This window comes from Sturnus vulgaris, chromosome 9, assembly GCF_052056855.1.
Source record: "Sturnus vulgaris isolate bStuVul1 chromosome 9, bStuVul1.hap1, whole genome shotgun sequence".
In the NCBI taxonomy this organism is placed as follows: Eukaryota; Metazoa; Chordata; class Aves; order Passeriformes; family Sturnidae; genus Sturnus; species Sturnus vulgaris.
The window spans coordinates 29,939,313-29,991,128 of record NC_142251.1 but is presented as its reverse complement, the minus strand read 5'-3'; the positions used below and the strand labels follow the sequence as shown (position 1 = coordinate 29,991,128).

Below are 51,816 nucleotides of genomic sequence, written 5' to 3'. Positions count from 1 at the left end.
CCTGGGTCACTCTCACCTCTATAGTCAGGTGCCCATCAGTATTAAATTCTATGATGTTACACCAGTGCTGCTTTTGTTCTAATTCCCTGTCTCTGACACGTGTATCAGATGCTTCAGAGGAAAGAGTAAACATACAGTGAGTGAACTTTTAGCCAGGTAAGTAAGTTTTGACTCCTGATGACTTCTGTGTATTTACAGCTTTACAGTTTCTCAATTTCATTCAATAGGATAATGGCTTAATAGTGAAAATGTTTCTGCTAATCTTTTGTTTTCTTTGAAAAGAAGCTGTAAGATGATAACAAGATGTAAGATGAAAAAGAGCAGAATGAATGTGGTATGGACACACCAACACACAGCCAATCTCAAATATACCCCAGACTTTGTGTTAACTCTTGGTTCACATCTTGTCAGAGACATCTGTATATTATTACTTTTAGGAGTTGAAAGTGTTTATGTAATGTCAAACACATAGGGTTCTTGCACACAATTTTGCATTTAATTTCATAGAATCCCAGAATGGTTTGGATTGGATGGTATCTTAGAGGTCATTTCATTCCACCCCTGCCATGGGCAGGGACATCTTCCACCAGCCCAGCTTGCTCCAAGCCCCGTCCAGCCTGGTCTTGGACACTTCCAGGGATCCAGGGGCAGCCACAGCTTCTCTGGGCACCCTGTGCCAGGGCCTCCCCACCCTCACAGGGAAGAATTCCCTCCCAATATCCCATCTAAACCTGCCCCCTTGCCATTTTGAAGCCATTCTCCCTTGTCCTGTCTCTCCACACCTTTGCAGTCTCTCTCCATCTGTCGTATGAGCTCCCTTCAGGTTCTGAAGGACATAGATATATCATGCTTTCTACTCTGGTATCTAATGAATATTTACTAAACAACATCTTGCTAAATCCTGTTGTGCTGCTCTTCTTCCAGTAATTTAACTGGAAATTTATGTCCAAATGAGAGCTGAAAAATTCAGTACCTTGTTGGTTATGAAATTGCAGGGGAAGCTGTTCCTCAGGAATGTGGTGATGCCTTACTGCCCAGTTCAGAATATCAGCAAGCAGTTCATGTGATTGCTCTTCCCTTGGGATTCATCCATCAGTCTGAGTGCCTTCCAGAGAGGGAACTGGTGTCTTGTTCCTGTGCTACAGATAGAGAAACTGAGGCACATCAGAGAAGCAGTCAATGTTGTGTTCAGTGTGCAGGCTGGAGAATGACACCCAGTGCATTTTCCAGTGGGTCACAGACGCATAAAATAACCAAAGAACTTGTCAGAGCACGTCTGCTCTGGTGCTTCTAGCCAAAATCTGTCAGCTACCCTGATTTAAATCACTTTTTGACACTGATGATGTGTGGAGGTAGAGCCCATCAGTGACCTTGCTGTGTGTCTCAGGCAGCCAGCCCAAGAAAAACCCAAGGCAAGGTAAATCACTTAAATCCTGGTAGTGCCAGGGCTGTAGGTGGGTGTCTGTGGACGTGGAACCTCAGGGATTTTGTGTGGCTCTGTGCCAACAGAACCATCTCTTGCACTCAAAGAAGCTTAAAATATCAAAAATAAAAACAAGCCTCTAGACGAAGCTGACTGAGCTGAAGGGTTTCCAGTAGCTCATCATTAATGCTCCCAAGGTTAATGATGCATTTGCATGACTGAGCCCACTGCTCCTGCTCAGTGCCAGTCTCAGAAGAGGCAGCCCTGTGCTCCTCTTGCCATTCGCTCTGCATGGAAGTGGCCAGGGAAAATATGAGTAAAATAGTTTATTCAAATAAAACTGTAAGGAAAGATTATTTATTAGGTCGAAGTTTAAAAGGGAAAGTATGAAAAACTCTCAATTCACCCCCATGTTCTGATCCTTTTCAAGAGTAAAAGGAGGTAACAAATTCTACAAGGCTTGCACGATTATTATTTTCTCTGAGTGCTTTGTGCTGCCATTTGATCCTTGAAGTGCTGCTTTTTCCACACTGAATATAAATGAGCAAATATGGGGGGTCCCTCCTGCCATGCATGTAGCAAGAACTTCCAGAAGAGGCTTTTGGGATGCATCAGACTGGTTCACCTTGAGCTCATCCAGTCCTTTAGTTAAGCAAGAGTTCTCTAATATATTGCTCTGCCTGTCACTTCTAGTCAGATAATGACACTGAATGCTCTGATAATATCAACCCAGCGTTTGTTCTTTCAGTGTCAAGGATATGCAATGAAAACATAATAGGCAGTAAGATTAAAGTAAAAATATGCTGCTGGCAAGGAAATAACAAATTGGATTAAGTCAATGCTGTTTTGAATGTTGGTAACTAGATGAATTCTAATTTCTCATGGTTCTTTAAAAGAGTAATTTAGGCACACAACACTCCATATTTTAAGGTTATGTTACTGTTTTAAATCTACTTCCTAATTCACTTTAGTATTTCAAAAATATATTAGTCCCACATTGTGAAACTTGAAGCTGCTCTTTATGCATATCCTGGAACACAAGAAATGTAAAAGAAACATAGAAAATAAGAGAATTTTGTCACATGAGAAAATGTGTATAATCTGGCTGTAAATAAAAGATAGGTTTCCATCAAGGAGGGCAAGTTTCTGTTACAGCTCCTCAAAGGAACAGTGGGGAGCAAACCCATAAATGTGGGGGTTTTAGTGGGGCTTAATCAGGTCCTGAAAGAAATGCCACTATCAGTTAGGTGTCTGCAGTGCCACGAGGCACAGCTTGGCAATGTGAGAAGTCTTGTCTGGGCTGTGGTCTCGTCTGAACAGTCTCAGACTGTTCAATATTGAAGCAAAACCCATCTTCTAAAGATTCTTTTTAAAATCATGTGTTAGTACAAAAAGCTGAGTCCAGTTGTACTGCAGGGCCAAAATGGTGCAATTCTGAAACCTGCCACTTAATGAGAGCCCAGAGTTTCCTTTGGCTACACCTTCCATCAAAATTTGAGTTTGCAAGATGAGAATTCACGTTATGATATCTGAACATCAAAGAATCTGAGGTTTCAAATACTTCTGAGTTGTTTGTCCTAATTTAAATCATGGGGGTCTCAGCTACTCTGAAAATAAACTTTAACTGATAACTTTCTCCAAAGCTGGACCCTGGTTCCTTTGTTGGTATATAAGATTAATCAAAACAATGGAAAACAGATATTTTGTGCTATTAACTTTGTATAATTGGTTACAAACCACAGAAAAATGCTCTTTTAATTTTCCCTGAAAGATCAGGCTGAGGTTTTGAAGTCATAACACATTTCTTGTGGTAACCCAAATTGAAGCCTTGTGAATCGAGAGCTGTAAGGGTTCCATTAGCACACATGGAAAGTGGGATTGGATCTGTAAAAGTATTGACAGTATGTCCTGTTCCTGTATTATATTTTTAATTAAAAATTAAACCAAGCTTTCAAGTGGTTTACAGTTAGTTGACAGTGCCAACACACTTTAGTTTCCATTAAACTGGAGCTGCCACGCTCTTCATTTTAAATGGAAATAGTATTTTGCTGGTGTGACTAGTGAGCTTTTTTTCCCTTCTGCCACTAAAATATGTTTGTATTAGAGTGATTTTTGACAGGAAATCCCTGTGAATATGTTTGTCCTGGTAATCTGCTGCTGCTTTAGATGAAAATTGCTATACCAGTCAGCTTGTGGGAGGATAAAACTCCTTTATTTCTGTCAACTTAAATCCAGTGTATGCTGCTAGATATTGGAATCAATGTGGTTAGTTTCTGCTTGGAAGCCTGGTTTAAGAAGAGGTGTTTCATCCCAATGCACAAAGGCTGTTTCTCATTTTGTTGTATTTTTTTAAACCAATATCTATCTTTTCTGCTGAAATGTGTCGAATAACAGATGTGCATAAACAAATTTGGGAAATCCTCACTAGCACCTCAGACTTGTGCCTCTCTCTTTCTTTCCCCAGCCCTCAAGGAAATCAGCTGTGCCAGGCTTCCCTCAAGGCTGATTTTGGGGATCCTTCTGGTTGTTGTCTTCCATCCTGCTTCAAAACCTGCCCTTCCATCTGCTCCATAGCAGCTTTTTAGGTAGAACCTGTCCAGGCATCCAGGGAACAGAATAAAGTCCTTTTTTTCTGTTGCCACAAGAATTAGCAGCTTCATCAGCCTGCAGCAGTCCTCAGTAGGACCACTGTTACCTGTGATTTCCAGCATTGTAACAAATGTGACTGATCCTAAATGGGAAAAAAAAAAATCAGGTTTAGCTAATGCAGAGCACTTAGCTGATCTTAGTTAGCACTCTCAGACTCCTGAGAATCTGATACTTGAGTACATAGTGATTTTTTTTCCCTTGATACAGCTTTCATCCAAAAGAGATTGCCAAATGCTTTCTGGATCACACAGAAAAAGAGGAATTGTTTCCGGCACCTACTGGATCAGCCAACAATAAGCAACCCGTTTACTCAGCTCATAAAATACAGAACTTTATTTTCTTACAACAGCATCAAACAAAAAACCCCTATCCAGTTTAACCTGCTGCTTACTAAGTTTACTTCTCTTCTTACAAAAATGGCCAGTGGTTTTTCAGTTATTTCAGTGGGTATGATGTAAGAATTTGTGTTTCTAATGGAAGGTGGTGGTGCCTGTGGTGTGTATTTTGTGTATTTCCACACGGACTGTGTCAGTGGCTTAGGAGGCACCTCACTAACAAAGTATTTGGAGAAGCAGGTTATCTGTGAGAAAACCTTCCCTCACCCTGGAAAGGCTGGAAAGAACAAACTCCAGAAATGTATTTTCATAAAAGCCACTTGGGGTGTGTGTCTAAACTGGTGTAGGATTAAAACTCACACATACTTTTTGTAGAGCTGTGCTTCTGTGACAGATTGCAAAATTACCTCCTTTCTTTTTAATTTGAACCCTAGGAAAAAATAATGCTGTACTTCCAGGCTCTGCCCGTGAGGCACAGCTTCTGTGGGATCTGCTAGCTCCTCTCCAGGGAAGTTTTTCTTTTTGCCTTCTGTTTGAGCACCATTTCTCTCCCACTGGGAGCTCCTGGTGACCGAGCACAGTTTGCCACGTGTGGGGGGCGTAGCTGAGGCGGGGCAATTGCACTGGGTGGGCTGTGATAGTGAAGACCATGAAAGCCCAGGCCAAACACTCTTGTACTCTTGTGTTTTGTTATTTTTTCCTAGCTTTCTTCCTAGCTCTTTTCCATCTTTTTTTTTTTTTTTTGAGAGAGAGGCTGGTTTGATGTTGTAATCATTTCAGATTGACACAATTAAGCAAAATTCCACTTCAGATTGCTGGTGATCCCCCCTCTGTTTTATATTAACACTGAGAATTTGTCTGGTCGAGAGACGGGGTTTTTTTTTTCCCCTCCCCTGCCTGAGATTGTTCATGAAATGTTGAACAGAGTGCTTAATGATTTCCAGGGCTTTCTCTTGACGTTTTAGTTTTGGAGAATGAGCAATGCCTCCACTGGGGACTTCCCTGGCAGATCCATGTCTGAACAGCCAGGGCTGGCTTCCAAGAACATAAAATTCCAGCTGCTTTTCCATCCAAGGCAAGGTTAGTTTAGTATCCCCCTTCCTCCTGTGCCTTTACAGCAGGAGATATTCTAGCCAAGGTATTCGTCATGTTTCTGAGCCTCCCTGCTGCTTGATTTATGCAGAGGGGGCTGGGGAGGGAGATGCAGGAGCTGTGGGGTGAGGATGGAGTCCCTGCAGGTGTGCAGTGAGCCTGGGCTGGGCTGGGCTGGGCTGGGCTGGGCTGGGCTGGGCTGCTCCTTCCCACACAGACACAGAGCTGGGCTTGTGGCCTGGAGCTCAGACACAGACACAGCACTGCCAGCGCCACCCTGCTTGTGGGGGCCGATGGTGTGGAATGCTGCAGGTCCTGCCGGTGGGAGCAGCCTGGAGAGGCTGAGGTGGGGTGGGAGATGCTGAGACAGGCTTGGCTCTCCCATCTGAGGTCACTCTTCTCGTTCATGAGCAGCAGTACAGGGAGATACTGAGTTACAGGATGTAAGGCTTCGAGAAAATTCACATTTTCAGTTCTATAATGGACTGTTTAAGTCTCTCTTGTCATGTGGGAGTTTGAGTCTGTGGCACGTTTGGAATTTCCGCCCATTCTGACCTAACAACTGACAAAGCTGGAATCCAAACTGATCGGTTGCTGTTTACACCTGAGATTTTTTGCTTGCCTGTGTCTCACCTGAGCAGGGTAAGGTGAACCTCGTGTGATTTCTCAGAGTTGGTTTTACATGTGCAGCTGCCTCATACAGGGCACCACCATATTTCTGGAAACCCCAAATGCAGCCAGTGTCCAGCTGGTAAAATTGTCATGGTCCACAGCCTAATCGAGCTGGAAATTTACCCAAGTGGAGGATCAGGTCCAGTGTACACAGCTGGGAACCAAGCTGAGCTCAGTAACTATCTGTGCTCAGTCCTCAGCCCCAGCCAACTGGGCTGCACACAGATATTTCTCCTAGGCAGCAGCACATGGATCAATGTCCTCTTGTTTGCTTGTATCCATGTTGTCCCCTGTTCTCCTTACCCTTCTAACTCAGCACTCCTCACACCAAAAGGAAAAGGCATTGTAGGTGAAAACTGATCCCCTTCTCCTGATGATTCAGAGGAAAACTTTACTGCCTTTACACATTAACTTCTCCAACAGTGATCATCATTTGCTGCAGACCTTTTCACAGAATCCTAGAATGGTTTGTGTTGGAAGGGACCTTAGAGCTCATCTCCTTCCAACCCCTTGCCATGGGCAGAGACACCTTCCACTAGACCAGGTTGCTCCAAGCCCCATCCAATATTTCCAGGGATTGGGCAGCCACAGCTTCTCTGGGCACCCTGTGCCAGGGCTCGCCACCCTCACAGGGAAGAAGAATTTCTTCCCAATATCCCATCTAACCCTGCCCCCTGTCAGTGTGAACCCATTACCCCTTGTCCTGCCACTCCCTGCTCTTGTAAATAGTCCCTCTTTTCCTTGGTTCAGAAAAAAGTATGAATTAAGCTTGATGTGAGCTGGGGAGAGGGCAACAGCAGTAGGTATTTAGGGGTAGTTATTCCTCATTGCTTCATAGGTAGTACATTACAGGCCAGAAAATTTAAAGAAGGTTTTGCTTAGCTCTGTTTTTTCTCTGTGACTTTGTGGTCATACTTTTTCTCCACACTTGTTTACAGATCTGTACTAGGACCCAGGCCACTAAAATGCTTTCATTTTGGTCCTTTTCTGCCCCTATGTATTCAGCTAGTATGGTAAAATGTTTTGTTTTTCTTTTTTTTTTTTTTTCCAGAGTCTATGAGATCATTCAAGTATGGAGACTTGGCAGCTTCTCCATATGTACAAAGACGTCTGTTTGAATGTCTGAGTGTCTTTCTGGCTAAGGATAAATTATTTGGTGTGTTAAATTAGGATTTGTTGCTTTATCTGGCATGAATAAGGTTCGTTTATTATCAGTGTTCCATCATGATTTACACTGGACTGCATCTTTGGGGTTTTGCTTCTTCACATTTTATTACATAAAAACATAGGTATTTCTTTTAAAAAATTTGCTTATAGAAAGGACTGCAGGAGCAAGTTAATGTGGTTTTAAGGCCAAGAAAAGGCATTGCAAGACAGCAGATAAACAGGAGTAAATGTAAAAGTAATGGTGGGATTGGAAAAACAAGGTGGATGTTTGCTCAGGCTTAACTGATCATTTACATAGTGGTCTGTGTAGAATTTAATGGTCACTATAAACAGTGTAATCCATGGAAAAGATGTACAGGCAGTTTTATAAACATGAAGAATTCTTGGTGAGGGTACAATTTACAAAAAGAAGAAAAATGGTTAATACGTTAAAAATCGCGGTTTGTTTCCCAAAATGCCTTGTAACTATAGAGAGGAAAAAAATGTATTTGGTTCTAAAACAATGTGCCTTAGATGGTCCAGCACTTGTGGCTGTTGTCAGCTTAGAAATTGGGTGCATTTTACACACACCAGTGACCCCTTGGCTGGAGGAGCCATTTGCATTGAGCCTCTGCTGCAGCTGTGCTCCCTTGCCAGAGTCAAGTGTGCCACGTGCAATCCTGGTCAGGGTGGCTGCCCTGCCCTGCTGAATTGCTTGAAATGCTGGAGGGTTGGAATAAATGCTTTTTTTGAAAATATATTTAATGAGCATTACAGCTTGATTTACACCATCTGGGTTTAGCTTGAAATAGTGTTACAAAAAGTAAAACATCTGTACATACAAGCTAGAAAAGATTAATAGAGCTTTATTTGCTCCTAAATCCTCCAGTATAGATTAACAGCATAGACCACCTCTGTCTCCCCATTTTTGTTTAAGTTACACAGGCAGCCAGTCCATCTCTACTGATGCTATAGCACATAACTGCCCTGGCCTGGGCCTCTTTATTTTCACACAGGGCAAACAAGTGTCAGTCAATATTCGCTTACATTTCTTAATCTTTTTTCTCCCACAGTGATTGTACACGTGCCAATCACAGTGCAAGTTTGAACTTCTATTTTGGGCAGTATTTCAAAAATGCTAAAAGCAGAAGGATATAGTAAATATATACAGTTTCCAACACTGTTTGGTCTTCGTGTCAGAAGAATCGAGAAACCAAGATATTACTGTTAATCACAAGGTGGGACGTGTCATTAAAGCCCTGTGCTTACCAAAGGAAGATGATCCATGTTCATCCTTTGGCCGTGTTCCAAACCAGAAAATAGGAATGTCAAAATCTGTGCAAAAAAAGCTTTCTGCCTTTACTGGTGACTCATTTAAAAGAACTCAAGATCTCATCTTCTGTTTGCACAACCAGTGTTGTAATAAAGTGCTGGAGTAGCATCCTGGCCTCTGTGTGTGTGTCAGGTACTTGACCTGCTGCCTTTTTTCTTTTCTATTTTTCTTTTTTAGCAGCTGAATTTCTTTAGCCTTTGTGTGGATTAATTTCCAACATGAAATTGAGTAAACGTTGGGGACAGAAAGATGAAAGATAAGCGAGTGGGAGGGGGAAAGAAAAATAGAGCAATAGCCTAGAGGGTTGCCAATAAGAACTAAAGGAGTAACACCAAACAGTTGGCAAAGAAGCCTGTGGCTTCTTTGATAGTCCCTCATCACAAGTAATAAAACACCTTTGGAGTTGTTCTTGACCTACTGGTTGTAAATCCTAGTGTAAAGCTGCCTGTGTTTCCCAGCGTCCTGGGGACCTCACAAAAGTTTCTGCTCTCCCAGAGTCCAGCCTGCCCTGCACATGGAGAAGCAGAAATATCAAGATGGGAAAGGTGGGAGTCACTGAATTTCTGACTCTCTCCTGCAGGTTTTGGTGTTGCAGAGATCTCTCTGAATGTGAAGCCCATATTTTAAAACAAAACACTAGCACATTCAACCTTCCTTACTTTTGCTGCGAATCACTGCAGCTGAGGTATGCATGAAGCTGGTACTGTCATATCATTTTTAATGTGTTTTAAAATGTGCCTAGAGGCTTGGGGAATTTCTCATTTCTTTTATTTGTATTTTTTTAATTCCGGCTGAAATGCTCTGCTGTTTATGTTTAAGCAAAACCTCCAGCAGGAATGAATAAAATCAAAGAGCATCATAACGTTGAAAGGCAGGTCAGAGGCTGGCAGATAGGTCTGGCTGAAGGGGCCTTTTCACAAGGGATGGGGCAGGCAGTGGTTTGGGAACAGAGCAGCCCCTTTCCCCTCCTATCTCTCTCCGTGCTCTTTTTCCCTGTCATTTCTCCTGCCCCACATCTATCTCCTCGGCCTGAAGCTCCTGTCAAAGTCAGGGTTTCACCAACAGTGGCAAGTTTCCAGAAAAGTGAGCCTTGCTCAGCCGGGCAGGCCTGCTCAGCCCCTTGGCTCTCCCTCCCTCCCTCCCTCCCGTGCTCCAAGAGCAGCAGCGCTGCCTTGCACTGGGAGAAGCTGCTGCTTTTATTTTCCAGTGGAATATCTGATGAGATTTCAGTTTCCACTCTACAATGCCCTTTAATTCGAGTGCAGTTTTTAGCAGCCCGTTTTCAGCCAAGAGCACGAGTAAACTCTGAGGGCTTTTTCCCTTTGTTAAGCTCCCTGTGTCAATGACACGGTGTCACATCCTTGGCTGGGGGAGCCTTCTGGCCACAGACACGTGGGGTTTATAGGAACTCCTGCCTTTATCCAGGAAAGAATCCAACAGAGCGAGGCTCACTTTTCACTATGCCTTCTCTATGCCACTCTCTTCCAAAAATATGCAAGCCAGGCTGGGCAGCAGTGCTGCAGCAGGCCAGTCTCACAACACATCTGTGATGGAAACATGATGGGAAAAGGAGTTTCATTGCAAGGAAAAGCAGCTGGCAAAGGGGAAAATGATGAATTTGTGTTTCATTTTGCTTCTCGTGTTGTGCATCCAAGACCCATGAGAATTTTGCAGAGAGTAGAATAGGGGCTTTTCTTATGGTGTAAGATGCCAGGCTTCCTTGCCTTTTTAATCCTGGAATACTAGACCCTTAGCTATCCAAGGGAATTTTGGAAAACTTTCCACCCAATGTTACCCCAAGTTAGGGGTGGTACCAGCTGCAGTGGGGTATGAGATGGGGTAGATAAGACCATCTGGCATGCATTTACCACCTTAACAAATAGTTTTAACTGATTGTAGAAAAACCTCCTGGGAGCTTCTCGGGCCTGTTTAAGGTCATCTGCTGATGCTGTCTACCAAGTTATTTTTGCAATAGATATTTTGTCAAACTGAGTCTGGTAAATGAGATTTGTGGGTGATTTAATAACCTAGTATATAATTCAGGGACTGGAAAATGCCCCTCCACTTTTTCAATCTGCAAAGCAAAAAAAAAAAAACAAGTGACCTAGGTTACAACGTAAAGATAAGCACAAATGTGTGTATTCTATCACCACCTGTTGAAACCAGGTGGAACAGTGATCCTTATCTCCATGGGAGATATCCTCTGCTAATGGGCCATCTGTTAAAACCAGGTGGAGCAGTCATCTTTATCTTTTCCACAACCCATCCTTCTTCCAGGAAGATATCTTCTGTTAATGGGCCATTGGGTCCCAGTGCATGACTGATAAAATTCCATCATCCCATTGGGAGATGCTCCAGCCAGGGGGAGGAGCCAAACATTTCCTACCTAGATAAAAACTGAGATTTGGAGCACCAAGGTCAGCCTTACCCACTGGTTTCTGGAGGGTAGCTAGACCTAGAGCTACCAGACCTTTCTACAGGATCACTACTTCAACAAAACCACTTCATCTAGACTGTTACCACCACCCTAACTAGCAGGGTGTCAGGTTGTATTCTGACTCTGTCAGTGGTTTTCTTCTGTACTATTGCATGTATTTTATTTTTCCCCTATTAAATTGTATTTCTGACTTGGAGCCTCATACTGGTTTTGCTTTCAAACCAATACACCAAGCTGAAAGTATCCATCTGAAATCCTGCCTGGAGGAGATTTTCATACATGCCTCTTTTGGCCCAAGATCAAGGTGTTTCCCAAAAGCCTCTGTTCCAGGCATGGCTTAGTGTTGGCTTTCAGGCAGGTGTACAGACAGCAGACACTGCTGATTTACACCATTGTTGTGGCACACCCACAAAACAGTATTTAGTTGCTTTTTGAACATCTCTTGCTGCCAGGAGCTGAACTGCAGTTGCAGTTGGATCTTTGAGTCTTCTCTGTGGTCTTTACATCTGGTAATTTCAGCTGATGTAGTGCTGCTTATAAACTGCTGAGGATCAGTACAGAAATACTTCCCCACCTGCAGAGCCACCTCCTGCTCTAGGGTTCTAACACAGGAAGGACGTGGACCTGATGGAGGTACCCAGAGAAGGCACCAGGATGATCAGGGGGATGGGACAGCTCTGCTGTGAGGAAAGGCTGGGAGAATTGGGATTGTTCAGCCTGGAAAAGGGAGGGCTTTAGAGTGATCTCATTGTGGCCTTTCAGTAACTGAAGGGAACCTACAGGAAAAATGCAGAGAGACTATTTACAAAGGTGTGGAGTGACAGGATAAGGGGGAATGGATTCAAACTAACAGAGAGTAGATTTAAACTGGATGTTAGGAAGAAATTCTTCCCTGTGAAGCTGGGGAGGCCCTGGCACAGGTTACCCAGAGAAGCTGTGGCTGCCCCATCCCTGGAAGTGTCCAAGGCCAGGTTGGACAAGTCTTGGAGCAGCCTGGTCTATGGAAGGTATCCACTAGGATTGGGAGGACTTAGATTAGATCTTTAGGGTCCCTTCCAACCCAAACCATTCCATGATTCTCCATCAGAATGCCTTTTCTCTAAGTACTCTTTCCTCTCTATATTTCTGGCCATTGGATTAAGCAAGATGTGTTATTATGCTTCTAGTTTTTTCATTGATTTTGAAAGTTAAGTATTTATATGAACAGCTGGTTTTATTGGCCTGGAGTTCTAAGCCACTCAGGAGGTTTCCTACTGTTTTTAACTCTTGCAAGCATTAGTTATTTCAGGTTATTTATGGTTGGGCTTCTGTGCTTGGCTTTTCTCAGATAAGAAAAAAAGCAAAACCAAAAAGAAAAGACCTCCAAAACTGTGGGCCTGCCATATCCCTTCTTGCTCAAGCAGCAAAACCAAGTGGGAATGTCTGGGTTATTTCCCAGCTCCACTGATGTGTCCCTCCTTCATGAAAGCAGCAGGATGATGTCACGTTCAGCAGTTCAGGACAGGATCAGTGCATGCTGCATCCAGCTCAGGACACCCCAGAGGTGACACCGTGGGCTGATGTCCCAGAATAAGGCAAAGAACTACCTGATGTTTGCTTTTTTTTATATATATATATAAAATGTATGTATGCCTTTCAAGAACTGCTCTTACAGGCTCTGAGAAGAAGAGAATTTTTGAAACTGATTTTGCTTCCTTGGGAATTTCTTTTTTTAATATTTAATAAATTTTTCCTTCATGTTTTCCTGCAGAAGGTGAGACTTTGGCTACAGTTTTGTTCAGAAGCTTCATACTTTGCTTTACTTGGTATTTCTACTGTTTCAGTAGGTGAAAAAATCTGGTAATGTCTTTTTTGTTGTTGTTATTTTTCCTTCTCTTACTCTTTTCATGGTGAAGAAATAGTGTAAAATGTTCAACATTTGTTTCCAGGTGATCTGTTCTTTTTCATCCTTCTCCTTTCTCCCTGGAGATGGAGGCTCCTGCCATCCTTTGAGATGTCAGGAGTTTTAGGAGATGATTTATGCAGCAGCATAAAATGGCATTGGACCATGTAGCAAGGGTCAGGCATATGGTAGAAATGATCATATACAATATATACATGCCCAGTAAAGCAGCTTCCCTGCCTGTATTTGAACATGTTATGACAATCTTTCCTGGGCAGCAAAATACTTAAAATTTCATTGTGTATTCTGCTCTTATTCAGGTTTGTACCATGCAGAACAGGAACAAACAAATAACTATTTTCCTTGACCAAAATAAATTATGTACATTTTGGTGTGGAAATGAGATTACAGTCCTCATTTTCTTTTTTACTTGACTGTAGCTGTTGAATAGCAGCCCTCAGGTCTCTGGTAATGTAGTCTTCAGCTCAGATAGGGATTTTAAAATATTTAAGTGTCTCTCTCTCATGAGGCTTCTTGTTTCCTATTTATTTTGTGTTGCTAAGCAATGCATTTAAACCTCCAAAGTTAGAATTTACAACTCTCAAATTGTCCCTCAGCCTTATTCTCCAAACCTCACATCTGTAATGGGTTTTCCATCTGCCAGTTTTCCCAGGTCGCCCCATCCATCCTCAAGTCTGCAGAGGAAAAAGAAAAAGCCTTGTGGCTGGTGGGGGGAGGGTCTTTTATTTTTTTTTCAGCCTCCATATGTAATTAATTTCTTGCACAGTCACATCTGTCCGTTTGGGGCAGGAGGAGTGGGGAAGGGGAGGTGAAGAGTGAAGTCACTCTCTCCCTTTCCCAGTAAAATGCAGGATTTGGCACGTGTGACTGTAGTTCCTCGGGGCATTTTAGCCTCTCCCTTCTGCCCTGCAGCCCTGGCCACCCCCAGCTCCAGGGCATGCCTTGCAGAGGGCAAAGTGCTGGAAGTTCTCCTGCCTGTGTGGACCTTGTGGGCTCGCTTGTGCTGCTGCCCACATCTGACACCGCAGTGTTTCGACTACTGGGATTCCTGCAAAAGCTGCTGGCATCCTTTGGAAAACTTCCTTCTGTCAATATTTGAATTTTCAAAAGCCATATTAAATAGCTGCCATGATGTTTTGTTTTTAAAGACTTAAGAAATAGCCGCAGCGGTCCCAGTCAATATTCCTTCTCTGCCATCATCCAGTGCAGCTGTTCCAAAATATTTTTATGTTCTGCAGACCACCAGGTAGCTTTGAGCAGGAGCTGGGCTTGCTGTGAGGCTGGTCCCCTGCCTGGTGCCCTGCTCTCTGTGGCGTGGGAAAGCAGAAAGAACCAGCTGTCCTAGAATCCTGGAATTGCTAAGGTTGGAAAAGACCTCTAAGATCATCAAGCCCAACTGTTCCCCCAACACTACCACACTGTTCACCTCTGAACTGTGTCCTCAAGTGCCACATACACACTTTTTGAACGGTTTCAGGGATAGTGGCTCTACCACGTCCCTGGGTAGCCTGGTGCATGGCTTGACAGCCCTTTCCATGAAGAAATTTTTCCTAATACCCAATGGAAACCTCTCCTAATGCAACTTGATGCCATTTCCTCTTGTCCCACCAATTATTAAGCTGGGAGGAGAGCTTGACCATGGCTATAACTGCCTGTTAGGTGGTTGTAGAGAGTAACAGGGTGTCCCCTGAGCTTCCTTTTCTCCAGACTTAACAGCCCCAGCTCCCTCATTCTCCAGCCCCTTTCCCAGCTCTGTTGCCCTCCTCTGGACGTGTTGCCATTTGTTGACCTTCTTTGCTTATGTAGGACATAAACACAAAAATGTTAGAACATGAAAATCCTGAAATCTGGAAAAAAATTCTTCCCTGTAAGGATGGAGAGACCCTGGCACAGCCTGCCCAAAGAAGCTGTGGCTGCCCCATCCCTGGAAGTGTTCAAGGCCAGGTGGGACAGGGCTTGGAGCAACCTGGCATAGTGGAAGGTGTCCCTGCCCATGGCAGGGGGTTGGAATGAGAGGATCTTTAAGGTCTCTTCCAACCCAAACCATTTTGTGGTCTATGGGAGGTTGAATTCTTAGGCATTTTTAGAGATCTGGGGTTTCATCTCTTTGCTTAAGGCAAGTCAGACTCCAGGGGTATAAATTGAACTGCACTGATTTAAATGTCCAACACCTCCTTCCCACCCAGTGCTCCTCCTGCACTTGGTCCTGGTGGCACAACTACTGGGAACTGGTGAATTGGATGAGATCGTTAATCTTGGTTAAATATATACTGACTTGCTTTGATGCCAGATTATTTTTAATTTAGGTCAGTTCTGCAGTTCAACTCATTGCCCAGGCTCACAGGCCATGGTATTGGCACATCTGAAAGGCTGGCAGAGGGGTGGGAGGATAAATGGTGAGGACTATGGCAGGGACAGCTTAAAGTGATGGTGCTGCTGAGAAGCACCCACAGTTTTCCAAACTGCTGCCTGATATCTGAGGCAGGACATGTTCTGTGCAGGGCTAACACAATTTGCTGCCTGTTTGCTGCCTGTTACAGGCACGTTCTGTGGACACACACATTCACAGAGCTAGGGAATTACAGCTTGGGAATTCTTTTCAGGCCTGGATTTCTCCTGACATTCGCTCCATTCCCAGGCTGACAAGCTGACTGCAGCTTCAGTTAGGGAGGAGTCTCCCAGGGTGATAACATGGTGACAAACAGAGTGGAATTCATAACAAAGATTAACACCTGGTGTCTTTCCCGTGGGACACATCCTGAGGTGCTGTCCCAAGGATGTTTTTCCCAATTGTCCAATGAGCTCCTGTCCTGTCCTAGCTGCATTAACACACTTTAAATCCGGGCTGTCTGTACAATAAATTGGCCTTTTTTCCCCACAGAGCTCCGTGTGTGTTGCTGTCCTTGCTCTCTCTTTGCAGCGCAGTGACCACATGTTCTTGAGCGCTGCTTTCAGGAGAAGTTCTTCAGGATGACGTCCCTAACACGGACAAGAAATGGCACATTTTAGAATAATATGATAAAGTACTGAAATGCTGAGCAGTAAATAGTTGTAGAAACTTCCTGACTCGGGATACATCCCTGTTGGAGATCCAACAGTGCTCCCAGTAACTCTTAATTACAGGTTAGAAGGGGACCTGTTATATGAGTGTCCTAGAAGGCTGTACCACAGGAAGATGAAGAGGACTGTTGGATCAGAAACAAGGACTGGTGAGATCCCAGGGCATCCCAGCAGGGCCCTGCAGGGGCACTGGAGCTCATGCAGCTGCTTGGGGCACCCACGTTGGTGGGTGTAGGAATCTCTGCCTTGGGACGGTTGGGACAAACTCAGGCGCTTTCTTTATTCTGGTTTTAAAGTTTGCAGTTTATTTCCTAGGGCGTGGGTTTATATAAGGCCCTGCTGGGAACCACAGCCACAGCTCAGAGCAGGGCAGAGAGAGGGATAGAGTGAGAGTAAGAGAAGAAAGCTCAAGAGAGCTTAAGAAAGTAAGAACGAAGAGAGTAAGAGCATAAGAGAGCGATTTTCCCGTTTACAATACATTAAATCTTCTTCTATGTTGAATATTCTAATTTCCACTAACCAATCTAATACAAGATACAAATTCTCTAACATTTGCATGCAACCTATAGGAATCACTATATTACCATGTTTTACTGCTTTTCTTATCTCTAAATTTTATCTGGGACCCTTCCTGCCATGCCTAAGGAGGATGTCTGTTTGCTTTTTGGTATTGGCAGCATCTAACATTATCTAAACAAAGGGGCCTTCAGGCATTCAGTTGCTTTCAGCCACACAGTCGAAAATTGCTGCCATTTCTATTTCACTTATATTTTCCATATCCTCAAAGTCTTTTGCTAGGCGCTCGTATTTATAAGGTTTTCCTAATTCATCCTTCCCAACAGGTGGGGACATTGTGTGTCACAGCACACATCTGCCACGGCTGCCACAGCACAGTGGGACCTTGTTTCAGCACAGCCATGTGTTTGGAGAATCATTTTTGGCAAGGGTCGACTTAAACAGCTTTGCTCTGCCTCAGAGTCAGCTCTCGAACAGCTCTCAAACACTGAGTGGGTCGTGCAGACTCTTGAAGTGCCAGAGATGTTTGTGGTGGCCACGTCAGGGAAAGGACACCCTGGGTCGGTGCCTGTGGAACTGCTCTGGATCACCTGCTGGAAGAACATTGCCCAGCAGCTACTGAGAATCCCACCACCAAACTGGGAGCAGATTTACAGTGGTGATCCCATGGCAGATCCCTCTGAAATCTCCCATTGTTCCTAGACCACAATGACTATGTGTTTCTATCTCCCCATTTTAAGACATTTTGTTTTAATTAAATGAATTTAATTTAATTAGAATGAAAAATACGGGGAAAACTCTGTGGTGGCAGCTGCTCTCTGAGGAACAGACTCATAAAAATAATGTGGTGACAAATTAGTCTGATTCGAGCAAAAAATGACCCAAATTTGAAATAACACTGACACCCTGTGGAGATGTTTGGTGGGACCTTCACCAGATCTTGATGATCCTTGTTTCTGATACTATAGGTGAGTGATTAGATTAATTCATGTCATCTTTTAGAGAAACTTTTATTTTTTCCAATGAAAGTTTTGTTGTATTCAAAGACAGATTAAAAAGTAAAAATCCTTTGTGTCTTTTTTATTAGAAATATTTCTTTAATCCTGTGGCTAAACCACAAAAGCTCATTTACCAAAAAGAGGATGATGAAGAATATTTTAATAAGATCTGAAGAATGCACCTGTGCAGTGGGTTGAGTTTCCTGAAGGCCTTTCTTCTGCACAGCTAGAAGCATTGGAGGGAGCTGCTTCATGGCAAGGTGAAGGCAGGGTGCCAATCATTTCCTTTCCAGTCTGGACTCTTGTTTAAAAATGTAAGAGCTGCAAAGTTTAATGGTAAATGTGCAGTGTGAATATGCAGAGCAGCAGCTTAGTGTTTGTTCTTGCTGCAAGTCACTCAGTGGATGGTCTGGCTCTTTGAAACATGTCCTGGATGCCTTCCTGTGCTTGTGTTCTGGACTGACTCTGGGCAGAGAGCATCCCAGTTAAAAAGGGATCAGTTTCCCTTCTCACTCCAGATGGAGCACAGCACCCCCTTCACGTGCAGGATTTAAGATCAGAAAGAAGAGGCTGGTGTTTGAGGAGGCTCCTGGTGACGTGAGTGCAGCCAGGCACTGCAGGGGTAGGCATGGCAGTCTGGGAGCTGTCCCATTCCTCATGTGATGGCTGGAACACCTGAGTGCTGGAATTCGCCTTGAGAGTTGCCTGGTCTAATTGATTTCCTCCAAGGGTGATAGGATGTTTAATTTTCAGATGTTTACATTGTCTGCAGAAGGGGAATCTGAGACAAACTGAGCTGAGCAGAGCCAGAATGTGCAGTAGAAATTAGTTGTCATATAAACTCAATTTTGCTAGAGCTGGAGTTGTTGATCTTTGTGGGTGAGCAAGTTCGGATGTCATCAGTTTTACAGTTCAGGAATCATTTTCCCACTGAAGGAATGGTGCTGGTTGATCAGCCTCAGTTGCAGACCCTCACTCCATCCCAGAGGAAGTTTGCACTCCAGTGTATCAGTGACTATAAAGATACCATCTCCCATCTCAAAATCACAGCAATTTCAGGGCTGTGGCCAGACTGTGGCATGGTTTTCCTTCACCTTCAGCCATGCCACCCTTCCCTCGAGCTCTGTGCTTTCATCCTGCTGAGATCAGTGAGCTGCCCTGGGAGCAGTGAGCTGGCCAAGCAGTCCCCCCATTTCCAGGTGTGATCCTGTCCCAGTGAATAAGGAAGGGATTTCTGCACAGAGCCAGTGTGTCCATTCATAAAAACCTTTGAGATTGAAGGAATTTACAGACACTTAAAAAATTCTTACAGACAGATCCAGCTTCCAAGACAGGAGGTATTTACGGAAATAAAATTAGACTTGACATGTGAATAGCTGAGCTCCAAAAAGACTGGGCTTGCTCTCTCCTTGTCCTTACCCCACTGAAAGCTCTCCTGGTTGTGCTCCAGATGCAATATCACAGCTTTGCCAGATGTGCATGGGGGTCACACGAGCTGCCCCTCTGCCAAACCAACTTTGGTCCTGAGGATTGCTGTACACAGGGGGGCATTTCCTTTCAGTTGTCTCTGGAATTTACTGCCACTGAACAACACCACAACCTTCTGAACAAAAGGGAAATTCACCCTGCATTCTGCAGCAGTTGCCTACAGCCCTGAAGGGAAACCATCAAGGGGATTATCTGTAAGGAAGTGTCAGCTGGTAGCCATGGAGGACACTCAGCATCAATTACTCCTTTAGTAAAGTTGGGTAAATTTGAGTGATGTCTTGAATCACCAGGAGAGGAATTAGAAGCCTTTTTCATGAAAGCAGTTCTCATTCTGTAGCTGTTGTATTCATGGCCAAGTTGGGGTCAAGGTCAAACGACTTAGAAGTTCTCCAGGTCAGTTCTCAAGGCTGTGTTCAGGATCCTTACTGTGACTCGTGTCTTTCACAAGGCTCACATGAAGAAGGAAGTACTTTCATAGCAGCAATCTGATAAAGGTCACACATTAAAAATAAATCCCCATGTTCTGGTGAGAAAGTGACAGAATCATGAGAGTCTCTGCACAGCTTACCTGGTTTGCTCTAGAGTCAGCTAGTTGTGATTTAAATATCTTGAGTTATTTTGGGCTAATACCCAAGTACAAGACAAGGTGCACAACAGCCTGGCTGGCTTGTTGTCACAGCACAGTGACTTGTTTCAACCTCTCAGCTGAATAGAGCTTGATTTGTTGTGAGAAGCTTAAGAATTGCTTTAATCCAGTATCTCCAACACTTCTATTAGTTCTAGAGAGAAAAAAAGGTAAAATCTTGGTACTGTAGGTACTGCCCCTTTTCCTTGGCACCATCTGTCTCTGTGGAGTTTGTTTTCCAATAAGGCAGTCTCTCTTCTCCCTTTCTTTTTCCCAGGCTGTGCTGAACCCTAATATTTTAGAGAAGGATCAGAACAATACCCACTGCTTTTATTCATAGAATCTCAAAATGGTTTCAGTTGGAAAAGGACCTAAAGGATACTCCAGTTCCAACCCTTTGCCATGGGCAGGGATTCTACCTTCCAAAAGTTGATTCTGGGCACTGATGCTTCATGAAATTGCCAAACTAGTCTTGCATTTTAACTTAAAATTACTCTGAATTTTAAAAGGAGATTTAAAATTTTATTTATTATTTTATCAAATTTCAGTCAATTTGAAATGGCCACTCCAGTGCCCTTGTCAGGTTTCCGGTGTGTGCAGCTCTGATGAGATGTTAATGATCTCCAAATTCTCTATCTTCTCCCAGCACAGTCTCTGGTAAAAGGATGCAGAGGGGAGTTAGTAATCCTCCATTGGACCCCAACAAACAGCTGGGCTTTGTTTAACTGCCCTTGGTTTTCCTCTCCCAAGGGACCAGGGCTGTTCTCCCTCTCCAGGAAGGAGACTTCATCTGTAGTGAGCTGGTGGCTGCTCCACCAGCAAATGAAGTTGGGATTATCAGCTCTCATGCAGGAAAACAGGTGGGAGCAGGCACAGGGCCAGCAAAGGTACACAGGTGCTTATGAGGAGGCAAGGAGAATAAAATCAGCTTGTGCAATGAAAATGTGCACTGCTGTTCCCTTAAAGCCTTTGTGCTCAGGTGGAGGGGTGACATCTTTGTGCTACTGTCAATTAGACTGAGAATAAACACTTTTTAATTTGCCATGACATTTAAAAGCAATTAAGGAAGTTTAAATGTTAAATGTGTTTTTATCTTTCCAGTTAAACACAGTTTTGGAGGAAAAAAGATATCCCAAATATTTAATTACACACTTACAACTGTATAAATAAGCCTGACAGTGCTATAAAAAGACTTTTAATCCCTTGCATAAGTGCTTTAATTTCATGTTCAGGGTGTGGTGTTCCATCAAAATACTGACACATGTAGTTTCTTATTGTAACTCCTGTATCCAGCATTGTCTGGGAGCAACAGAGGTTTGCATTTCCTAATCTGCTCCAGGCAATATGACTCAGGTGGCTCAAAGCACCTATACAAACTAACCCTGTTGATTTTTCCCTGAAAAAGATTAATGAGGCAGAACTTCTCAGCAGCAGACATTTGGTGCTAGTGACTTCATCTGCTGGTGGTGACCAGCAGCTGGAAGCTGTAGGATCTGGGGCTGGATCTGCAAAGGGAAATGTCTTGCTGTCCTTGTCTCTGGACAGGTCCAGGAGAGAGGAGCCAGCCCCACCTGGCCTGTCTGCTCCTCAGGCACCAGCAAAGCTGCTGCAGCTCATTATGAGGTCACCTGAACCGAATCATCACACACCACGCTTGGGGTTTTGTGCTTGGCACATTCCTGAGGGTTTACATGTTGTCCACGCCTGGGTTCCATCCATCTAACCCCAGCACTGAGCATCTGGCCCTTCTGACCGTGTACTGTAAAAGCTTTCTTGTGGCACCTTCCCACTGAGCAATGACCTTGTGGCCCTTTCTTTTCCCCACAGGTGACAGTGCAGGGAAGGCAGGGGAAGGTGGGCACTGAGTTGAGTGAAGCACCACAGTGGTGTGAGAAGTCTTGGTGCACATTAAGTGCCCCTCAGCTCACATGCCCTGTCCTTCCCTGGTCTGCCTCATGTCTCTTATGTTCCTTCACTGTTCCCATTTCACAGTATCCAAGATCTCCTCCTCATGGGCAAGCCAAGGCAACGATTCCTGTTTGTCTCTCCACTTCCTGGCAGGGAGGAAGAGAGTTGGGGGTGGCACCTTTTCAGCTGAAGAGTTTCCAAGAGTCAGTGCTTGTTACCCGACCTCAGAGGCACCTTGCCTCAAATTATTTCTGTACCATCAGCTTATTGACACGTGGCTTTATTTTATACAGGTATCTTCTGCAAAGCAATGCTTAACATGCTTTGCTAGGTCTCAGTGGCATCCTTGACTCAGGAATTTCTTTTGTATTGTATAAATCTGATTTCAGCCTGGTGCCAGGATCACACAGCTCTTTGAATAGGAAGATCTGTGCAGTGTCTGGTGACAGTGCGGATGTTGATTTAAAGCTTTCTCCTTTTGAGCATGCAGAGGTTTTCCTGGAACAGATAGAATTATTTCACAGCCTCTATGGCTTCTTTCCCACACCAGCTCCAGCTTTTGAGACGGCCCTTTGACTGCTGTTCTTCCCCAGACAGACCTTATTCCTATGGCCTGCAGATCTTTATAGGCAGCCCCGGCTCCATCAGCTCTTTCTTTTGATCTTCCTGGGGTGTGCTGCTCTCTCGGCAAGAGATAACAAAGCTCTTCTGCCTGTCAGCTTTGGAAGATGATGACCATCATGACCACCCTGTGTCCTGCTAGTCCCCCGGCCATCCAACACCCCCAGCTCCATGCCTTGTCTGTAACCTGATGCACTTGGCCACTTCGTAGCTCTTAATGTCTCTATAGGTGTAGACAATTGCTCGGCACTTAAATATTAACGTGCTAATTAATAATGAAAGCTGAGATTGGAGTTAGGTTTAAAAATTTAATTGGCTGAGGAGCTGGCAGAGGAGCAGTCCAGAACGATGAAACTGTGCTATTAATGTCTATATATCTATATGTAAGTATTTTTCCCTCTAGCAATAGCATTGCACAAGAGAAGTAGCCTGAGTGTGGATGTCTGCAAAGATGTTTGCTTGAGGCACTTTGAACCTTGCAGCAGGAAGTCATAAGCACTGGCTATGATTTTTTTTTTTCCAAAGGGGTTTTTAAAAGTCCCATTAAAAGTTTTCATTACGAGTCCTAAAAATGGAGGCGGGAAAGAGAAAATTCCTGGAAAGAAATACATTTATTTTCCACTTCAGGCCAGTCTGCAAGTGCACTATTTGTTGCAGTCTTAAAGTAGCCCAAGATACTGCAGTCAACTACGTTGGACTCAATGATCTGAGAGGTCTTTCCCAACTTAAATGATTCTGTGAAAACGGACCAAAAAAAAAAAAAAAAAAAGACGAGGAACAGCAAGTGGAGCAGAAACAGTGGATAAAACGTTCATGATAGCGAGGAGCTGCGGAGGAAGGGGATGCACGGGCGGTAGCTGCGGTGGATGTGTGCATACACTCATAATATGTAGTATAACAGGGCTATATAGTATAATAATGCTGTTTAAGAGGGCTGTAATTCTAAATTATAACTCTGTAATTCCAAAGTCCGAGGAGCCAAGTGCCTCCGACGGAGGCGCGCGTTGTTACAGGAGCCGTTGCCACAGCATCCTGCTCCAGCGGAGCGCTGCTGCGCGCAGCCACAGCTAAGTATATTCCATATGCACTTGGAAAACGTGTGTGACAAACGTATTCGCTTGCTCTCACCCTAAAGTCAGGGATCTTCCCCGCAGCCGTGCAGCAGCACCGGCGGCGGACGGCTCGGGGTTAACCCCGCTGCCGGCTGCCGCCGCCCTATTGGCGGGCGCCCCCCCCCCCCGCCGCCGCTCCCATTGGAGGCGCCCGGCCGCGTCTCCACGGCCGGGGCAGCGCCGGCAGCTGATTGGCGGGCAGGCGGCGCGCGGCGGGCGGGGCGGGCCCCCATTGGTTCGGGGCTGGAGCGGGGCGCTGGGCGGCACCATGTTGTGGGGCTGGCGGGGGCCGGCGGCGGCTGGGCCATGGCGGGCGGGCGGCGGGCGCGGTGAGTGTGGCGGGCGCAAGCGGCGGGGCTGGGCCGGCGGCGCCTGAGGGACGGGACGGGACAGGACAGGACAGGACGCGGCGCCGCGGCCCGGGGCGGGTAGAGCCGGGGCGCCCGGGTCTGGCGGCGGGAGGGAGGGGGCAGAGGGGCGGCTGCGCCCCGCGGAGCGCCGGAGGGGCCCCGGCGGCGGGAGAATCTCAGGATCAGGGAGTCAGTGAGGCTGGGAAAGACCTCCGAGATCGTCGAGTCTAACCGGTGACCCAAGAGCACCTTGTCACCAGACCATGGCACCAAGTGCCACGTCCAGGCTTTCCTTACACACCTCCAGGGACGGTGACTCCGCCGCCTCCCTAGGCAGCCCATTCCAATACATAATCACCGTTTATCGTGGAAAAATTCCTCCCTATGTCCAACCCGGACCTCCACTGGCGCAGCTTGGGGCTCCGTATTCTTGTCCTGCCGCTTTTTATCTGAGAGAAGAACCCAACCTCACCTGGCCACAACCTCCTGTCAGGGAGTTGTGGAGAGCGAGAGGGTCTCCCTGAGCCTCCTGTTCTCCAGGCTGAGCCCCCCCAGCTCCCTCAGCCGCTCTTCACCAGACTTGTGCTCCAGACCCTTCCCCAGCTCTGTTCCCTTCTCTGGACTCGCTCCAGCACCTCCACGTCCTTCCGGACAGGTCCGGCCCCCGGACACCCCCCGGCTTCGTCCGCGGCCGCAGCATTGGCAGATGGGAATTTTTATCTGCGCTCCTGCGGTTCATTCCTCTCCTGGATGCCCGCTTTGAGCCGGGGACGGAGCCCCGTACAGCTGTGGAGCCTCTCTGGGCATCTCTTAACCCTTCGGAACAGCCGTCTGCACCATGGGCTCGCACCGAGTGCCAGTCACAGCTTGGCGAAGGTCACTGTCCACTGGTGGAAAAATACAATGTGTGTTCATAGAAGCGCTGACTGTGGTTGTCAGAGCCACGGGTTTAACCTTTTTTAAAGGATATATATCTCTTTGGATTCTTTCTGGATACAAATGTGCATAAGCACTGCAGCTGTTTTGTTGTACCTTCTGAGGCCCTACAACATCCATAGTACTTTAGGGGCTGAGTAAACACAGTAAACTGTAAAATGTAGATCCTAGGTTTGCCGTGGATTCATTGTGAGTGGATTCCACCTGGTACTTATTACAGAACAGGCATTGTTGTGTCTTGCTTTAATTTGAAAACAGATCCCTGCACTCCTCGTATCTTTAAGTCTGACCTACACAGTCACTACAAGATTTGTCTCCATTTGAGGTACAAAGTTTATTTTGCTTCGTGGTACAAAGTTGTCAGCTTGGTTCTGACACCAGAATCCCACTGCCTCTCCTCAGGAGTGGGAGAGGCTGATTGGCACCATCCTACAGCAGAGACAGGCTGCTAAAAGCCAGATGGGTCCATGGACCCTCATTAAATTTCCTGTGCTGGTCTTATGTAGGAGCTGAATAAAGTGGATGTCAAGTGGAGAGGGGAAACTGCAGAATTTTCTTGTTACCTTGGCTTCGTTTCCAAGTGGAACAAGGCTCCCTAAAGCATTTCCAGCTGGCTTTATTGACCTGTAGTGGTCAGGTGGAATGTCAGTAACTAGGATAGGGACAAGGGAGAGTTGTTCTGGCTGTCTTCTGACCAGGTCCCAGCACCCTCTGTATCAGTGCCCTTGGCTCCTGCCCGTGTCCTGTACCATTTCCCATTTCCGTGCTCCCAATCCCTCCCTGCCCACATGGCATTCCCAGCTCTCTGCCCCTACCGGCTGTGTGCACATGGGTTGCCCACATGGCCAAGGCAAGCAGACAACTGTTGAGCCAATGCTGCCGCCCTTCCTGCAGCACCCCTGGCTGCCAGCGTCCAATAAACACATAAACCCTGTCTTCAAAACATCTACTGTCCTCTCAGATGTGTTTGGAATTAGCTGGCGGATCCAAGTGAAAAGTGTGATTATATAAACTTTGTTTCCATAGGAAACGGTGCTTGGTAGAAAGTCATTCTGCAAGGAGGATTAAGGCAGCCTGGTTTCCTGGGGAGTTCTTTGCCACATCCTACCCCAGCAGCTCCGCCAACCTCAGTTCCCGGTAGCTTCTCCTTCCCTAGGGCTGCACCCAGGAACTGCCGGTGTCCCAATCCACTCTGTCCTTATTTGTGCAGCCAGCTGAGTCAGGTGTTCCTGTTTGCTGTGCCGGCAGCTGAGAAAGATTCGGGATATTTACCCAGTTGTCCTTGGCTTCTCAAGGCTTCTGTCCTCTATCTGGCCTGTGGTTTTTGTAAAGCTCATGCAAGTATTCCTCTGACAAATTTGGCAGAAATACAGGTGACAGATTCTAGAATTACTAAGGGGTGTAACGGGCCAAGGTGGGCAGACAGATGGACAAAATGATTTTGTTTCTTTCCAAAGCTATGTGAGAATATTTCAGGTGGTTACTGATTGTTGCAGCTGCAGGCAGAGATATTGCAGTGGTTAAAATGCTTCTGGTCTTTCGTATTTATCAGTATTGTAGTTCTCAACCGGGGATATGGTTGTGTTTGTGGAAAGTTTGAACGTAGACTGTCACAGATTTTGCCTGTGGATAACGAGGGTTTTAACAGGAAAGGAGAGGGAGAAACAGCAGACGAGTAAATATGTGGGAAGCCTTGAGCACTAGATGACTAAACTTGTACACAAGGCAGGCAGCATGCAGAGAGTGGAAGTGACAGAATGAGTTTGAGAAATCCAAGGAAAGGTCTGTGGGAGCCTGCCTGTGGAACCTGAAATAACAGGGCTCACACAGAGAGGGGAGGCATGAGCCGCCAAGGAGCTGGCCAGAGAGGGAAGGATGGGAAGGAAGATTGATCTGGTGAGACTGAAGGATGTTTTGGGAAGAGGAAAATGTCACTACTGTATACGATGCTTCTTCAAGGCATTTCCCAGGATTTACTGGAGAACTTCTAAAGGCCTTTTGATAGGTGATCCCAAAAGGTATAGTGTATATAAGAAATACCCCATGCATTTAACAGGAATTAGAATCTACTTCCACCATATCCATTTCAGATCAGCGTCTGTTTGAGCTATGATTTTTTGTGTGCTTGTGCTGCCAAACTAAACCTTTGCCTGCCCTCAGACCTGATTTGTGACTTGGAGCATAATGAAATCCCTGCAAATTGTACACACAAGTATTTTTGACATAGTATCTAAAAAGCTTTATGATATAAAAATAAGATTGTGGTATGAGGCACAGCATTGATTTTGTGACTCCAATAAGAAATGTCTTGTGGGATTTTTCTGCTAACTTTGTAGGCTGCTTATAGGAGCTGCAATTTTGTAACAGGCAAATTGCGTGCTGTTTTTTGAACTGGGGGGGAAATGGTCTGATGTTGGTATTTAATGCCAGAAGACATGCTTTAATTCGTGTGTTTGTGTGCACAGTGACCCCACCATGATACTGAGGAGATGCTGTTACTTATATAATGAAGGCTCATACTTGCTGAGAATACAGACCTGGTTGTAATAAGAGAAAGAATTGATCAGGAAATTTCCTAAAGCGGTAGTGTAAAACAAGAAGCATTTCTTATGCAAGCTGTGCAGTTGACTACAGCATTAAGAAGCTGCTAGGGCTGTTTACTTCTCACTGTTTTCTCTTTTTAGCTGGGTTTACTTTTGTCATTGTCCAAGACCCTTTTGCTGTTCGTTCCACAGAGCTCTGCACGTGCTCACCTTATTTTTTCTTTTTTAAAATTTCGGTGGTGTATTGTTATTTCACTTTTCTCATTTCTGACCTCGTTCCAGGGCCAGCTTGACACTTCTGGAGTTCTCATAATCTTCCTTTCCAATCCAAGACTTTGCCAAAGACTTGTCTTTCTCAAATTGCTTTCTTCCAAAGCTGCAAAAATATTTTCTTACATCGCCTCAATGCTGTTGCCATTGCCGTCTTTAATTTTAAACAGTAAACTCAAGTTCTTGCTGACCATGGTAAACTTGTTCGTAAAAGGATTCAATTCCCTTGGCTTGTAGAGCAGAGAGTGCAATGTTGGCACCAAGGAGCAAAGTGCAGGCGGTGCATGGAGCACTGGGAAATTGATTGCATGGCAACCTCGGGGGTGCTTTGGTGTTTGTTGGAGGAAAGCAGCTGATGACTCATGTCCTCAGATGTCACTAAAAAGTGAGAGCCAACTCACCAGCAAATAGTTAAATATTTAATTTTCTTTATTTTTGTAAATTCTTTTACCTCATTGGAGGGTTTCAGCCAAAATTAATTTCAAAGCTGTCACAAAAGATAAGCTATGTAAGTGACCCTTAATTTAAGTGACTCTAGTTGTATTCTCCCCCGAGCCCCAGGAGGAGTATCCCTAGAGAAACTCAGCATTCCTGGAAATCGGTCTGGAAAAGTGAGTGCTCATCTTGAGCTCCAGCACTGTGGAACATCCTGCCCTGTGCTTTAATGCTTTAGTCAGCCAGCACTGGGCTGCGAGTCTTTCTTTAAATGTGTGTGTACACATACACATATCTCATAGCAAGGAGTAGCTGTTCTGAAATAACCTCTGTTCTTCTGCCTAAGTCCTTACAAACTCAAATGGATTTTAAAAATGAATGATCTTAATAACAGATCAAAATGATTCGGAATTAGTAGTTTTAAGGAGGTGAATTATGCAGTTAAAATGAGAGGGCACAGGTGCAGCCAATCTGCTTTGCTTGTCGGCTTAAGGTTAAGAATAATATGATTATTATTTAGGGATCCCTTCCTGGGTGAGTTTGTATCTGCAGGAATGAGATCTTTTGGTTGCATCTTCCTTGTCTGTGCTTCTCATTCTTGTGCTTGCAGCAGGTAACTGGCAGGTGGAAGTGCTGTCTGGAGAAGAACAGGCTGCCAAAACAGAACCAGATGAACAATAGTAATATGCTCTATTTTCCATATAAACATGTGATTTGTTCTCTTTCAGTATGACACAAGCAGTTATTTTCCAACAGATTAAAATCAGTATTACACAGTTATCAGGGGACCACAGTTCTAGTTTGAAGCATCCCTGAAGCTTCTGCCCTCTGCCCTTCCTGGGGTCTCTATCCTGCTGTGAGGATAACAGGGATGTGGGAGAGCCATGTAGCTGCATGAGTCTGCTCTAGACCTCGCATAAATTTGTTTTGGGTGCTGTGGAGTCCTCTCTGGGTTTGCATGTCCTTTTATACTAACACTCTTATGTTGTGCCAGCCTGATTCTGCACTGATGGCTGTAAGCTCTGTGTGCCTCACAAGGCATGGCCTGGCTATCCTGTGGTTGCTGCTGGTAAATGAGCCTGTGGCAGCTCATTTTTTTCCAGTGCCGTGATTAATTATGGCTGATTTATACACTTGCTGTTAAATCATATGAGAAGACTTTTCTGTGTCAGTCCTCCCCCAGCTCAGGGTGCTGTTCGAGGTTTGCATGATCAATGTGGCTGGTGCAAAGAGAAATTCTTGCTGGCTCCCAGCGCCTCTCAGAGGTGTGCCTCGTGTCCCCTTTCCATTTGGCTTTTGACTACGTTCAGCTAATACTAGGAAGGTAATTCTGTCCTTATAACTGACTACAGTTGATGGTGCATTCTCTGGTCCTTGCATGGGATCACTGCCCTGTCCGAGGCTTATTGAGAGGCCAGGCATGTCTTGCAGCCCACTGTAAATATATGAAAGAGATGTGACTTTAGCTGTTGTAGGTGAGGCTACTGAGAACAGGCAAGGGTTGGTGGTCTGGGATATTTTTTCTAGTTAATTTGATTGAGATTGCAAACACTTTGTGTATTTTCTGTGGTTATTGGTTTTACAGTTAGTTAACTGCAAGGAAGTAAAGATGTCAACCCCCACCCCAGCTCATTGTTTTTTTAAGAATGGAAAAAAAGCTGAGTAAATTATAGTGGCAGCAAATGAAAGGCAATAAACAATTAAGTCCTTATGTCTTGTACCTTCAGGACAGTAGGCTGTGCAGCTGTCCTCACGTTTGTGAGCTGTCTTAAGATCTACCTGGGAGCTTTTCTGAGGGATCGGTCTTTAGGACACCAGCAATCATGGGATCTCGCACTAGTGGAAGAGTGCATGTGAAACTGGAGCAATCACATTAAACTACAGTTCCCTGCAAAAGTCTTGCCCGTGGTGGTTGCAGCTGCTATGATTTCAGCTGTGCAGAGATGCTCTCTGGCAATTTCCCCTTCCATGCAGATGACAGAAAGGCTGCAGGAAGGCAGCAAACCCAGCGTGTTTTAACAGAAGTGTTCGGGCTTTAAAATACAACTTTCTATGAATGCAGGCTTATGTTCCAAACATAAACTTGATTTTGAGTTTGGTGGGATATGTGGGATTGTAAGTTTGTGTTTTGTTTATTTTTAGGGGTACCAGGAGATGCTTCAGTGGTGAGACATCATTTACAATGCAAGTTAGGCATGAAATTCATCAACTAACATCCCCTTCCTCACCCTGATCTCCAACAGACTTCCTGTAACGCTTGGAAGAAAGGGTCAGGGGAGAAGGGCCGAAGGGCACCATGAAGCTGAAGCAGCGAGTTGTGCTGTTGGCCATCCTCCTCGTCATCTTCATTTTCACCAAGGTTTTCCTCATCGACAACCTGGACACGTCGGCTGCCAACCGGGAGGACCAGCGCGCCTTCCAGCGGATGCTGTCGGGGCTGCGCGTGGCGCTGGACCCGCGGCTGGAGCACACGCTGCAGTCGCCCTGGGAGATCGCCGCGCAGTGGGTGGTGCCCCGAGAGGTGTACCCCGAGGACACCCCCGAGCTGGGCGCTGTCATGCATGCCATGACCACCAAGAAGATCATCAAAGCTGATGTGGGATACAAAGGGACGCAACTAAAAGCTTTGCTGATACTTGAAGGAGGACAGAAGGTTGTCTTCAAGCCCAAGAGGTAAATACTGCTTTCGATGACTGCATTAATAATTGCTTTATTTAAATATACGTTTTTCCTCCGTGTTGGCACATGAACGTTTAAGGTACGAATTTTTCTGTAAGTGGAAAGACCATCTTGTTATTTTTGAGACGGAAGAGAGCCTTGCTGGTGCTCTAGTAATATTTGGTTGCTGTGCCAGCTGTCTCAGGCTGTACAGCCTTGATGCTCAATACAGCCTGTCTTTAGATTAAAAGAATAATCACTATGTTCAGCCCTGAGGGAATGTTGGTTACACCTGATGTTTCTGAGCCGTGTGTCTTCCTGACTGTGGAAGTGCAGCTTCTGGCAGTTTGGAGACAAGCTTTGCATCCTTGTTGTGTCAGACTGCCAGGAGAGGGTACAGTTCAAGGACAAGGAAGGAAGGAAACTTGGCAATGGTCTTAAAAGTACATCTGTGTGTCTGGTATAGTTGAATGTAGGCTGTGAAAATGGCTTGGATAGGTCAGAGTGAGAACCCCCGAGCCTCCTGTCTGCCAGCGGTGAGTACTGGAGAAGCAGCATAAGAATGGAGGGTAGTGATAATTCCATGGTATGGCCTCAGTTTACAGTGATCCTCAGAAAAATTTGACATGATTGAATGTTTCTGAAGAGTCTCGGCTGTAAAGCTTTTTGAACTATTTGTCTTTGGGGAAAAGGAGAAGAAAGATGTTAAAAAGTAAGGCTAGGTGTGGTTTAGGAGATTGCTCTGCAAATGAGAAGTGTCATCACAGAAAAAGATTTTGGGTTAAGCAGGCATTAAGGTTTTCTGTCCTGTTAATGAGTGAATGCAGAAGCCACAAAGATCCTCTCAGGGTTGGAGCACCTCTGCTTGGAGACAGCTGAGAGAGTTAGGACTGTTCACCTGGGAAAGAGAAGGCTCCAGGAAGACTTTAGAGCCCCTTCCTGTGCCTAGGGGGGCTCAGTAGAGATGGAGAGGGACTTGGGACAAGGGACTGCAGTGACAGGACCAAGAGGAATGGCTTCACAGTGACAGGGGGCAGAGATAGATGGGATATTGGGAAGAAATTCTTCCCTGTAAGGGTGATGAGGCCCTGGCACAGGTTGTTCAGAGAAGCTGTGGCTGTCCTATCCCTGGAAGTGTTCATAGGCCAGGTCGGACGGGGCTTGGAACAGCCTGGTCTAGTGGAAGGTGTCCCTGCCCGTGGCAGTGGAATTGAAACGAAATGTTCATCCAATCCAAACCAGTCTGTGATTCTATGATTAGAGAATGAGGAAAAAGAATCTCTCTACAGCCAATTCCTGCTCTGGCTGGAGCTCCCCTGCAGGTCCAGGCACTGTGAGCCTTGCACACGAAGTCCTGGTGATGTGAGAGGCATCTCCTCCAGTGAAAGCCCTGGGGATTCACAGCATTCCTTCCCATAGAGCTTTCTGTGTCAGGGAGTGCAATCAAGCGTTTCACTGAGCATTAAATTGTGTTCTGCAATGTTCTGTCTGTGCATGCAAACACGGGCACTGTGCTCCAACAAGGACATGTGCAGCTGGGAATGTTTGTAGGAGCACTGAGAGGGTGGCCTTGGCCATCCTGGTAGACCCATGTTCTTTTTGTGACTGCTGAATAGCCAGGCTTGTGGGCAGAGTCCTGCTCTGGCACTGCAAGAGAGTCTGTTTAACCAGCTTTGGACATGAAAGCTCTGTCAAAGTTACTGCTAAAAACAGTTCTGAGCAAACTTACCATCTGGGGAAGAAGGAATTCCCTCATTACTTTTGCTCTGGAAAGGACTAGATGCCTACTGTACATGGGAACAAAGAGGTTGGTCAGGATTTACTGAAAAATTTTAGCTCTGTGGCTTTCAAAATGTGGCCATGTTTCCAAAAGCCAACGGTAAGTACATACCAAAGACCTGCCTTCGAGGACATGTCCTGAGGATTAGCTGTCTCACTTCAAATTCACTTGAAATTCAGCCTAATTTACTAACAAGTGATATTTGCTGTTATCCCATCTGGTGGTGTATGTGACAGAATATGCTGGTTTGGTGAAAGCTCCCATTTGGCAGGAATCCTGTGCTGGTGAATTCTCTTTTGAGCTGCCTTGCAGAGAAGCTGGCACATTTGCTCAGGCTGGGGAAGTGGACTGTCTTCTGCCCCACATCCTCCCTGAGCAAGGCTAAAACATCAAAGTTGAGCTCTGCGCCTTCCTTATTACACTGTTGTTGCTATTGCTTGAGCACAAATTCTGCTGGAAAGAATCCAGTTTACACAATTGGATACATAGATGGAAATGAGAAAATAGGTAACCTAATTTGGCTTTATTTTATTTGAAAACATGTTGCATTTCACCCATTTGCTCCGTATTGATTGTGGTATTTCACACTCAGCTGCAGTGTAGTGCTAAAGCAGCATCTACACTGATCCAAATGTCAGGAAACTGAGAAATTGCTGTTTGCCTTGACTAAGTAACATCTACTAAAAGATAAAAAAGGAAGCAAAAGGCCTTCCAGGTCACCAAAATACACCATTATTGTTGCAATGAGTGCCTAATTTCTATTTTTGCTGCTGATTATGTCTTTTCTCTGCCAGAATAAAGGCTCTGTTTATATCTAGTATTGTCCTCAGGTTCACGCTTGTTGATTTTCTATCTACTAAAGATTGCATTTGCCATCTCTTCCACAGTATAAGATTGTATTTGAAAATTGTTAATGTATAATTCTTTCTAACCCCAAAATCATCTGTGGAATTGCTGCTTTTCAGTATAAATAGCCCTCTGTTTCATAGCAGGGCCTGTGCTCGTTGTTCGAAGATGTGACTTGGCATGTGGTTGGATTAAAATTTATTAATTGGAATGTGAACTGCTTCCCAAGCCCTGGAGATCACTGTATATCACTGACCTTTCCTGCTTGTTTACCATTTCAACAGACTGGACACTTTAATCTCGTCGATGTTTTTCCCCTCTCCCATTGGCAATCACTTGGAAAGTGACCCAGAGACTCTTTAACTGTTATTAAATTGTTACTAAATTGTTACTCTGAACAGCAAAATTGACAGGAATTCTACACAGACTCACTTCATTTGAATTATTTCAATTACAGATATGCCAGGGATTATATAGTGGAAGGAGAACCCTATGCTGGCTACGACAGACACAATGCAGAAGTGGCAGCCTTTCACTTGGATAGGTATGGAAATACTGCTTTATCTGGTTTTATTGTCTTTGGAAAATACCAGAAAAAAAGGGGTTATTTGAAGAATATACCTCAGATGGGAGCTACCTCTAACCTGCCAATATACCACATTGAAGCCAAAATAAGAATTAGCTTATTCTGTAAAATTTTGTTTCTAAGATCTGTTCAAGAGTGTAACATTTTAGATACTTGTGAAGCTTGGAAAGGAGAATGAGCCCTGAAACCACTCTAGTTAATATTACAGGGGAGAAAGAGCTTAGCCAAATGCTATGGAGGAGGCTGAAATACTAAATGTATGTGGTAAATTCATGTCCAGTCCACTAAAAAGTCAAGACAAATGTCTAGACTAACAGTTTAGTCTAGATTAAATATGAATCAGTGCATCCTAGAGGAAATCCAGCTATTCATATACTAATTGTGCTTGGAGTACCCAGGTGGTTTTGTGATGGAGGTGCGATTAAAGGAAATAATCAAAATTACAGGATGTTCAAAGAATGGGACAGGAAACACCAGACACTGAATGTCAATAGTTATGAAATGCTGTTAGGGCTGCAATTTCACGTAACAGAGATGAGCACGGTCTCTGTTTCCTCATAGGAAGATTTGGAGGTGAAGACACATAAAATCTTGAGAAAAGGAACAAGAAGGGACAAATATAGCAAAGGATAGAATGTTTGAACTTAAGCTGAGGTTTCTCAGTGCATAGATAAGAGCCTTATCACTGTGACTAAACTCATAGGTGGTGAAGAGATGTTTGTTAGTCCTGATTCACCTCTGGATCTCATTGCACAGGCAGTAGAAATCAGTAATTCTAGGAAGAATTCGAATATCTAGGATGATAACTCGTTGAGTAACACCCATTGCTGCTACAGCCAGCTTGTGCTGGTGGGCCAAAATCAGCATGTATTAAGACCAAAACAAGATAATGTAGCCAAATATCAGTCCATTGGTGCTTTCACGAAGCATACAGGCTTCGGGTTCCCTGAAAAAACAGTGATTTGAACATTCAATCAAAGCCTCTTTCCAGTATCCAAATCCCACTTAACTCTTCTTTGCTGTCCATTTGGTCATGGTTTTGTGATTTCTTTCCTCTGGCCTTTCTCTGTGGCTCTGCACCTCTTTATTCTTCAGGAGTAACCTGTCCAAGGATGCCATTTTTTCAAAAAGGATCCTGGATCCTCCACTGATGGGGAGGCTGTGCCTTCCAGGATTGTGGCCTCTCAGCTGTGGCCTGAAAATACAGGGGCAGGTTTTCCACATCGAAGCTCTGTGCTTGTTTTCTTGTTGTCTTCTGCTTTTGCTCAGGCTGTGCATAGCTCGGTATTGGCTCTGAGTTTTGTCCTTATGCACACGACTTTTTCAGACGTTTTGTTTTGCCCTTTCTTAACTTACAGAAGCGGATTTACTCACTGAATGTCTAAGACAAATCCTTTTCAGTTTTTGGAGTGACTCTCCCAATACATCTGTGGAATGTCAATTGTCCCTCTTCCAGAAGAGCCTTTTCAGGATCTTTTTCCGAGATACAAAGACTATCAAAAGGGTGTCAAAAGTGCATTAAGAGAGTTGGGACTTAAATGCCTTTGTTCTTTTTATTTCTTTAAGCACTTTTAAAATTCCGTACAAATACCCAAATCATTTGTGGTCAAAGAGCAAAGGCTGTGGCAGGCATGGGAGTGGAACCTGGCTCTTGTAACTGCAAGTTTTATGGTTGTTCTTCCCACCTCTGTTTTTCCAGGCACTTCTCAGGCATTCACTTTTGTTCTACCATTCTCTCTTCCCTTCTCCTTCCTTGTGCCAAACAAAACAACTCTTGGATTGGTTGCTTTCAAGTGTAATTGAATTGGGGTTAAGCATAACATTTTAATAGACAGTGGTTCCCACAAATTAGAAATGATCTTTCCAGGTGACCAGCCCATGGACCATATGGTTTTACTGCTTCAGACACATGATGGATATTTCTGGTGTGAGGTCTGAATTCTGAGAGTTGGAGCATGTTACATCCTCTGTTGCTCTGCTGCAAATGCTTTAATAAAGGAGTGTCACTGATGGCCTATAAAGCAAGCTTAACATCCAGGCACGTAAGAAAAATGAGTCTCCCTACTTTGCCTTGGAGAAGAGAGGAGGTTGCTGCAGGGCTTCAGCTTTCCTCTTTGGTCTCTGTCATCTCTGACAAAGACTGTGAGGGTTTTTTGTTTTAATTTTGAAGTGCTGCCTACGTTGCAAATTCTCAGGTGGTGTTTTTTCACCCCAAATCAGAATCCTGGGTTTCCGCCGAGCCCCGCTGGTGGTTGGCAGGTTTGTGAATCTGCGCACAGAGATGAAACCAGTGGCCACGGAGCAGCTCCTGGGTACCTTCATGACTGTGGGTAAGTGGATTCCTGGACTGTGCTGCCCAGGAAAGGAAAAATGCTTAATGGGAAAAAAGAGCTGTGAGAACCTGACACAGCTATAGAACAGTTAACCATGATGCAGGAAGCTCTTTCTGTGCCAGGAGAGATCTTGGATAACTCTGTTTGGCAGGGGAGGAGGACTTGATTTTTTTCAAGTAGTATTCCCTCATGCTCCTCTTACAGATGTGATTTTTATTTTTTGAGTAAGAATTTTCTCTCTGCTGTCAGGGATGGTTAGAAAAGTCTGTGACTAGACCTGAAAAGAACGAAGTTGTTTTTAATGTCAAGAGAGTGGTGATTTGGGATAATTTATAGAGCTGACACACCGGTTGATATTAGATGTTGTTTGTGCTGCATCAGAGCCTGCAGAGCATTTACAACCAAACATGGCAGAACTTCCCCGTGCTGTTTAGTAATAATGCTGTGAAGGGCACATAATAGAAGCTATTAATGTGAACTCCTACCAGGTGGTCATTAAGCACCAAGAAATTCCTTATGCTGCAGCCTTAACTCCCTCAGGCTTTCATAAACAATCCAATTATTACTCTTTTGTTTATTTGTTTCATTTCCTAATCAGAAGGCTCCAGAGAGGATTGTTCCTTACCACTGGTAGCGTTCCTGTTAGCAGCACTGCTGGCAGTCTCACGTGCTGCCTGACACTGCCTCTTACAAGGTGCAACTTCCAGATGAAGGTTTCAGCTCAGCCTCGCCAGACTCTCCTGGCATTCACATGGGGTGCCTGCCTCAGGCAGGCTTTACATTTTCTAATTTCAGCCAAGATAACCAAGCTCTTTGCTAGCAGCAGTGCTGACTTGAGAAGTAAGGCTCCAGAAATTTAAATTGCTCCTCCTTAGATTCCTTGGAACTGGTGTTCTGCAAAGCAGGAACTAAAAAAATGGATCTGTGGAGGAGGTTATGATTTTTTTTTGTCAGGCTAGATTTGACCAAGTTCCTGGGGTTTTGAAGAAGAGAGAATTTATTCATACCCAGTGGAGGTTTACTGGAGTTACAACTAGAATCTCAAAGAATTCTGTCTCTTGTTAGACCTGCTGCAGACCCTGGATGGGAAGAGAGACTTGGAGGCTTTCCATACAAACAGGAGATCTGGTCTGCAAGCTCTGTGTTGGTAATGATCTCTGACATCCTCAAGTTGTCTGACAGGATACTGGGAGCACAGGGTCTGGATGGAGGGCTCCAGAGGAGTGCTGGCTGAGAGGCAGGGATGTGTGAGGATGGAAAGGGAATAACATGACTTTTGGAGAGCTGGATCTGCTCTGGGGAGGATATTGGATGTAGAACCAAAGGAAGAAAGGGAGTAATCACAGCCAAGTGAGACATAGCTGAAGAACATTTTGGAAGAACATCTGTGAGCATAGAACTGGATTTAACTTGGTGAGAATCAAGCGAAGGTGGGTTAAGAAGGGGAAAATAGAAAAGGTTAAAGTAAAAGTATTAATGCAGACTGCTCCAGATTACTTGATGCTACAGGATGCATCAGTGTTTGTGGACTAAAGGCTGCAGTGTTTTGTTGCTTTTGTCCTGTCAGAAGACACTGATGAAGCTTTGACAGATCTGCATTCCTATATCATGTGAAAACGATACTTGTTTCCGTCTCCTCTGCTGAGTCAGCTCAAGTAGCTGAGACATGTGGCAGGTTTCAGGGCAGAGTTCTGTGTCTCTTTTCACGTACCTCTTTTTGGTCTGCCTTTTCAAATAAGTGGGTGTGCTGGTTACACCTGGAGGAGGGCAGACTCAGAGAGGTTTTTCTCTTTGAGAACTTCCTCTGTGAGTTGATGGGACCAGTTGGGGGCTGGTTTGGTTATTGACAGCCTGAGGAACCAGTTGGAGGAAGTTAGTTTGCTCCGTGAACACACATTTTGAAGGAGGTAACCTGGAAAAGAGCTCTCTTATTTCCAGCAGCAGTGCAGATAACACCAGCCTGGGCCTGGCTCCACTGCAGGTCACGGGCCTGGCAGGGACAGGGCTGGGCCCCTGTGTGGGGAGCTGGCATGGCCTGGCAGGGAGGAGAGGTGGCCATGGACAGGGCTGGGCCCCTGTGTGGGGAGCTGGCATGGCCCAGCAGAGAGGAGAGGTGGCCATGGACAGGGCTGGGCCCCTGTGTGGGGAGCTAGCATGGCCTGGCAGGGAGGAGGGGTGGCCATCAATGGTGGGTGCTGTAGCTGAGTCCCAGGGAGGGTGAGTGAGGTCCCAGCCGTTCCCCCTCCTCCTTTCCATCATGGCCTGAGTCTCCTGAGATCCTGGCACAGCTCCAGCATTGCAGCCTTGCATTCCCTGGGTGAAACCTTAACTCTTTCAATGCTCAGATAAGACTTGCAGGCCTTTCAATTCTCCCTTGAGTTAGAGGAAAAAGAATAGAAGAGCTAAGTTTCTTTAGATGGAAGGAGAATGAGAAGATGCTATGAAGGTTGGCTGAAAATCCTTTTGTAAATTTGTAGGGATGGACTGATATTGCACTGAAAATTCCTATAAACTGTGGAGAAAACATGGGGGGTTGAAGTGTTCCGTGTGATAGATCATTTGACCAAAAACACCTGTGTGGAGAATCTTTTGCCCCGAGGAAAGAAGGGGATCTCGGTTTTCTGAGGGTGAAGCGTGAACAGAGAGAAAAGAGATGAAGAGAATTTTTGGTTCAGAACAATTCATTCTTAAAAGTAATACCCCATGAGTGTGACATAGCCCATAAGCACAGCTTTGGGAAAGCTGTGAAGTTGGGAGGAGCTTCATGATCTGCGAGTTTTTTCCCAAGCGGATGCGAATCGTGAAAGGGAAGCCACAAGAGAACTGATTTTTTGCTCTCCTTGTGGAGAAGTCCCTATGGCCTGACAAGAGGAAACTTCTCTCTCTGAAGTGAACTGAAAAGGAGTATTTAAGTTGGGAACTGACTGAAGTAGTTTTTTGTGTGTTTGTTTTGTTGTTATGAAGGTTGGGAGAGGGGAGGAGGGAGTGGTCTAAAGATCTTATTCTGAATTTGTTTTTTTTTCTTTCTTTGTGTTTTTAATAAATTTCTTTTTATACCCTTTTAAGTTTTAGGCCTGCCTTCCTTTTGCTCCTGGTTCTGTCTCACAACAGAAAAATGAGTATATTTAAATTGTCGTATCAAAACTATAACAGTGGGAAAACCTGACACATGAAGTATGAAATGTGAAAAGCAGTGTTAACATTGCAAAGTCAGGGTCCTTGGGACTAGGAAAGGATCACAAAAACTTGTTGATAGTGTAATGTATTAATTCTCAGAGCGATAAAGTCATTAGAAATTATAATTGCTCTCTCTTTGTCATATTATTCTTTAATTTTGCTGAATGAATGGATGTCTGTGTAATCTCTTTTGAGCCTCTCCCTCTCAGAGACAGGAAGCAAGGAGACAAGTGCAGTGAAATCCTGTCATGGGGAAGCCTCTGCTGCAACAGCATGCTCTTGAATTTCAGTTGGATTCCTTGGATTAATACCTCTTAATTTAATACCTCTTAATTTTTCTTTTTAAGGAAATAATACTTGCTTCTATGGGAAGTGCTACTATTGTCGGGAAACAGAGCCAGCCTGTGCAGACGGGGACATCATGGAGGGCTCAGTGACCCTGTGGCTGCCCGATGTTTGGCCCCTCCAGAAGCACCGGCACCCCTGGGGCAGGACTTACCGGGAAGGCAAACTTGCCAGGTATGACAACATGGCAGTGTTACTCTTTAGAGATGATAATTTACACTAAAATGGCCCTTGCAAATACAGTGGTTAATTAAAGAGCTCTAAGTGCTTTCAAAACCTCCAGTTGTGTCCACAGCTTTCTTAGCACAACAGTAGAAGCCAAGAATAAAATTTAAATTAAAATGAAGAAGAAAAAAATCTTCATTGTTTTCCACAATACTAAGCACTGTCTTTTTTCTGTATCTTGGCTGGAACAGAACTCCACAATGCAGTCTGAAAATCTTGTCTGTGGGCAAACTAAGACTCTTCTCTTGTGCCACTGGACCTGTTCATGCTATAGCCCCTGAAATGTGGTGGCACTGTGCCATAGCTAATTTCATGATCCTTGTAGTTTGTTTTCAGAGTTGTGGAACTGGTTGAACTTAAGCTAGGCCCTGTGTTGTGGTTTGACACTGGCCAAATGCCAGGCATTCATGAAAGTCATTCACTCAACCTCTCTGTTACAGTTGGACAGAGGAGAGGGAAAAAAAATTAAGGAAGGGCTCATGAGTTGAGATAAGGATTGGGAAAAAACAAAACGCTCTAAATTTAAAGGTATAAAATAAATTTATTATTAACAGAGTCACAGGAGGATAATAAGAAGTAAAATAAGCCTTTGAAACACCTTTTTTTTCCCCACAGCTCCTCCCTCCTTCCTATTGACAGCACAAAGAGACAAGTCATGGGGGTCTTGGTCAGTTCATCACTCGAGATCTTCTTCCATTTGCTCAGGGAGAGGAGTCATTCCTCTGCTATGATGTGGAGTCCCTCCCATGGGCAAACAGTCATCCCAAAAGTGTTGTGGAGTGGGTCACTTGTCCATGGGGTGCAGTCTTTTAAGGATAGGCTGCTCTAGTTTGGAATCAAGGCCTCTCTCTTCTTTCTCTGGAAGCAAGGGCCCTCTCTATTCGGGTCTCTCACTAGAACACAGCTTTCTCTGGCATCCACCCACTCCAGCATGAGCGCTTTTCCCACAGGCTGTGTGGATCTCTGCATGCCGCATGGACTTCATGCATTACAACAGGACAGTTTGTTTCACTGTGGTACTCACCATGGCTTGCAGATGAATCTCGGCTCTTGACAACTGGAGCACCTCCTCCCCCTCTTTCTTTTCCACTGATATTGGTGTCTCCTTGTTGTTCTCCCTCACATGTCCTCACTTGCTCCTGTTCTCTAACTAGAAGAACTGCTGCGTGTAGGTACCATTGTCAACTTCCACCAATTCAAAGATTCTTGCAAGATCCCACGGTGCCAAGGGGTCGATCTTGTCCAGGTTCCACGCTGGGGAATTGCTCATCATGTTTCTGCTGCCAGCCATCAGAGATTGGCTCTGTCAGACATGGTGGAAGCTTCCAGCAGCTTCTCACAGAAACCACCCCTGTGGCCTTCCCCCATTACCAAAAAATCAGGCCGTGCCAAATCAACACACCCTGGAAAGTCCTTTGCTTTGAATTTGGTGATCATGCTCAGCATGTAAAGAATGCTAAGTTCCACATTTATCCTTCTAAAAGCAGTATTCTACAATAGATGTAACACATCTGAGTTCCTGAGGTGGAGATGTTTTTGCCATGACCAGAACAAATGGGTCTGAGCTTAGTAAATTTTTCCAAATCTGTCTTGAACTTGAAAATGATCAGAAGAGATTTTCAGTCCTTGATCTAAAGTATGCATTGATTTCCAATGATGTGATTGTTGTCAGAAAGAATCTCATCCAAAGGCTCTGTTGAATTGTTTTAGAGTATGAAATGCACAGATTGAATTTTGAGCAGCAGATGTTTTCTCTTTCCCAGCAGGTCAAAATCAGCTGTGTTCAGTACACTATACATTGCAGTAATGAACGGGATGAATTTCTTGGGAGGTGTTCCTCCTATTGAGAGGCTCCTTTTTATCACATCCTGCCTGTTTACACAGGGGTTTACCTTGATTCCTGTGCTGATTTGACATTTGGTGTATTTAAACTCACACTTGCCTCCTTCAGATGAGGTTACAAGGTTCTGATGGTTTTTACCTTGTCATACTGCACATTTCACTTTGAGAGATCAGAATTAAAGGTTCTTGGTGTCATGCTCTCCTTTTTCTGTGCCTGGTAATTGTGGAAAAATAACTGTAAGAATTTTTTCCTGCTCTAGCTGCTGTTCTGAGTTGATCTTTTGAACATAATTCACACAGGCACATTAGTGTACGTAATTTTTAATGGAGGTGTAATGGACAAAATCCCTGACCTTCCAAAGCCTGTGCTAATATGATATAAATGATCAGAAGTGAGTGTTGGGTAGAAGTCTCTCTTGAAAGACTGCATGGAAATTGAGGCGGGAGAGAGCACAGTATATCTGAAAAATTGTGGCAAGGAGATTACTGCTCTGAAGTAAAATGAGAGAAAAAGAAACACTTGAGGGAGAGTGGGATGCAGCATAAGAAATGTATCCAGAACAAGAAGAGGTTCTGAGACTGTCGCTGTGTGGATTTGTGCTACAAGTTGAGTGTGAGTTGGACCTTGGTGCAAAGATCCCTCTTCCTAGGGGGATTTAGGCACAGCATTTGAGGAACATGTGTGTTATCAGAAGCATTGAGAAGATTTTTTTAAGCTGTCTGATTTGGATACCTGGAGAAAAGGTGAGATATTGAGACCTCTGGCTCAAGACTTCTGGAAGATGAAGTGAAATATATGGCAGTTGTAGTAATTAAATTCTGATCTTCCTACTTTTATTACTATCTGCAGTTTTGAGCATGTCAGCAAGTCTCTCCCACTTGTGTTTCCTCCATCTCTGTTTCCAAATCACAGATGGTTTAAGGCATTTCTAATTTAACTGCTATTTTGTGATGGATTGTTTCAGTCCTTACATGGAAGATGTCCTTGTTATTTAGGTTGACAGATGGAAAGGATATACACCAGAGATTTGGCTGTTTTGGTGGTGGTGCTGAATAGCTTTTGAAAGCTGTAAAGAAGAAAATGAGAAAATTTAAAATCCTAGCTTTGGAGAATTGAGACACGATGTCAGTGTTACAAGGTTACGTGTAGAGGGACAAGGAGATAAGAGGGAAGATTGAAATCTTGTCAGTGGAGAAGAAGGTGAGATGCTTTGCAAAGGAAGTGGGGAGGAAAGAGACAGCTGAGAGTGAAGGAGAGTGAACATTGAAGCCCTTCTCCTGGAGGCAGAGGGGCTCATTACTAGCCACGATGAGGATATTTGCATTAGAAAGAAAAAAGGAAGAGGATGGCTGGAAAGCCAGATGGAAACAGCTCAAGGCAATGGAAACAGACACAGTACTGAAGTGTTCTTGGGAAGCTGAGGGAGGCAAGGCATGGCAGTAATGTTCCCATAACATAGCCTGGCCACTGTGGAGTTGTGAGGAAGCAAACTCTGACTTTGTTTTCCATCAGAAGTTGATCTTTGTGTATCTTTGAACTGAAACTACAGCCTGGTGCCTAGGCTGGGATGTTAATGCAGGGTTTACTCTTCTCATGAAACACTGTTGTCAAACTCTTCCTTCTTTGTCTAGCCTGGGCTGCTCCTCTTTCTCGGTGCACTCGAAGGTGACTGAGGGCAGCTGTAGCTGCTGTGGCTGTGCAGTGGTGGTTCCCTGAAGGGCTGCTTGGTTCCTCTCTGGCTGCAGGTGGGAGTACGACGAGAGCTACTGCGATGCCGTGAAGAAAACATCCCCGTACGACTCGGGCCCGCGCCTGCTCGACATCATCGACACGGCCATCTTTGACTACCTGATCGGCAACGCCGACCGGCACCACTACGAGAGCTTCCAGGATGATGAGGGAGCCAGCATGCTCATCCTGCTGGATAATGCCAAGAGGTGAGCCTGGGGACAGTCCTGTTGGCCTGGCAGTGGTGAGTGCAAGGGCACACGTTTATCGGCTCTGTTTCTCTCACTAATTTATTCTTTAATGTCTTTCGTAGTAGTCTTTCCTTTTTACCACAAATTATTCACCAAATCTTAGGGTCCTTCAAAGGCTGTGGTGCTGACAGGACAAGGGAGAATGGATTCAAACTGCAAGAAAGTGGGTTTAGATCACATATTAGGAAGAAATTCTTCCCTCTGAGGGTGGTGAGGCCCTGGAACAGGTTGCTCAGAGAAGCTGTGGCTGCCCCATCCCTGGATGGGGCCTGGAGCACCCTGATCTAGTGGGAGGTGTCCCTGCCCATGGCAGTGGGGTAGAACAAAATCAGCTTTAACCCAGCTCTTCCAAACCAAACTAGGACTCTGTGATTCTGCTCTGTGCTTTAGATACTCTTCTGTCCTGGCAAAATCCTACTCAAGCTACAGAAACTCCCCAGTTAACACAGTATTTCCCAAAGCAATTTTCAAAGGTTTGCTCAAGTCTCTCCTCCTATCCCCAGAAAAGACCTTTCCTTTTAGGCTTTTAATTAATGGAAGATTGAAAATTTAGGCTATTTTATTTATCACCAGTCAGTATAAGTGAGCGCTGTAATAAAAACAGATCTTTCAAAAATGTGTTTCTGAATAATGTGGCACTCCCTGCCTTCTGGCTTTGAAAGGTTAAAAGTTTAACATGGAAGTAAAAGTCATATCAAACACAAAAATGATGTTCTAAATGTAGACATTAACTCATACCCAAACAAAAATGTTTTTAAAACGTGTTTAGAATGTGAGTTCTTCCTTCTTTGCTATAATTTTTTTGTATGTTGTCTGCTATAGTTTATGTTAAAAATCATATTGAAGACACAGCCTTGTTTAAATAATAACAATTTGATTAATTTTTCTTAAAAACATAAAGATCCATCTATTTGCCTTTCTCATAATTTAGTCCAGCAGTTCAGGATTATTTATTTTTCTAGTGGGCACTCCCATGTGCCATGGCAGTGAGTTTTCCTTCTGTGAAGGGCCAGCAGTTCCTGTGGCAGGCTCTGCTCTGGCTTTGCACACCACTTGGACCAAGTGTACACAGCACAGGAGACCTTGGAAGGCTTGGAGTTACCTTTCTTTTCCCATTTGTCTTTTGTATAGTGGATTCCATCCTTCCTTCCATCTTTCCATCCATTCTTCTGTCATCAGCCTGTTCAGTAATACTCCACTATGGCAGCAGGATACATTCCACCTTGGGACTGCTTAATTACTACTGCTTTAGGTGAATTTGGTAAAAATGCTCTTTCTGTTACTCACTGGCAATGTCCTAAGAGGAAGGAAGGTAATGAATCAGTCACTGGAAGTGAATATGGGGTTTGAAGGTCAAGTCCTTTTGTTATGGTACTTTCCTATGGCATTATAAAAATATTTCTGGTGGGGCTTTGCAGGCTGACAGTAAATTGTTTTCTTGAAAATTTAAGTGATTTATTTATAATAAAATTTAAAATTGCTTTCAGCTCCTTTGAAATAATGGGTAGGGGACAGTTTTTCATAGAATCATGGTAGATCTCAATTTGGAAGAGATCCATAAGGATGATTGACCCCAACTCCTTGTTTCTTACAAGGCTACCTAAAACTAAATTGTGTAAGAGCAGATGCTCCTTGTTGCCATGACCACTTTCCTGGGAGCTTATTTAGTTTTAAAGCCACGAATAACAGAATTATTTGGGCAGTGTAATGCCAGGCCCCTACAGCAACTTACCTTTATTGAAGGGAAAGTTCTTAGTTGAAAATAGTATTATGAGGAAGATGAAACTATGGAAGATAAATCCAGCATGTGTTGAGATGAAGCTATGGAAGCCTTCTGGCTTGAAATGTTTAAGTTGATCCCCTTGTTAAGGAACTGTTGCTCTAATGGTTGCTGCTGTTTGGTTCGTTCCCTGCCCTGCTGTGTCAGACAGAAAAAGCTCCCATTCTGCATGCCCAGAGTACCAGTTATTCCTTACCCCTGCATCATTTCTAAACTCCTCTGAAATGCCTTTCTAAGGTGCCTTGGTCTGATAAAGAACTGGGTATGCTTGGTGCTGCTTCTGTTTACTTGCTTAGCTGACACTGGTGAGAGTTATATCTGTGACTGGTCATGACCTGTTTGTATTTTAATTTAAATTATTTGATCACTTGGAGCATGAAATTGCCTAGTATTGATTTCTCTGAATTCTTTACAAAGCTCTTTATGTTGAGAACAACCTTAGGAGTTCAGCTGGTTCACTTGGTTTTAATTTTGCTTTTCAGCTTTGGAAACCCTGCCCTGGATGAAAGAAGCATCTTGGCTCCTCTCTATCAGTGCTGCATGTAAGTGAAACACAGGGGTGCTCTTCTTTTTGCTTATGTAATTGCTCTCCTTAGGTTTGCAATATCATTAAATTGGGAGCCTTCTGGCAAGCTGAAAAAGGTTTGCTGGGGTCCACAGTGCAGTACTTTTTGGAGATATTGTCTGTTTGATGGATTGTCACTGCCCAAGAAGCTGAGGAATCCATTGTCATGGAGGGTTAGCTGCAGGTCGCTGGTTCAGATCTATCCATAGTCAATGTGACAGGTTCTTTGCATCTGCAGCTGTCCCCATCCAGCTCCTGACAAATCAAAGTTCACATCCCAGCTTGAGTTCTCCCTGACAGAAGCGAATGATCCAACGTGTCTGGCAATTTAATAATTTCAAAGATGGTTTCTAAAGAAAACTGCAGTCCTGCTCAGGGGGCTCCTCTCAAGTAAAATTGTAATTTCTTTGCAGAGTTTTGTTTCTGCTTTGGCCTTGTGAACCGTGGTTTTATTTTCACAGGCTGTGACTTTCTGATTTCTGTTCTGTGTCTACTCTCTTACCAGGCCATTGCTACTTTTCATTAGGAAATAGATGCTCCAAGGGCTGGAGTACCTGTCCTCTGGAATAGCCTTAGAGAGCTGGGGTGTTCAGCCTGGAGAGGAGAAGGCCCTGGAGAGACCTCAGAGCCCCTTCCAGTGTCTAAAGGGGCTCCAAGAGAGCAGGAGAGGCACTTGGGACAAGGGCCTGCAGTGACAGGACAAGGGGGAATGGCTTCACACCAAAAGAGGGCAGAATTAGATGAGATATTGGGAAGAAATTATTCCCTGTGAGGAGGCTCTGGCCCAGGTTGTCCAGAGAAGCTGTGGCTGTCCCATCCCTGGAAGTGTTCAAAGGCCAGGTTGAACAGGGCTTGGAACAACCTGGTCTAATGGAGGATATCCCTGCCCATGGAAAGGGGGTTGGAATGAGATGTTCTTTAAGGTCCCTTCCAGTCCAAGCCATTCTGGGATTCTGTGAAAATTTCCAGGAAGAAAAATACTGAGATATCAGTTTCCTGACTCAGATACTTCAACATTAACTCCTTCAAGCCCTCCAAATGGAGCTTGTCCATGAAGCTTATCCTTGAAAGGTTCTGTCTTCCAAATTCTCTGGGACCTTTGAAACGTGGGAACTTTGCAGAAAGCCTGAGCTCTCATCCTGCTTGCACTAAGCCCAGCTCCCTGCATGCTGCAGTACACCTGGCCTGTGTTCTGCAAGATCCTTTTAAACAGTTAAAGAATTTTCAAATTCTTTTGTTTTCCTACATCAGTTTAAAATGCATGTTTAATTTCATGCTTTATTGAGATTCTTCTGGAGTCCTTGTCATCTTGATTCCCCCCCAGTGTAACCAGAGGAGAAGCTTATCTCTGTAAGAGACTTTGCAATTTCCTGCTTTTCAGATATTCCTTCTTTATGGTTCTGGGCAAATGCTATGTAAGAATGAATTTGTGTAATTGTTTTAACTGTAGGTTTGTTACAACACTTGCTTATTTTGCTGGTTTTATTAGAGGCCATCAAACCCCCCAAGAGTTAAGACCAGGGGTGCTAAAAATTTGGCCCTGAAAGATCTGGGGGAGAATACAGAGATACTTCACAGAACATGAGAGCTGAGAGATGGGCTGACAAGAACAAGCTCAGTGGCCAGTCAAGAGGAAAGGTCACTGCTGTGTTCTCGTTCATGGAAGTTTAGTCAACTGCCTTTTGTCCTTTGTGATTCATTATTGGTCAGTGATGCTCTTCCTGAGGTGACCTGACTTTTGTTTAAATTCGTTGATTTTTCCCCTTCCCTTTTCCCCTTCCCTTTTCCCCTTCCCTTTTCCCCTCCTATGTGTCTGGGAGGCCTCAGGATTGAAGACCTTCTGTGCTCTCAGCCAGAAGTGTTCCTGTATAACATCAGAGTCATGTCACACATGGATTGATTCTTCATCACCTTCAGTTTCCAAGTTTCGTTAGATCCTGTCTCTGATGCAGTTCCGCCTGGACTCTGCCACCTCAAACCCACTTCTACAATGAGTCTCCATTCTTGGTGTGCCAGGCTCCCTCAGGAGGCTGGCTCTGGTATTCCCAGTGGGATGCAGCAGGACTGTGGTGTGGTTACATGTTTTTGTTTCTTTTGCAGCATCCGTGTTTCTACCTGGAACAGGCTGAATTACCTGAAGAATGGAGTCCTGAAGTCTGCCTTAAAAACTGCCATGTCACATGACCCCATCTCACCTGTGCTCTCTGACCCTCACCTGGATGCCCTGGACCAGCGGCTCCTCAGCATCCTGGCTACAGTGAAGCAGTGCACAGACCAGTTTGGGCCAGATGTTGTGCTGGTGGAAGACAGGATGACTCTGTCTCACTTGTAATCGTAGTGGAACACAAGATGAAACTCCTTTTTCAAAAAAAACAAACAAAAAAGTGATAGAAAAACAGCACAATCAGTTCAGAAGGGCTGTGGCCAAGATGGACTGACATGAACAGGAAAGTTCCTGAGCCAGAGGAAGGGAGGTGACACTGTCTTTTTCCTTGGGCTGGCAGCAGTGAGGGGTGGGAAGGGGGCCTCGGATGGCTCAGCCCCCGTGGTGGCATTGTGGCCACTGTGGCGTGTCCATTGCCGGCAGTGGGCGTCACGCTGGATAAAAATGGCTCTCGGTGCTGGTGCAGAGTGTGGGATACAGAAATCCTTGGTGGACTGAATCTGGAGGGGACAAACAGACATGAACAGTTCAGTCCTCTCTCCTTCTCTTCTCCCCATACTCTGGCAAGTTTGTCTGATTCAGGATTGTACATAATCAGCTCTGAGCTGGTTGGGCATTTTACTGCTTCTCTAGAGAACGAGTGGGGGGCAAATAAAATAACTATTAGACTGAAGAGTTGTGCCACTCCCCCGAGGGTGGGATGTTCTTCTGATTGTCTGAGGTGGGGGAGAGGGGACCTCTGCTGCTCACTCGGCTTTTCCTTGATAAAAGGCTGGGAAAAGGGGTTGCCTCACATGTGATAATGCTTCACTGTTTTTGCTGAAGTCCTATTAAAGGTTTATCCACAGGGTCGGAGCTGTAGGAGAGGACAGGGTGGTTATACAGCACTTGAAAATTAAGGGGTTATTGTAAGTTTCCATGTGTCTTGACACTTGTTTTATAAGGAATCTGGAAAGATCTGAGTAGAGAAAATATCCTTGCAGTCCTGTGTCCATTATAACCAAATTTTCATTCTCTTGTAGCTGAGGAGGACAGAATGTGTCTTTGGAAGCAGTTCTGTGTAGCGAGGTCAGGCTGTGTTACTGTGAGCCCTGAGTGCTGTGGAGCCTCTGGGTGTGTGGGACTGGGGGAAGAGATGTTTGCTGGACTTCCCCAGTCACCAGCAGTAACCTGAGGTGTGCAGACCCTGAGCTGTGGTTTGTCTTCTTCATCTCACCTGAGAGAGCTTTCTGCTGCTCGCTGTGACCACAGCTCAGCACTGCTGTTCTTGGAACACCATTGTTGGGGTCCCACGTTCACCTGGTTTGGCTGTGGCTGAGCTCAGCAGCTGTGACCACTTCCAGGAGGTTTTCATTTTCTGCCTTCCCCAGCTGCTTCCTGCAACCTCACTGTGATGTTCTGCCCGGGATGGTCATCCTGGTGACCAGAAAAGTTGTCTTTTCAGGGCAGGCTTGCAGCATTCACCTTGTGCTAGTCCTGCTGTCCTTCAGCACTGCAGCCTGTGCTGCCAATGAGTTTGTGCCATAAAACTGATCACCTTGGTCTCAGTTTGTGTCTCGAGAAGAGAAGCAGCTTCATCACTATTCCCAAATTGAACAGCTTTGCATCAGTGTTCAGCCAGTATGGTCCTTCTTGTAAGGAAAGAGCTCCCTTCCCCAGGTGATTACAGATTACTGGACTTGAGAGCAAGAGCACCAAAATGTCAGCTTGAGCCCTTTTCCTTGATTTTCCTGTCAGGATTTCTGTAACTGCAGGCAAGTAAAGAGCTGTTTCCAGTTCCTGCACCTTGGCCACACCTGATCCAGGAGGTGTCAGGGAGAGAGTTTTTCTGAAAAATGCAGCTCTCAGTTTGTTTTGTTGAAGTGTTTTTCTCATCACATGAGCAGAGTATCTTGAAAGTAGAATGTGACTATTTACCTGAGATTGAATTTATGGTATTCTTGCTCTCTTCTGGACTTGGCCACAATCACAGGTGTGCCCCAGAGCAATGAGATGCTGGGATGGGATCTGGAGTTCTTAGTCAGTATGGTGACACACAACCAGCTTTGGGAATACTGTGGAGCTTGTGCCTCTATCACCTGATAACAGAACACACTTTAGAAGCTGTGGGTGGTGTCTGTGGGGCAGGAGCAAGTGCTGATTTAAGGAAATTTCAGATTATTTACCCAAAGGGAAAATGGCAAAGCACATGGTTGGTGGCTTGTAGCATTTCTAAAAGCATATTCTTCTCTTTGAGCTTAATCATGAGCTCTTAATATTTTGGGAGGGATCTACCAAAATTTAATTTTTGATTTCTATATGATCATTCTTGATATTTACATTTGATTTAATAATGGGTTCAAAAAAGGTCTTTCAGTCTTTGAAATTAAATTAGTGTTGAGGACTTAACATATTGCTCTAAGCTAAAGCTTTTGCTGTCAAATGGAACCTGGGGATAAGTTTTCCCCAGTATAAATGTCAAAGATTTAAAGCAGGGTATTGGTTTACTTTGGTTTACTGTGGACAAAGGGCATGAAGTCCAGCATTATCAGTAGAAGGAGGCAAGAAATGGTTGTTTTTTTGGGGTTGGTTCTTTATTTGTTGGTTCTGATTGCTGTAAACACTACTGGTTTTTGGTGTTCTGCAGCAGGAAAGAAAAATAAATTCCTCTCTTAAACCAAAATCAGGAAGATCTGGTTTTGGCCTTGTGACAGTTTCTGCCCTTTTGGCAGTGATGATCGTTTTTGCTTGAACACAGAACCCCGAGAGGTTTTAAATAGTAACCATTGCAAAGGAAATGAGGAACAGCATCCACGTGCCAACAGGGTCTGCTTGAAACTCTGAAAAATAACATTGTTTGCAAGGCAGGTGCTCTGTCCAGGAGGTTTCTGAGACACCTTCTGATTCTTGTTCACTGTGCACGTGTCACCCGCTGGCCCAGATGTCACACACTGGTTGTGTCATGGTTATCAATGATATCAGAGCACTGGAAGCACAGAAATCAAGAACTAATTAAAGAGCCTCATCAGCCATCTGCTAATTACCTCCTCCTTCCCAAGTCAGCTGTCAGGGGGAGGAGACACTACACTCCAGTCAGTTCCTCTTCCAGCAGCTGATGAACTGGAGTGTGTCTTGCCAAACAAACTTCGACTCAAAAGTACTAATTTATTAAGAAGGTAATTTATTTACCACAGCAGCTGGAGCAAGATGCTGGAAACAGACCCCCTCTTGGATGTGCCAGAGGAGGCCCCTGGGAGCTGCTGCACAAATGGAGTTGCTAATAAGCAAACAGAATGCAATCATGACTTGCTACTCCTATGCCCCAGGGTCAGATCCCATATAAAGTAACATTGTGTGAATAAAGATTTTAATAAAGCAACATTGATGGATCGCCTAAGTCTCTCTCTCTCTCCCCTCTCTTGAGTTCCAGCCTGTGCTGTGCTGAATGTGTGTTTTGCTGCTGCTGTCTCACAGTTACTTCTCTGCTTGTCAATGGCATTCACTCCAGTCATGTATATCCAGAAAATGCAGCTTGTTTGCCAGAGCCTGTTGGTAAGGAGAGTGTCCCAAAGGGATACAGAAATAAAATACACCTAGATTGAGGTGGTCTTCTGCCCATGCAGCCCCTGGTCCTGCATCTATCTGCTGAGCACATGGGCTGAGCCCTTGGCAGTGTCCCAGGAGCTGGTTCCATGGAGCCAGGG

General features: G+C 44.7%; 1 protein-coding gene across 1 annotated transcript; it reads left to right on the top strand.

Moving 5' to 3' along the window:
* Nucleotides 1–23,592: 23,592 nt before the first annotated feature.
* On the top strand, nucleotides 23,593–51,509 carry FAM20B (FAM20B glycosaminoglycan xylosylkinase). Its single transcript, XM_014874750.2, has 8 exons — nucleotides 23,593–23,647; nucleotides 29,995–30,525; nucleotides 33,594–33,680; nucleotides 35,943–36,052; nucleotides 39,580–39,751; nucleotides 43,391–43,582; nucleotides 45,887–45,946; nucleotides 48,070–51,509. The coding sequence occupies exons 2-8, from the start codon at nucleotides 30,149–30,151 to the stop codon at nucleotides 48,299–48,301; spliced, it is 1,230 nt and encodes a 409-aa protein (XP_014730236.1). The 5' UTR covers nucleotides 23,593–23,647; nucleotides 29,995–30,148; the 3' UTR covers nucleotides 48,302–51,509.
* Nucleotides 51,510–51,816: the final 307 nt, after the last annotated feature.

What these genes read in the sequence shown, in the direction of transcription:
- FAM20B (XM_014874750.2), top strand. Translation starts at nt 30,149, where the DNA reads ATGAAGCTGAAGCAGCGAGTTGTGCTGTTGGCCATCCTCCTCGTCATC. An exon ending in GTTGTCTTCAAGCCCAAGAG is followed by an intron (nt 30,526 to 33,593) that starts GTAAATACTGCT and finishes TTTCAATTACAG; the next exon opens with ATATGCCAGGGATTATATAG. An exon ending in GCAGCCTTTCACTTGGATAG is followed by an intron (nt 33,681 to 35,942) that starts GTATGGAAATAC and finishes ACCCCAAATCAG; the next exon opens with AATCCTGGGTTTCCGCCGAG.